At 45.8% G+C, this 71,602-nt stretch overlaps 4 protein-coding genes, 1 long non-coding RNA gene and 2 other non-coding genes across 8 annotated transcripts; 5 read left to right on the top strand and 2 right to left on the bottom strand.

Annotated features, from left to right (window-relative positions):
- Positions 1 to 38,830: 38,830 nt before the first annotated feature.
- Positions 38,831 to 38,912, bottom strand: TRNAS-AGA (transfer RNA serine (anticodon AGA)). Its single transcript has one exon. It is a non-coding gene; the product is annotated as a tRNA-Ser (tRNA).
- Positions 38,913 to 42,493: 3,581 nt separating this feature from the next.
- LOC125542694 (LRR receptor-like serine/threonine-protein kinase RPK2) lies at positions 42,494 to 54,570 on the top strand. 2 transcript variants are annotated; one of them, XM_087546267.1, is made up of 4 exons: positions 42,494 to 45,512; positions 46,473 to 46,596; positions 53,730 to 54,037; positions 54,167 to 54,570. In XM_087546267.1, the coding sequence occupies exon 1, from the start codon at positions 42,528 to 42,530 to the stop codon at positions 45,438 to 45,440; it is 2,913 nt and encodes a 970-aa protein (XP_087402393.1). In that variant the 5' UTR covers positions 42,494 to 42,527; the 3' UTR covers positions 45,441 to 45,512; positions 46,473 to 46,596; positions 53,730 to 54,037; positions 54,167 to 54,570. The 2 variants fall into 2 exon arrangements, with proteins under 2 accessions (XP_087402393.1, XP_048561791.2); XM_048705834.2 differs by lacking the exons at positions 53,730 to 54,037; positions 54,167 to 54,570 and having other exon boundaries at positions 46,473 to 46,601.
- Positions 46,735 to 49,030, bottom strand: LOC125542695 (Major facilitator superfamily protein). Its single transcript, XM_048705835.2, has one exon. The coding sequence runs from the start codon at positions 48,813 to 48,815 to the stop codon at positions 46,845 to 46,847; it is 1,971 nt and encodes a 656-aa protein (XP_048561792.2). The 5' UTR covers positions 48,816 to 49,030; the 3' UTR covers positions 46,735 to 46,844.
- A 1,414-nt stretch (positions 54,571 to 55,984) lies between the features above and the next one.
- Positions 55,985 to 56,066, top strand: TRNAS-AGA (transfer RNA serine (anticodon AGA)). The gene has a single exon. It is a non-coding gene; the product is annotated as a tRNA-Ser (tRNA).
- A 1,484-nt stretch (positions 56,067 to 57,550) lies between these two features.
- LOC147978420 (uncharacterized) lies at positions 57,551 to 58,106 on the top strand. The gene is made up of 2 exons (XR_015618094.1): positions 57,551 to 57,729; positions 57,891 to 58,106. It is a non-coding gene; the product is annotated as an uncharacterized LOC147978420 (long non-coding RNA).
- Positions 58,107 to 59,208: 1,102 nt separating this feature from the next.
- Positions 59,209 to 61,798, top strand: LOC125547888 (uncharacterized). Its single transcript, XM_048711631.2, has 11 exons — positions 59,209 to 59,389; positions 59,468 to 59,676; positions 59,771 to 59,859; positions 60,071 to 60,127; positions 60,234 to 60,342; positions 60,440 to 60,541; positions 60,632 to 60,696; positions 60,813 to 60,919; positions 61,020 to 61,084; positions 61,195 to 61,249; positions 61,339 to 61,798. The coding sequence occupies exons 1-11, from the start codon at positions 59,329 to 59,331 to the stop codon at positions 61,497 to 61,499; spliced, it is 1,080 nt and encodes a 359-aa protein (XP_048567588.2). The 5' UTR covers positions 59,209 to 59,328; the 3' UTR covers positions 61,500 to 61,798.
- Positions 61,799 to 62,732: 934 nt separating this feature from the next.
- LOC125547887 (dirigent protein 21) lies at positions 62,733 to 63,511 on the top strand. The gene has a single exon (XM_048711630.2). It carries the CDS (start codon positions 62,818 to 62,820, stop codon positions 63,319 to 63,321), a length of 504 nt encoding a protein of 167 aa, XP_048567587.1. The 5' UTR covers positions 62,733 to 62,817; the 3' UTR covers positions 63,322 to 63,511.
- Positions 63,512 to 71,602: the final 8,091 nt, after the last annotated feature.

The raw sequence follows: 71,602 nt of genomic DNA, 5'->3' as shown, positions 1-71,602 counted from the left end.
ATTCTTGTCTCAAAGTCCAGGATTGGTGCTAGTAGGTTGCTAGTAGTGTTGATTACTCCTTGTAGTTGATGCTAGTTGGTTTATTTGGTGGAAGATCATACGTTCAGATCCTATATGCATATTATTACCCCTCTGATTATGAACATGAATATGCTTTGTGAGTAATTACGTTCGTTCCTGAGGATAAGGGAGAAGTCTTGCTATTAGTAGTCATGTGAATTTGGTATTTGTTTGATATTTTGATAAGATGTATGTTGTCTAGCCTCTAGTGGTGTTATGTGAACGTCGACTACATAACACTTCACCATCATTTGGACCTAGAGGAAAGCATTGGGAAGTAATAAGTAGATGATGGGTTGCTAGAGTGACGGAAGCTTAAACCCTAGTTTATGCGTTGCTTCGTAAGGGGCTGATTTGGATCCATATGTTTCATGCTATGGTTAGGTTTACCTTAATACTTTTGTTGTAGTTGCGGATGCTTGCAATAGAGGTTAATCATAAGTGGGATGCTTGTTCAAGTAAGAACAGCACCCAAGCACCGGTCCACCCACATATCAAATTATCAAAGTATCGAACGCGAATCATATGAACGTGATGAAAACTAGCTTGACGATATTCCCATGTGTCCTCGGGAGCGCTTTTCCTATTATAAGAGTTTGTTCCGGTTTGTCCTTTGCTACAAAAGGATTGGGCCACCTTGCTGCACTTTATTTACTTTTGTTACTTGTTGCTCGTTACAATCTATCTTATCACAAAACTATCTGTTACCACTTATTTCAGTACTTGCAGAGAATACCTTGCTGAAAACCGCTTATCATTTCCTTTTGCTCCTCGTTGGGTTCGACACTCTTACTTATCGAAAGGACTACGATAGATCCCCTATACTTGTGGGTCATCAAGATTCTTTTCTGGCGCCGTTGCCGGGGAGTGTAGCGCCTTTGGTAGGTGGAATTTGGTAAGGAAAAATTTATATAGTGTGGTGAAATTTACTGTCACTTGTTACTATGGAAAGTAACTCTCTGAGGGGCTTGTTCAGTGTATCTTCACCCCGTCCAGTAGAGCAGGGAGTTGCTCCTCAACCTACTGAACCTATTGAAAATGAAACTCCTTTTGAATTTCCTTCGGGTATGATGGAAAAACTGCTAGCTAACCCTTTTACAGGAGATGGAACAAAGCATCATGATGAGCACTTAATATATGTGGATGAAGTTTGTGGATTATTTAAGCTTGCAGGTATACCCGATGATGTTGCTAAGAAGAAGGTCTTCCCTTTATCTTTGAAGGGAGCCGCATTGATATGGTATAGGCTATGTGATGATATGAGATCATGGGACTATTAAAGATTGAAGTTGGAATTTCATCAAAAGTATTACCCTATGCATCTTGTTCATCGTGATCGCAATTATATATATATAATTTCTGGCCTCGTGAAGGAGAAAGCATCGCTCAAGCTTGGGGGAGGCTTAAATCAATGTTATATTCATGCCCCAATCATGAGCTCTCAAGAGAAATGATTATTCAAAATCTATATGCTCGGCTTTCTGATAACAATCGCACCATGCTCGATACTTCTTGTGCTGGCTCTTTTATGATGACGACTATTGAATTCAGATGGAATTTATTGGATAGAATTAAACGCAACTCTGAAGATTGGGACCTCAATGAAGGTAAGGAGTCAGGTATGACACCTAAGTTTGATTGTGTTAAATCTTTTATGGACACCGATACTTTCCGTAAGTTTAGCACTAAATATGGAATTGACTCTGATATAGTAGGTTCTTTCTGTGAATCTTTTGCTACTTATGTTGATCTCCCTAAGGAGAAGTGGTTTAAATATCATCCTCCCATAGAAGTAAGAGTAGCTGCACCTATTAAAGTTGAAGAAAAGACTGTCACTTATAATGATCCTATTGTTCCTACTTCTTATGTTGAGAAACCACCTTTCCCTGTTAGAATAAAGGATCATGCTAAAGCTTCAACTGTTGTTCGTAAAAGCAATATTAGAACTTATACACCTCCTGGGCAAGTTAAAGTAGAACCTAATATTGCTATTGTTAAAGATCTCTTGTCTGATAATATTGATGGGCATCTTATTCAGTTCAAAGGTGAAACTGCTAGAATTGCTAAACCTTGTGCTAAAGATAAACATAGACATGTGGTAGGCGTGCCTGTTATTTCTGTTAAAATAGGAGATCATTGTTATCATGGCTTATGTGATATGGGTGCAAGTGCTAGTGTTATACCGCATACTTTATATGAAGAAATTAAGAATGAAATTGCACCTGCTGAGTTAGAAGATATTGATGTTACTATTAAACTTGCTAATAGAGATACTATTGCACCAATTGGAATTGTTAGAGATGTTGAAGTCTTGTGTGGGAAGACTAAATATCCCGCTGATTTTCTTGTTCTTGGTTCCCCACAAGATAGCTTTTGTCCCATTATATTTGGTAGACCCTTCTTAAATACTGTCAATGCTACCATAGACTGCACAAAGAATGTTGTTACTATTGGATTGGATGATATGGTTCATGAGTTTACTTTCTCTAAATTTAGTAAACAACATTGTGAGGAAGAATTATCTAGTAAGGATGAAATTATTGGTCTTGCTTCTATTGTCGTACCTCCTAGTGATCCTTTAGAACACTATTTTCTAGACCATGAAAATGATATGTTCATGAATGAAAGAAGGAAATAGATGAAGTATTCTTTAAACAGGAACCTATTCTGCAACACAATTTGCCTGTTGAAACCTTAGGGGATCCTCCTCCACCCAAGGGTGATCCCGTGTTTGAGCTTAAACCTTTGCCTGATAATCTTAAATATGCTTATCTTGATGAAAAGAAGATATATCCTGTTATTATTAGTGCTAACCTTTCAGAGAATGAAGAAGAAAGATTATTGAAAACTCTAAAGAAGCATCGTGCTGCTATTGGATATACTCTTGATGATCTTAAGGGCATTAGTCCCACTCTATGTCAACATAAAATAAATTTGGAAGCAGATGCCAAACCAGTTCGTGATCCTCAACGACGTCTGAATCCTGAAAGAAGTGGTAAGAAAAGAAATACTAAAGCTTCTGGAGGCAGGTATAATCTATCCCGTTGCTGATAGTGAGTGGGTAAGTCCTGTCCATTGTGTCCCTAAGAAGGGAGGTATTACTGTTGTTCCTAATGATAAAGATGAATTGATTCCACAAAGAATTATCATAGGTTATAGGATGGTAATTGATTTTCGCAAATTAAATAAAGCTACTAAGAAAGATCATTACCCCTTACCTTTTATTGATCAAATGCTAGAAAGATTATGCAAACATACACACTATTGCTTTCTAGATGGTTATTCTGGTTTCTCTCAAATACCTGTATCGGCTAGAGATCAATTAAAGACTACTTTTACATGCCCTTTTGGTACTTTTGCTTATAGACGTATGCCTTTTGGTTTATGTAATGCACCTGCTACCTTTCAAAGATGCATGATGACTATATTCTCTGACTTTTGTGAAAAGATTTGTGAGGTTTTCATGGATGATTTTTCCGTCTATGGTTCCTCTTTTGATGATTGCTTGAGCAATCTTGATCGAGTTTTGCAGAGATGTGAAGAAACTAATCTTGTCTTGAATTGGGAAAAGTGCCACTTTATGGTTAATGAAGGTATTGTCTTGGGGCATAAAGTTTCTGAAAGAGGTATTGAAGTTGATAAAGCCAAGGTTGATGCTATTGAAAAGATGCCATGTCCCAAGGACATCAAACGTATAAGAAGTTTCCTTGGTCACGCCGGATTTTACAGGAGGTTCATTAAGGACTTCTCAAAAATTTCTCGGCCTGTGACTAATTTATTGCAAAAAGATATACCATTTGTCTTTGATGATGATTGTGTAGAAGGATTTGACATACTTAAGAAAGCATTAGTCTCTGCACTTGTTGTTCAGCCACCTGATTGGAATTTACCCTTTGAAATTATGTGTGATGCTAGTGATTATGTTGTAGGTGATGTTCTAGGGCAAAGAGTTGATAAGAAATTAAATGTTATTCATTATGCTAGTAAGACTCTAGACAATGCTCAAAGAAATTATGCTACTACTGAAAAAGAGCTTTTAGCAGTTGTATTCGCTTGTGATAAGTTCAGATCTTATATTGTTGATTCTAAAGTAACTATTCAAACTGATCATGCTGCTATTAAATATCTTATGGAAAAGAAAGATGCTAAACCTAGACTTATTAGATGGGTTCTCTTGCTACAAGAATTTGATTTGCATATTGTTGATAGAAAGGGAGCTGAGAACCCCGTTGCAGACAACTTGTCTAGGTTAGAAAATATTTTTGATGACCCACTACCTATTAATGATAACTTTCCTGATGAACAATTAAATGTTATAAGTACCTCTCGTAGTACTCCATGGTATGATGATTATGCTAATTATATTGTTGCTAAATTTATACCACCTAGCTTCACATACCAGCAAAAGAAAAAGTTTTTCTAAGATTTGAGACATTACTTTTGGGATGACCGACATCTTTATAAAGAAGGAGTAGATGGTGTTATTAGACGCTGTGTACCTGAGCATGAACAGGAACAAATCCTACGCAAGTGTCATTCCGAGGCTTATGGAGGACACCACGCTGGAGATAGAACTGCACATAAGGTATTGCAATCTGGTTTTTATTGGCCTACTCTCTTCAAGGATGCCCGTAAGTTTGTCTTGTCTTGTGATGAATGTGAAAGAATTGGTAATATTAGTAGACGTCAAGAAATGCCTATGAATTATTCACTTGTTATTGAACCGTTTGATGTTTGGGGCTTTGATTATATGGGACCTTTTCCTGCCTCTAATAGATACACACATATTTTAGTTGCTATTGATTACGTTACTAAGTGGGTAGAAGCTATTCCAACTAGTAGTGCTGATCATAACACTTCTATTAAAATGCTTAAGGAAGTTATTTTCCCGAGGTTTGGAGTCCCTAGATATTTAATGACTGATGGTGGTTCACACTGTTTGGAAATATGCCCTAGAGGCAATAATAAAAGGATTATTATTATATTTCCTTGTTCATGATAATTGTATTTTATTCATGCTATAATTGTGTTATCCGGAAATCGTAATACATGTGTGAATACATAGACACCAACATGTCCCTAGTAAGCCTCTAGTTGACTAGCTCGTTGATCAACAGATAGTCATGGTTTCCTGACTATGGACATTGGATGTCATTGATAACGAGATCACATCATTAGGAGAATGATGTGATGGACAAGACCCAATCCTAAACATAGCACAAGATCGTATAGTTCGTTTGCTAGAGTTTTTCCAATGTCAAGTATCTTTTCCTTAGACCATGAGATCGTGTAACTCCCGGATACCATAGGAGTGCTTTGGGTGTACCAAACGTCACAACGTAACTGGGTGACTATAAAGGTATACTACGGGTATCTCCGAAAGTGTTTGTTGGGTTGACACGGATCAAGACTGGGATTTGTCACTCCGTATGACGGAGAGGTATCTCTGGGCCCACTCGGTAATGCATCATCATAATGAGCTCAAAGTGACCAAGTATCTGGTCACGGGATCATGCATTACGGTACGAGTAAAGTGACTTGCCGGTAACGAGATTGAACGAGGTATTGGGATACCGACGATCGAATCTCGGGCAAGTAACATATCGATTGACAAAGGAAATTGTATACGGGGTTGCTTGAATCCTCGACATCGTGGTTCATCTGATGTGATCATCGAGGAGCATGTGGGAGCCAACATGGGTATCCAGATCCCGCTGTTAGTTATTGACCGGAGAGTCGTCTCGGTCATGTCTACATGTCTCCCGAACCCGTAGGGTCTACACACTTAAGGTTCGGTGACGCTAGGGTTGTATGGATATGAGTATGCAGTAATCCGAAAGTTGTTCGGAGTCCCGGATGAGATCCCGGACATCACGAAGAGTTCCAGAATGGTCCGGAGGTGAAGAATTATATATAGGAAGTGCAGTTTCGGCCATCGGGAGAGTTTTGGGGGTCAACGGTATTGTACCGGGACCACCGGAAGGGTCCCGGGGGTCCACCGGGTGGGGCCACCCATCCCGGAGGGCCCCATGGGCTGAAGTGGGGAGGGAACCAGCCCATAGTGGGCTGGTGCGCCCCCCCTTGGGCCCCCCCATGCGCCTAGGGTTGGGAACCCTAGGGGAGGGGGCGCCTCCACTTGCCTTGGGGGGCACTCCTTCCCCTTGGCCGCCGCCCCCCTAGGAGATCCCATCTCCTAGGGCCGGTGCACCCCCCTAGGGGGCCTATATAAAGGGGGGAGGGAGGGCAGCCGCACCCTGAAGTCTTGGCGCCTCCCTCTCCCCTGCTACACCTCTCCCTCTCGTAGAAGAACGGCGAAGCCCTGCTGCGGTGACTGCTGCATCCACCACCACGCCGTCGTGCTGCTGGATCTTCATCAACCTCGCCTTCCCCCTTGCTGGATCAAGAAAGAGAAGATGTCACGCTAACCGTACGTGTGTTTAACGCGGAGGTGCCGTCCGTTCGGCGCTAGGATCTCCGGTGATTTGGATCACGACGAGTACGGCTCCCTCATCCCCGTTCTTTGAACGCTTCCGCTCGCGATCTACAAAGGTATGTAGATGCATCCGATCACTCGTTGCTAGATGAACTCATAGATGGATCTTGGTGAAAATGTAGGAAATTTTTTTGTTTTCTGCAACGTTCCCCAACAGTGGCATCATGAGCTAGGTCTATGCGTAGTTCTCTTTGCACGAGTAGAACACAATTTGTTGTGGGCGTAGATGTTGTCAACTTTCTTGCCGCTACTAGTCTTATTTTGCTTCAGCAGTATTGTGGGATGAAGCGGCCCGGACCAACCTTACACGTACGCTTATGTGAGACCGGTTCCACCGACTGACATGCACTAGTTGCATAAGGTGGCTGGCGGGTGTCTGTCTCTCCCACTTTAGTTGGAGCGGATTTGATGAAAAGGGTCCTTATGAAGGGTAAATAGAAGTTGACAAATCATGTTGTGGCTTTAACGTAGGTAAGAAAACGTTCTTGCTAGAACCCTCTTGCAGCCACGTAAAAACTTGCAACAACAATTAGAGGACGTCTAACTTGTTTTTGCAGCAAGTGTTTTTGTGATGTGATATGGCCAAAGTTGTGATGAATAATGTGTTGGGGAACGTAGCAGAAATTCAAAATTTTCTACGCATCACCAAGATCAATCTATGGAGAGACTAGCAACGAGGGGAAGGAGAGTGCATCTACATACCCTTGTAGATCGCTAAGCGGAAGCGTTCAAGTGAACGGGGTTGATGGAGTCGTACTCGTCGTGATTCAAATCACCGATGATCAAGTGCCGAACGCACGGCACCTCCGCGTTCAACACACGTACAGCCCGGAGACTTCTCCCATGCCTTGATCCAGCAAGGGGAGAGGGAGAGGTTGATGAAGATCCAGCAACACGACGGCGTGGTGGTGGATGCAGGGCGTCACAGTAGCAGGGCTTCGCCTATACTACGAGGGAGAGACGTAACGGGGAGAGAGGGAGGCGCCAGGGGCTGGTGTGTGAAGTTCCTCCTCTCCCCCACTATATATAGGAGGGCCAAGGGGGGTGGTGCGCCAGCCTAGGAGATCCAATCTCCTAGGTGCGGCTGCCCAAGGGAGGTTTCCCTCCCCCCAAGGCACCTAGAGGTGCCTTCCACTAGTGGGACTCCTCCCATATGGAAACCCTAGGCGCATGGGCCTATAGGGGCTGGTGCCCTTGGCCCATATAGGCCAAGGCGCACCCCTTACAGCCCATGTGGCCCCCGGGGACAGGTGGCCCCACCCGGTGGGCCCCCGGGACCCTTCCGGTGGTCCCGTACAATACCGATAACCCCGAAACTTGTCCCGATGGCCGAAACAGCACTTCCTATATATAATTCTTTACCTCCGGACCATTCCGGAACTCCTCGTGACGTCTGGGATCTCATCCGGGACTCCGAACAATATTCGGGTTACTGCATACACATATATCTTCATAACCCTAGCGTCACCGAACCTTAAGTGTGTAGACCCTACGGGTTCGGGAGACATGCAGACATGACCGAGACGTTCTCCGGTCAATAACCAACAGCGGGATCTGGATACCCATGATGGCTCCCACATGTTCCACGATGATCTCATCGGATGAACCACGATGTCAAGGACTTAATCAATCCCGTATACAATTCCCTTTGTCTAGCGGTATGTTACTTGCCCGAGATTCGATCGTCGGTATCCTTATACCTTGTTCAATCTCGTTACCGGCAAGTCTCTTTACTCGTTCCGTAACACATCATCCCGTGATCAACTCCTTGGTCACATTGCGCATATGATGATGTCCTACCGAGTGGGCCCAAAGATACCTCTCCGCTTACACGGAGTGACAAATCCCAGTCTCGATTCGTGCCAACCCAACAGACACTTTCGGAGATACCTGTAATGCACCTTTATAGTCACCCAGTTATGTTGTGACGTTTGATACACCCAAAGCACTCCTACGGTATCCGGGAGTTGCACAATCTCATGGTCTAAGGAAATGATACTTGACATTAGAAAAGCTTTAGCATACGAACTGTACGATCTTTGTGCTAGGCTTAGAATTGGGTCTTGTCCATCACATCATTCTCCTAATGATGTGATCCTGTTATCAACGACATCCAATGTCCATGGTTAGGAAACCGTAACCATCTATTGATCAAGGAGCTAGTCAACTAGAGGCTTACTAGGGACATGGTGTTGTCTATGTATCCACACATGTATCTGAGTTTCCTATCAATACAATTATAGCATGGATAATAAACGACTATCATGAATAAGTAAATATAATAATAACTAATTTATTATTGCCTCTAGGGCATATTTCCAACAGTCTCCCACTTGCACTAGAGTCAATAATCTAGTTCACATCGCCATGTGATTAACACTCACAGGTCACATCGCCATGTGACTAACACCCAAGAGTTTACTAGAGTTAGTAGTCTAGTTCACATCACTATGTGATTAACACTCAATGAGTTTTAGGTTTGATCATGTTGCTTGTGAGAGAGGTTTTAGTCAACGGGTCCGAACCTTTCAGATCCGTGTGTGCTTTACAAATCTCTATGTCATCTCCTAGATGTAGCTACCATGCTCTATTTGGAGCTATTCCAAATAACTGTTCTACTTGGAGCTATTCTAAATTGTTGCTCCATTATATGCATCCGGTATCTCTACTCAGAGCTATCCGGATAGGTGTTAAGCTTGCATCGACGTAACTCTTTACGACGAAATCTTTTACCACCTCCATAATCGAGAAAATTCCTTAGTCCACTAGTTACTAAGGATAACTTTGACCGCTGTCCCGTGATCCATTCTTGGATCACTCTTGTACCCCTTGACTGACTCATGGCAAGGCACACTTCAGGTGCGGTACACAGCATAGCATACTGTAGAGCCTATGTCTTAAGCATAGGGGACGACCTTCGTCCTTTCTCTCTATTCTGCCGCGGTCGAGCTTTAAGTCTTAACTTCATTCCTTACAACTCAGGCAAGAACTCCTTCTTTGACTGATCCATCTTGAACACCTTCAAGATCACGTCAAGGCATGTGCTCATTTGAAAGTACTATTAAGCGTTTTGATCTATCCTTATAGATCTTGATGCTCAATGCTCAAGTAGCTTAATCCAGGCTTTCCATTGAAAAACACTTTCCAAATAACCCTATATGCTTTCCAGAAATTCTATGTCATTTCTGATCAACAATATGTCAACAACATATACTAATCAGAAATTCTACAGTGCTCCCACTCACTTCTTTGGAAATACAAGTTTCTCATAAACTTTGTATACACCCAAAATCTTTGATCATCTCATCAAAGCATACATTCCAACTCCGAGATGCTTACTCCAGTCCTCAGAAGGATTGCTAGGGCTTTGCATACTTATTAGCAACTTTCAGGATTGACAAAACCTTTCGGTTTGTATCACATACAACCTTTCCTCAAAAACCGTCGAGGAAACAATGTTTTGACATCCTATCTGCAAGATTTCATAAATAATGCAGTAATCGCTAATATAATTCCAACAGACTCTTAGCATCGCTATGAGTGAGAAAGTCTCATCGTAGTCAACTCTTTGAACTTGTCGGAAAACATCTTAACGACAAGTCGAGCTTTCTTAATTGTGACATTTACCATCATTGTCCGTCTTCCTTTTAAAATCCATCTACACTCAACAGCCTTACGACCATCAAGTAGTTCTTCCAAAGTCTACACTTTGTTTTTCATACATGGATCCTCTCTCGGATTATATGGCCTGAAGCCATTTATCGGAATCCAGGCCCACCATCGCTTCTCCATAGCTCGTAGGTTCATTGTTGTCTAGCAACATGACTTCCAAGACAGGATTACGTACCACTCTGAAGTAGTACGTATTCTTGTCATCCCACGAGGTTTGGGAGTGACTTGATCCGAAGTCTCATGATCAATATCATAAGCTTCCACTTCAATTGGTGTAGGTGCCACAGGAACAACTCTTTGTGCCCTGCTATACACTAGTTGAAGTAACGGTTTAATAACCTCATCAAGTCTCCACCATCCTCCCACTCAATTCTTTCGAGAGAAACTTTTCCTCGAGAAAGGACCCAATTCTAGAAACAATCCCTTATTGCTTTCGGATCTGAGAGAGGAGGTATACCCAACTGTTTTGGGTGTCCTATGAAGATGCATTTATCCGCTTTGAGTTCGAGCTTATCAGCCTGAAACTTTTTCACATAAGCGTCGCAGCCCCAAACTTTTAAGAAATGACAGCTTAGGTTTCTCTAAACCATAGTTCATACGGTGTCATCTCATCGGAATTACGTGGTGCCCCTTTTAAAGTGAATGTGGTTGTCTCTAATGCCTAACCCATAAACCATTGTGGTAGTTTGATAAGAGACATCATGGTATGCATCATATCCAATAGGGTGCAGTTATGATGTTCGGACACACCATCACACTATGGTGTTCCAGGCTGTATCAGTTGTGAAACAATTTCCACAATGTCTTAATTCTGTGCCAAACTCGTAATTCAGATATTCATCTCTATGATCATATCATAGATCTTTTATCCTCTTGTCACGACGATCTTTCAACTTCACACTGAAATTACTTGAACCTTTCAATAATTCAGACTCGTGATTCATCAAGTAAATGTACTCAACATCTACTCAAATCATCTATGAAGGAAGAACATAACGATATCCACTACATGCCTCAGCACTCATTGGACTGCACACATCAAAATGTATTACTTCCAACAATTTGCTTTCTTGTTCCATTTTACTGAAAATGAGGCTTTCAGTCATCTTGCCCATGTGGTATGATTTGCATGTCTCAAGTGATTCAAAATCAAGTGAGTTCAAACGGTCCATTTGCATGGAGTTTCTTCATGCATATACACCAATAGACACGGTTCGCATGTCTCAAACTTTTCAAAATGAGTGAGCCCAAAGATCCATCAACATGGAGCTTCTTCATGCGTTTTATACCGATATGACTTACGTGGCAGTGCCACAAGTAGGTGGTACTATCATTACTATCTTTTGGCATGAACATGTGTATCACTACGATCGAGATTCAATAAACCATTCATTTTAGGTGTAAGACAATTGAAGGTATTATTCAAATAAACAGAGTAACCATTATTCTCCTTAAATGAATAACCGTATTGCGATAGACATAATCCAATCATGTCTATGCTCAACGCAAACACCAATCTCGATGGTAGAGGGAGCGTGCGATGCTTGATCATATCAACATTGAGAACACTTCCAACACATATCGTCAGCTCACCTTTAGCTAGTCTTCGTTTTATTCCGTAGCTTTTATTTCGAGTTACTAACACTTAGCAACTGAACCGGTATCTAATACCCTGGTGCCACTAGGAGTACTAGTAAAGTACACATCAACACAATGTATATCCAATATACTTCTATCGACCTTGCCAGCCTTCTTATCTACCAAGTATCTAGGGTAATTCTGCTCCAGTGGCTGTTCCCCTTATTACAGAAGCACTCAGTCTCGGGTTTGGGTTCAACCTTGGGTTTCTTCACTAGAGCAGCAGCTGAATTGCCGTTTCATGAAGTATCCCTTCTTGCCCTTGCCCTTCTTGAAACTAGTGGTTTCACCAACCATCAACAATTGATGCTCCTTCTTGATTTCTACTTTCGTGGTGTCAAACATCGCGGATATCTCAAGGATCATCATATATGTCCCTGATATATCATAGTTCATCACGAAGCTCAAGCAGCTTGATGGTAATGACTTCGGAGAAACATCACTATCTCATCTGGAAGATTAACTCCCACTTGATTCAAGTGATTGTTGTACTCAGACAATCTGAGCACAAGCTCAACAATTGAGCTTTTCTCCCTTAGTTCGCAGGCTAAGAAAATCGTCAGAGGTCTTATACCTCTTGACGTGGGCACGAGCCTGAAATCCCAATTTCAGCCCTCAAAACATCTCATATGTTTCGTGACGTTTCAAAAAACGTCTGTGGTGCCTCAACTCTAAACCGTTTAACTGAACTATCACGTAGTTATCAAAACGTGTATGTCAGATGTTCGCAACATCCACAAACAACATTCGAGGTTCAGCACACTGAGCGGTGCATTAAGGACATAAGCCTTCTAAGAAGCAATGAGGACAATCCTCAGTCTACGGACCTAGTCCGCATAATTGCTACTATCAACTTTCAACTAATTTTTCTCTAGGAACATATCTAAACAGTAGAACTATAGCGTGAGCTACAACATAATTTGCAAAATCCTTTTGACTATGTTCAGGATAATTAAGTTCATTTTATGAACTCCCACTTAGATAGACATCCCTCTAGTCATCTAGGTGATTACATGATCCGAGTGAACTAGGCCGTGTCCGATTAACACGTGAGACGGACTAGTCAACGTCGGTGAACATCTTCATGTTGATCGTATCTTCTATACGACTCATGCTCGACCTTTCGGTCTCTGTGTTCCGAGGCCATGTCTTCACATGCTAGGCTCGTCAAGTTAACCCTAAGTGTTTTTGCATGTGTAAAACTTCTTACACCCGTTGTATGTGAACGAAAGGATCTATCACACCCGATTAACACGTGATGCTTCGAAGCGACGAACTGTAGCAACGGTGCACAGTTAGGGGAGAACACTTCTTGAAATTTTAATGAGGGATCATCTTATTTACTACCGTCGTACTAAGCAAATAAGATGTATAAATATGATAAACATCATATGCAATCAAATAATAGTGACATGATATGGCCAATATCATATAGCTCCTTTGATCTCCATCTTGGGGCTCCATGATCATCTTGTCACCGGTATGACACCATGATCTCCATCATCATGATCTCCATCATCGTGTCTTCTTGAAGTTGTCTCATCATCGACATGCAAGTCGTGATTCCCTTGACAAGAACATGATCAATCTCATACATTACATATAACATTCATCACATCCTTTTGGCCATATCACATCACATAGCATACCCTGCAAAAACAAGTTAGACGTCCTCTAATTGTTGTTTGCATGTTTTACGTGGCTGCTATGGGTTTCTAGCAAGAACGGTTCTTACCTACGCAAAGACCACAACGTGATATGCCAATTGCTATTTACCCTTCATAAGGACCCTTTTCATCGAATCCGATCCGACTAAAGTAGGAGAGACAGACACCCGCTAGCCACCTTATGCAACTAGTGCATGTCTGTCGGTGGAACCTGTCTCACGTAAGAGTACGTGTAAGGTTGGTCCGGACCGCTTCATCCCACGATGCCGCCGAATCAAGATAAGACTAGTAACGGCAAGCATATTGAACAAAATCAACGCCCACAACTACTTTGTGTTCTACTCGTGCATAGAATCTACGCAATAGACCTAGCTCTGAAACCACTGTTGGGGAACGTAGCAGAAATTCAAAATTTTCTACACATCACCAAGATCAATCTATGGAGAGACTAGCAACGAGGGGAAGGAGAGTGCATCTACATACCCTTGTAGATCGCTAAGCGGAAGCGTTCAAGTGAACGGGGTTGATGGAGTCGTACTCGTCGTGATTCAAATCACCGATGATCAAGTGCCGAACGCACGGCACCTCCGCGTTCAACACACGTACAGCCCGGAGACGTCTGCCATGCCTTGATCCAGCAAGGGGAGAGGGAGAGGTTGATGAAGATCCAGCAACACGACGGCGTGGTGGTGGATGCAGGGCGTCACAGTAGCAGGGCTTCGCCTATACTATGAGGGAGAGACGTAACGGGGAGAGAGGGAGGCGCCAGGGGCTGGTGTGTGAAGTTCCTCCTCTCCCCCACTATATATAGGAGGGCCAAGGGGGGTGGTGCGCCAGCCTAGGAGATCCAATCTCCTAGGTGCGGCTGCCCAAGGGAGGTTTCCCTCCCCCCCAAGGCACCTAGAGGTGCCTTCCACTAGTGGGACTCCTCCCATATGGAAACCCTAGGCGCATGGGCCTATAGGGGCTGGTGCCCTTGGCCCATATAGGCCAAGGCGCACCCCTTACAGCCCATGTGGCCCCCGGGGACAGGTGGCCCCACCCGGTGGGCCCCCGGGACCCTTCCGGTGGTCCCGGTACAATACCGATAACCCCGAAACTTGTCCCGATGGCCGAAACAGCACTTCCTATATATAATTCTTTACCTCCGGACCATTACGGAACTCCTCGTGATGTCTGGGATCTCATCCGGGACTCCGAACAATATTCGGGTTACTGCATACACATATATCTTCATAACCCTAGCGTCACCGAACCTTAAGTGTGTAGACCCTACGGGTTCGGGAGACATGCAGACATGACCGAGACGTTCTCTGGTCAATAACCAACAGCGGGATCTGGATACCCATGATGGCTCCCACATGTTCCACGATGATCTCATCGGATGAACCACGATGTCAAGGACTTAATCAATCCCGTATACAATTCCCTTTGTCTAGCGGTATGTTACTTGCCCGAGATTCGATCGTCGGTATCCTTATACCTTGTTCAATCTCGTTACCGGCAAGTCTCTTTACTCGTTCCGTAACACATCATCCCGTGATCAACTCCTTGGTCACATTGCGCATATGATGATGTCCTACCGAGTGGGCCCAGAGATACCTCTCCGCTTACACGGAGTGACAAATCCCAGTCTCGATTTGTGCCAACCCAACAGACACTTTCGGAGATACCTGTAATGCACCTTTATAGTCACCCAGTTACGTTGTGACGTTTGATACACCCAAAGCACTCCTACGGTATCCGGGAGTTGCACAATCTCATGGTCTAAGGAAATGATACTTGACATTAGAAAAGCTTTAGCATACGAACTGTACGATCTTTGTGCTAGGCTTAGAATTGGGTCTTGTCCATCACATCATTCTCCTAATGATGTGATCCCGTTATCAACGACATCCAATGTCCATGGTTAGGAAACCGTAACCATCTATTGATCAACGAGCTAGTCAACTAGAGGCTTACTAGGGACATGGTGTTGTCTATGTATCCACACATGTATCTGAGTTTCCTATCAATACAATTATAGCATGGATAATAAACGATTATCATGAACAAGGAAATATAATAATAACTAATTTATTATTGCCTCTAGGGCATATTTCCAACATAATGAATGATATATGTGATGTATGAGATCATCTTCTTGTAATAGTAATCACGACTTGCATGTCGATGAGTATGACAACCGGCAGGAGCCATAGGAGTTGTCTTTATTTTTTGTATGACCTGCGTGTCATTGAGAAACGCCATGTAAATTACTTTACTTTATTGCTAAACGTGTTAGCCATAGTAGTAGAAGTAATAGTTGGCGAGCAACTTCATGGAGACACGATGATGGAGATCATGGTGTCATGCCGGTGACAAGATGATTATGGAGCCCCAAGATGGAGATCAAAGGAAGCTATATGATACTGGCCATATCATGTCACTATTATTTGATTGCATGTGATGTTTGTCATGTTTTTCCATCTTGTTTACTTAGAACGACGGTAGTAAATAAGATGATCCCTCATAATAATTTCAAGAAAGTGTTCCCCCTAACTGTGCACCGTTGCGACAGTTCGTTGTTTCGAAGCACCACGTGATGATCGGGTGTGATAGATTCCAACGTTCACATACAACGGGTGTAAGACAGATTTACACATGCAAACACTTAGGTTGACTTGACGAGCCTAGCATGTACAGACATGGCCTCGGAACATAGAAGAACGAAAGGTCGAGCATGAGTCTTATAGAAGATACGATCAACATGAAGATGTTCACCGATGTTGACTAGTCCGTCTCACGTGATGATCGAACACAGCCTAGTTAACTCGGATAATGTTATACTTAGATGACTGGAGGGATGTCTATCTGAGTGGGAGTTCATTGAATAATTTGATTAGATGAACTTAATTATCATGAACTTAGTCTAAAATCTTTACAACATGTATTGTAGATCAAATGGCCAATGTTGTCCTCAACTTCAACGCGTTCCTAGAGAAAACCAAGCTGAAAGACGATGGCAGCAACTATACGGACTGGGTCCGGAACCTGAGGATCATCCTCATAGCTACCAAGAAAGATTATGTCCTACAAGCACCGCTAGGTGAAGCACCTGCTCTCCCTGCAGAACAAGATGTTATGAACGCTTGGCAGACACGTACCGATGATTACTCCCTCGTTCAGTGCGGCATGCTTTACAGCTTAGAGCCGGGGCTCCAAAAGCGTTTTGAGAGAAACGGAGCATATGAGATGTCCGAAGAGCTGAAAATGGTTTTTCAAGCTCATGTCCGGGTCAAGAGATATGAAGTCTCCGACAAGTTCTTCAGCTGTAAGATGGAGGAAAACAGTTCTGTCAGTGAGCACATATTCACTATGTTTGGGTTACATAACCGCTTGACTCAGCTAGGAGTTAATCTCCTGGATGACGCGGTCATTGACAGAATCCTTCAGTCGCTTCCACCGAGCTACAAGAGCTTTGTGATGAACTTCAATATGCAGGGGATGGAAAAGACCATTCCTGAAGTATTTGCAATGCTGAAATCAGCAGAGGTAGAAGTCAAAAAGAAACATCAAGTGTTGATGGTGAATAAAACCACTAAGTTCAAGAAAGGCAAGGGTAAGAAGAACTTCAAGAAGGACGGCAAGGGAGTTGCCGCGCCCGGTAAGCAAGCTGCCGGGAAGAAGCCAAAGAATGGACCCAAGCCCGAGACTGAGTGCTTTTATTGCAAGGGAAGTGGTCACTGGAAGTGGAACTGCCCCAAATACTTAGCGGACAAGAAGGCTGGCATCACGAAAGGTATATGTGATATACATGTAATTGATGTGTACCTTACCAGTACTCGTAGTAGCTCCTGGGTATTTGATACCGGTGCAGTTGCTCACATTTCTAACTCAAAGCAGGAGCTGCGGAATAAGCGGAGACTGGCGAAGGACGAGGTGACGATGCGCGTCGGGAATGGTTCCAAGGTCGATGTGATCGCCGTCGGCACGCTACCTCTACATTTACCTACGGGATTAGTTTTAAACCTCAATAATTGTTATTTAGTGCCAGCTTTGAGCATGAACATTGTATCAGGATCTCGTTTAATTCGAGATGGCTACTCATTTAAATCCGAGAATAATGGTTGTTCTATTTATATGAGAGATATGTTTTATGGTCATGCTCCGATGGTGAATGGTTTATTCTTAATGAATCTCGAGCGTAATGCTACACATATTCATAGTGTGAATACCAGAAGATGTAAGGTTGATAATGATAGTCCCACATACTTGTGGCACTGCCGCCTTGGTCACATAGGTGTCAAACGCATGAAGAAGCTCCATGCAGATGGACTTTTAGAGTCTCTTGATTACGAATCATTTGACACGTGCGAACCATGCCTCATGGGGAAAATGACCAAGACTCCGTTCTCAGGAACAATGGAGCGAGCAACCAACTTATTGGAAATCATACATACTGATGTGTGCGGTCCAATGAGTGTTGAGGCTCGCGGTGGCTATCGTTATGTTCTCACCCTCACTGATGACTTAAGTAGATATGGGTATGTCTATTTAATGAAACACAAGTCTGAGACCTTTGAAAAGTTCAAGGAATTTCAGAGTGAGGTTGAGAATCAACGTGACAGGAAAATCAAGTTCTTACGATCAGATCGTGGGGGAGAATACTTGAGTCACGAATTTGGCACACACTTAAGAAAATGTGGAATAGTTTCACAACTCACACCGCCTGGAACACCTCAGCGTAATGGTGTGTCCGAACGTCGTAATCGCACTCTATTAGATATGGTGCGATCTATGATGTCTCTTACCGATTTACCACTCTCATTTTGGGGCTATGCTTTAGAGACTGCCGCATTCACTTTAAATAGGGCTCCATCGAAATCCGTTGAGACGACACCATATGAATTATGGTTTGGGAAGAAACCTAAGCTGTCGTTTCTAAAAGTTTGGGGATGCGATGCTTATGTCAAGAAACTTCAACCTGAAAAGCTCGAACCCAAGTCGGAAAAATGCGTCTTCATAGGATACCCTAAAGAAACTATTGGGTATACCTTCTACCTCAGATCCGAAGGCAAGATCTTTGTTGCCAAGAATGGATCCTTTCTAGAGAAGGAGTTTCTCTCGAAAGAAGTAAGTGGGAGGAAAGTAGACCTTGATGAAGTATTACCTCTTGAACCGGAAAATGGCGCAACTCAAGAAAATGTTCCTGAGGTGCCTGCACCGACTAGAGAGGAAGTTAATGATAATGATCAAGATACTTCTGATCAAGCTCCTACTGAAATTCGAAGGTCCACAAGGACACGTTCCGCACCAGAGTGGTACGGCAACCCTGTCTTGGAAATCATGTTGTTAGACAACGGTGAACCTTCGAACTATGAAGAAGCGATGGCGGGCCCGAATTCCGACAAATGGCTGGAAGCCATGAAATCCGAGATAGGATCCATGTATGAAAACGAAGTATGGACTTTGACTGACTTGCCCGTTGAGCGGCGAGCCATAGAAAATAAATGGATCTTTAAGAAGAAGACAGACGCGGATGGTAATGTGACCATCTACAAAGCTCGGCTTGTCGCTAAGGGTTATCGACAAGTTCATCTACAAAGCCGCATTCTATGATTATGAGATATGGCAAATGGACGTCAAAACGGCATTCCTTAATGGTTTCCTTAAGGAAGAATTGTATATGATGCAGTCGGAAGGTTTTGTCGATCCTAAGAATGCTGACAAGGTGTGCAAGCTCCAACGCTCGATTTATGGGCTGGTGCAAGCATCTCGGAGTTGGAACATTCGCTTTGATGAGATGATCAAAGCGTTTGGGTTTATGCAGACTTATGGAGAAGCCTGCGTTTACAAGAAAGTGAGTGGGAGCTCTGTAGCATTTCTCATATTATATGTAGATGACATACTTTTGATGGGAAATGATATAGAGCTTTTGGAAAGCATTAAGGCCTACTTGAATAAGAGTTTTTCAATGAAGGACCTTGGAGAAGCCGCTTATATATTAGGCATCAAGATCTATAGAGATAGATCAAGACGCCTCATAGGTCTTTCACAAAGCACATACCTTGATAAGATATTGAAGAAGTTCAATATGGATCAGTCTAAGAAGGGGTTCTTGCCTGTGTTGCAAGGTGTGAAATTGAGCTCAGCTCAATGTTTGACCACGGCAGAAGATATAGAAGAGATGAGTGTCATCCCCTATGCCTCAGCCATAGGGTCTATTATGTATGCCATGCTGTGTACCAGACCTGATGTAAACCTTGCCGTAAGTTTGGTAGGTAGGTACCAAAGTAATCGTGGCAAGGAACACTGGACATCGGTTAAGAATATCCTGAAGTACCTGAAAAGGACTAAGGAAATGTTTCTCCTTTATGGAGGTGACGAAGAGCTCGTCGTAAAGGGTTACATCGACGCTAGCTTCGACACTGATCTGGATGACTCTAAGTCACAAACCGGATACGTGTGTATTTTGAATGGTGGAGCAGTAAGCTGGTGCAGTTGCAAGCAGAGCGTCGTGGCGGAATCTACATGTGAAGCGGAGTACATGGCAGCCTCGGAGGCAGCGCATGAAGCAATTTGGGTGAAGGAGTTCATCACCGACCTAGGAGTCACACCCAATGCGTCGGGGCCGATCAAACTCTTCTATGACAACACTGGAGCTATTGCACCTGCCAAGGAGCCAAGGTTTCACAAGAAGACCAGGCACATCAAGCGTCGCTTCAACTCCATTCGTGAAAATGTTCAAGATGGAGACATAGTTATTTGTAAAGTACATACGGACCTGAATGTAGCAGATCCGTTGACTAAACCTCTCCCTAGAGCAAAACATGATCAACACCAGAATTCCATGGGTGTTTGATTCATCACAATGTAACTAGATTATTGACTCTAGTGCAAGTGGGAGACTGTTGGATATATGCCCTAGAGGCAATAATAAAAGGATTATTATTATATTTCCTTGTTCATGATAATTGTCTTTTATTCATGCTATAATTGTGTTATCCGGAAATCGTAATACATGTGTGAATACATAGACACCAACATGTCCCTAGTAAGCCTCTAGTTTACTAGCTCGTTGATCAACAAATAGTCATGGTTTCCTGACTATGGACATTGGATGTCATTGATAACGAGATCACATCATTAGGAGAATGATTTGATGGACAAGACCCAATCCTAAACATAGCACAAGATCGTATAGTTCGTTTGCTAGAGTTTTTCCAATGTCAAGTATCTTTTCCTTAGACCATGAGATCGTGTAACTCCCGGATACCGTAGGAGTGCTTTGGGTGTACCAAACGTCACAACGTAACTGGGTGACTATAAAGGTATACTACGGGTATCTCCGAAAGTGTTTGTTGGGTTGACACGGATCAAGACTGGGATTTGTCACTCCGTATGATGGAGAGGTATCTCTGGGCCCACTCGGTAATGCATCATCATAATGAGCTCAAAGTGACCAAGTATCTGGTCACGGGATCATGCATTACGGTACGAGTAAAGTGACTTGCCGGTAACGAGATTGAACGAGGTATTGGGATACCGACGATCGAATCTCGGGCAAGTAACATACCGATTGACAAAGGGAATTGTATACGGGGTTGCTTGAATCCTCGACATCATGGTTCATCCGATGAGATCATCGAGGAGCATGTGGGAGCCAACATGGGTATCCAGATCCCGCTGTTGGTTATTGACCGGAGAGTCGTCTCGGTCATGTCTACATGTCTCCCGAACCCGTAGGGTCTACACACTTAAGGTTCGGTGACGCTAGGGTTGTATGGATATGAGTATGCAGTAATCCAAAAGTTGTTCGGAGTCCCGGATGAGATCCCGGACATCACGAAGAGTTCCAGAATGGTCCGGAGGTGAAGAATTATATATAGGAAGTGCAGTTTCGGCCATCGGGAGAGTTTCGGGGGTCAACGGTATTGTACCGGGACCACCGGAAGGGTCCCGGGGGTCCACCAGGTGGGGCCACCCATCCCGGAGGGCCCCATGGGCTGTAGTGGGGAGGGAACCAGCCCATAGTGGGCTGGTGCGCCCCCCCCTTGGGCCCTCCCATGCGCCTAGGGTTGGGAACCCTAGGGGAGGGGGCGCCTCCACTTGCCTTGGGGGTCACTCCTTCCCCTTGGCCGCCGCCCCCCTAGGAGATCCCATCTCCTAGGGCCGGCGCACCCCCCTAGGGGGCCTATATAAAGGGGGGAGGGAGGGCAGCCGCACCCTGAAGTCTTGGCGCCTCCCTCTCCCCTGCTACACCTCTCCCTCTCGCAGAAGAACGGCGAAGCCCTGCTGCGGTGACTGCTGCATCCACCACCACGCCGTCGTGCTACTGGATCTTCATCAACCTCCCCTTCCCCCTTGCTGGATCAAGAAGGAGGAGACGTCACGCTAACCGTACGTGTGTTGAACGCGGAGGTGCCGTCCGTTCGGCGCTAGGATCTCCGGTGATTTGGATCACGACGAGTACGACTCCCTCATCCCCGTTCTTTGAACGCTTCCGCTCGTGATCTACAAAGGTATGTAAATGCATCCGATCACTCGTTGCTAGATGAACTCATAGATGGATCTTGGTGAAAACGTAGGAATTTTTTTTGTTTTCTGCAACGTTCCCCAACACACACTTTATTCATGGTGCTTTCCGTAAAATGATTGCTAAATATGATGTTAATCATAGAATTGCATCTCCTTATCACCCACAGTCTAGTGGTCAAGTAGAGTTGAGCAATAGAGAGCTCAGATTAATTTTGCAAAAGACTGTTAATAGGTCTAGAAAGAATTGGTCCAAGAAACTTGATGATGCATTATGGGCTTATAGAACTGCATATAAAAATCCTATGGGTATGTCTCCGTATAAAATGGTCTATGGAAAAGCATGTCACTTACCTCTCGAACTAGAACATAAGGCATATTGGGCTATTAAAGAGCTCAACTATGATTTTAAACTTGCCGGTGAGAAGAGGTTATTTGATATTAGCTCACTTGATGAATGGAGAACCCAAGCTTATGAAAATGCCAAGTTGTTGAAAAAAAAAGTCAAAAGATGGCATGACAAAAGGATACAAAAGCGTGAGTTTAATGTAGGTGATTATGTATTGCTATACAACTCTCGTTTAAGATTTTTTGCAGGCAGACTTCTCTCTAAATGGGAAGGCCCCTATGTTATCGAAGAGGTCTATCGTTCCGGTGCCATAAAAATCAACAACTTCGAGGGCACAAATCCAAAGGTGGTAAACGGTCAAAGAATCAAACATTATATCTCAGGTAATCCCATAAATGTTGAAACCAATATTATTGAAACCGTAACCCCGGAGGAATACATAAGGGACACTTTCCGGAGCGTTTCAGACCCCGAAAAGGAATAAGTATGTGGTACGGTAAGTAAACCGACTCCAAAACAATTTTTAAGGCAATATTTCTCCGTTTTGGAATATTTAGAAAAATAGAAAAATAAGTAGCAGGCCGGGAAGGACACGAGGGTGGTGGGCGCGCCCCCCTACCTCGTGAGCACCTCGTGTGCCTTTCGGACTCCGTTTTCTTGCACGATACGTATTTTGGTCGGTAAAAATTCATTATATATTCTCCTGAAGGTTTTGACTCCCGTATCACACAAATATCCTCTGTTTTCGTTTCGAGCTGTCCTGTTGCAGATTAAATCAACATGTCTTCCCAGGATTCGGAAGGAGAAAGCTATGTGGATGATTACTTAGCAAATCCAAAGGTCTATGGAGATGTGGAACACGATGGGTGGACCACGGAGGAAGAAGAGGACTATGAACCCAAGGGAAAGGAGGAGACGAGCTCAGATGAAGAGGAAGCACCATTACCTCAACTTGGGGACATGCACGTGGAGTTCAAAAAGTCAAGTCTCCCTGATAGGGTAAAGAAACCCAAGTTCGAGTTTATCCTTTTTCGTCTCTTGCAGGAAAATAAGCAGGACCTATGCAAAAAGATATTAACCCTGGAGTGGGAGATTGATGATCTGAGGGATCAAAATGTCGTCCTCAAGCGCAAATTAAGGGAGAAGCCGAAGCTATCAACTAAGTCAACATCACCTCCACCTTCTTCACCAACCAAGGAGATATAATCACATGGGTATGGGCACTCCCCTTGGCAACTGCCAAGCTTGGGGGATGTGCCCCGGTATCGTATCACAATCACAACTCCTATCTTTACCGTTTTTCTTAGTTCGATCCTATTAGTAGTATCTTGATCTAGTAGAATAAAGTTTATGGCATGATCTAGTTTTGAGTTTGCTTTATGATCCCTCTATGTAATCGAGTCCGTGAGCTATATATAATAAAGATTAGTGTTGAGTCAAGGGCTTGATTATTTTGCCATGATCTTGGGTGAATAAAAGAAAAGGGAAAAAGAATAAAAAGAAACAAAAAGTTCATATTGATCTTATTGAGAGTAATGATTTCACATAGAAAGAGTATGATGATTAAAAGTTGTTGGGAGTTGGCAGACATAGCTTTGGTCATTGTTGCAATTAATAGGAAGTAATAAGGAAAGAGAGGTTTCACATATAGATATATTATCATTGACATCTTTTATGATTGGGAGCACTCATTAAAATATGACATGCTAAAGAGTTGATGTTGGACAAGGAAGACAACGTAATGAGTTATGTCTTTCTTATATCTGAGATAAAGTATGTTGTCATGGATCCTCTAACTTGTTGAGCTTGCCTTTCCCCCTCATGCTAGCCAAATTCTCAGCACCAAGTAGAAATACTACTTGTGCTTCCAAATACCCTTAAACCAGTTTTGCCATGAGAGTCCACCATATCTACCTATGAATTGAGTAAGATCCTTCAAGTAAGTTGTCATCGGTGCAAAGCAATAAAAATTGCTCTAAATATGTATGATTGATTGGTGTGGGAGAAATAAGCTTTATACAATCTTGTGATGTGGAAGTAATAAGAGCGACGGACTGCATAATAAAGGTTCACATCACAAGGGGCAATATAAAGTGACGTTCTTTCGCATTGAGATTTTATGCATCCAACCATAAAAGCGCATGGCAACCTCTGCTTCCCTCTGCGAAGGGCCTATCCTCTATTATTATCTTCTACCTTATGCAAGAGTCATGGTGATCTTCACCTTTTCTTTTTCATTTTATCCTTTGGCAAGCTCAGAATGTTGGAAAGAACATATGTATATATATATATATAATTGGATGTAGGGGAGCATGAACCATTATTGTTGACATTACCCTTGAGGTAAAAGGTTGTGGGGCAAAACTATAAAGCCCCTATCTTTCTTTGTGTCCGATTAAAACTCCGTAACCACAAGTATTGCGTGAGTGTTAGCAATTATGAAGGACTAAATGATAGTTGAGTATGTGGACTTGCTTTTTAGCTCTGACATAGACTCTTTCCGATGTTATGATAAATTGCAATTGCTTCAATGACTGAGATTATAGTTTGTCGGAGCCCAATAAGGTTTATGATTTATACTTTTACATTGTGAATAGATCATCACTTGAATATAAGTAATCATATGACAAAATCTATATATGTTGTTGTTATGAGAATAATCATGATGCCTTCATGTCCGTATTTTTTTATCGATGCCTCTACTTCTAAACATGAGGACATATTTATTGTTATCGCCTTTTCGCTTGAGGACAAGCGAGGTCTAAGCTTGGGGGAGTTGATACGTCCATTTTGCATCATGCTTTTATATCGATATTTATCGTATTATGGGCTATTATTTCACTTTATGTCACAATACTTATGGCTATTCTCTCTTATTTTACAAGGTTTACATAAGGAGGGAGAATGTCGGCAGCTGGAATTCTGGGCTGGAAAAGGAGCAAATATTAGAGACCTATTCTGCGCAACTCCAAAAGTTCTGAAACTCCACGGAACGTCTTAAAATAAATAAATAAAAATCCTTGCCAAAGATGAAGGCCAGGGGGCCCACACCCTGCTCACGAGGGTGGGGACGCCCCCCTACCTCATGGGCCCCTGGTGGCTCTCCGACGCCCATCTTCTCCTATATGAAGTCTTTCGATGAGAAAAAAATAAGAGGGAACTTTTCGGGATGAGACTTCGCCGCCACGAGGCGGAACCTTGGCGGATCCAATCTAGAGCTCCGGCAGAGCTGTTCTGCCGGGGATACTTTGTTGGTGATCGTAGCAGAAATTTAAAATTTTCTACGCATCACCAAGATCAATCTATGGAGTAATCTAGCAACGAAGGGAAGGAGAGTGCATCTACATACCCTTGTAGATCGCTAAGCGGAAGCGTTCAAGCGAACGGGGTTGATGGAGTCGTACTCGTCGTGATCCAAATCACCGATGATCCTAGCGCCGAACGGACGGCACCTCCGGTTCAACACACGTACGGAACGGAGACGTCTCCCACGCCTTGATCCAGCAAGGAGGAGGGAGAGGTTGAGGAAGAGAGTCCAACAGCAGCACGACGGCGTGGTGGTGATGGAGTGGCAGTTCTCCGACAGGGCTTCGCCAAGCTCACGCGGAGGAGGAGAGGTATTGGAGGGGAGGGGCTGCGCCAGGTTCAAGGGTGTGGCCGCCCTCCCACCCCTCCACTATTTATAGGTGGGGAGAGAGGGGGCCGGCCCCCCTAGATCCCATCTAGGGTTGGGGGCGGCGGCCAAGGGGGGGAGGAGTGCCTCCCAAGTCAAGTGGAGGCCCTCCCCCTTAGGGTTTCCCCTCTCCCATGCGCATGGGCCTTGGGGGGCTGGTGCCCTTGGCCCATTAAGGTTAGGGCACCCCCCTACAGCCCATGCTGCTGTATTGGACGTGGTGGAACATTTTCCGGACCTCCGGACCCCTCCGGAAGCTTCCCGGTACAATACCGGAAAACATCGAACTTTTCCCGGAACCCGAACAACAACTTTCCATATATAAATCTTTACCTATGGACCATTCCGGAACTCCTCGTGACGTACGGGATCTCATCCGGGACTCCGAACAACATTCGGTAATCACATACAAGTCTTCCTAATAACCCTAGCATCATCGAACCTTAAGTGTGTAGACCCTACGGGTTCGGGAACCATGCAGACATGACCGAGACAACTCTCCGGCCAATAACCAACAGCGGGATCTGGATACCCATGTTGGCTCCCACATGTTCCACGATGATCTCATCGGATGAACCACGATGTTGAGGATTCAATCAATCCCGTATTCAATTCCCTTTGTCTATCGGTACGATACTTGCCCGAGATTCGATCGTCGGTATCCCGATACTTTGTTCAATCTCGTTACTGGCAAGTCTCTTTACTCGTTCTGTAACACATCATCCCGTGATCAACTCCTTGGTCACATTGTGCACATTATGATGATGTCCTACCGAGTGGGCCCAGAGATACCTCTCCGTTTACACGGAGTGACAAATCCCAGTCTCGATTCATGCCAACCCAACAAACACTTTCGGAGATACCTGTAATGTACCTTTATAGCCACCCAGTTATGTTGTGACGTTTGGCACACCCAAAGCACTCCTACAGTGCCCGGGAATTGCACAATCTCATGGTCTAAGGAAATCATACTTGACATTAGAAAAGCTTTAGCATACGAACTACACGATCTTGTGCTAGGCTTAGGATTGGGTCTTGTCCATCACATCATTCTCCTAATGATGTGATCCCGTTATCAACGACATCCAATGTCCATGGTCAGGAAACCGTAACCATCTATTGATCAACAAGCTAGTCAACTAGAGGCTTACTAGGGACATGGTGTTGTCTATGTATCCACGCATGTATCCGAGTTTCCTATCAATACAATTCTAGCATGGATAATAAACGATTATCATGAACAATGAAATATGATATAATAATAACTAATTTATTATTGCCTCTAGGGCATATTTCCAACATACTTCCCTCCGGGAGGGGGAAATCATCACCATCGTCATCACCAACGCTCCTCTCATCGGGAGAGGGCAATCTCCATCAACATCTTCACTAGCATCATCTCATCTCCAAACCCTAGTTCATCTCTTGTATCCAATTCTTGTCTCAAAGTTCGGGATTGGTGCTAGTAGGTTGCTAGTAGTGTTGATTACTCCTTGTAGTTGATGCTAGTTGGTTTATTTGGTGGAAGATCATATGTTCAGATCCTATATGCATATTATACCCCTCTGATTATGAACATGAATATGCTTTGTGAGTAATTACGTTCGTTCCTGAGGACAAGGTGTTGGAAATATGCCCTAGAGGCAATAATAAAAGCATTATTATTATATTTCCTTGTTCATGATAATTGTCTTTATTCATGCTATAATTGTGTTATCCGGAAATCGTAATACATGTGTGAATAATAGACACCAACATGTCCCTAGTAAGCCTCTAGTTGACTAGCTCATTGATCAACAGATAGTCATGGTTTCCTGACTATGGACATTGGATGTCATTGATAACGAGATCACATCATTAGGAGAATGATGTGATGGACAAGACCCAATCCTAAACATAGCACAAGATCGTATAGTTCGTTTGCTAGAGTTTTCCAATGTCAAGTATCTTTTCCTTAGACCATGAGATCGTGTAACTCCCAGATACCGTAGGAGTGCTTTGGGTGTACCAAACGTCACAACGTAACTGGGTGACTATAAAGGTATACTACGGGTATCTCCGAAAGTGTCTGTTGGGTTGACACGGATCAAGACTGGGATTTGTCATTCCGTATGACGGAGAGGTATCACTGGGCCCACTCGGTAATGCATCATCATAATGAGCTCAAAGTGACCAAGTATCTGGTCACGGGATCATGCATTATGGTACGAGTAAAGTGACTTGTCGGTAACGAGATTGAATGAGGTATTGGGATACCGACGATCGAATCTCGGGCAAGTAACATACCGATTGACAAAGGGAATTGTATACGGGATTGATTGAATCCTCGACATCGTGGTTCATCCAATGAGATCATCGAGGAGCATGTGGGAGCCAACATGGGTATCCAGATCCCGCTGTTGGTTATTGACCGGAGAGCGATCTCGGTCATGTCTACATGTCTCCCGAACCCGTAGGGTCTACACACTTAAGGTTCGGTGACACTAGGGTTGTAGGGATATGTATATGCAGTAACCCGAATGTTGTTCGGAGTCCCGGATGAGATCCCGGACGTCACGAGGAGTTCCGGAATGGTCCGGAGGTAAAGAATTATATATAGGAAGTGCTATTTCGGGCATCGGGACAAGTTTCGGGGTCACCGGTATTGTACCGGGACCACCGGAAGGGTCCCGGGGGTCCACCGGGTGGGGCCACCTGCCCCGGGGGGCCACATGGTCTGTAGGGGTGTGCGCCTTGGCCTACATGGGCCAAGGGCACCAGCCCCAAGAGGCCCATGCGCCTAGGGTTCAAGAAGGGAAGAGTCCCAAAGGGGCAAGGCACCTCCTAGGTGCCTTGGGGAGGAGGGATTCCTCCCTTGGCTGCCGCCCCCCTAGGAGATTGGATCTCCTAGGGCCGGCGCCCCCCTGGCCCTCCTATATATAGTCGAGAGATGGAGGACTTCTCACCCCACGCCTTTGGTGCCTCCCTCTCCCTCTCCAACACATCCTCCTCCTCCATAGTGCTTGGCGAAGCCCTGCCGGAGTACTGCAGCTCCACCACCACCACGCCGTCGTGCTGCTGCTGGAGCCATCTTCCTCAACCTCTCCTTCCTCCTTGCTGGATCAAGAAGAAGGAGACGTCACGCTGACCGTACGTGTGTTGAACGCGGAGGTGTCGTTCGTTCGGCGCTAGGATCTCCGGTGATTTGGATCACGTCGAGTACGCCTTCCTCATCCCCGTTCTTTGAACGCTTCCGCGCGTGATCTACAAAGGTATGTACATGCAATCCGATCACTTGTTGCTAGATGAACTCATAGATGGATCTTGGTGAAACCGTAGGAAAATTTTTCTTTTCTGCAACGTTCCCCAACAGTGGCATCATGAGCTAGGTCTATGCGTAGTTCTCTTGCACGAGTAGAACACAATTTGTTGTGGGTGTAGATGTTGTCAACTTTCTTGCCGCTACTAGTCTTATCTTGCTTCAGCGGTATTGTGGGATGAAGCGGCCCGGACCAACCTTACACGTACGCTTACGTGAGACCGGTTCCACCGACTAACATGCACAAGTTGCATAAGGTGGCTGGCGGGTGTCTGTCTCTCCCACTTTAGTTGGAGCGGATTCGATGAAAAGGGTCCTTATGAAGGGTAAATAGAAGTTGACAAATCACGTTGTGGCGTGCACGTAGGTAAGAAAACGTTCTTGCTAGAACCCTATTTCAGCCACGTAAAACTTGCAACAACAATTAGAGGACGTCTAACTTGTTTTTGCAGCAAGTGTTATGTGATGTGATATGGCCAAAGTTGTGATGAATGATGAATGATATATATGTGATGTATGAGATGTTCATGCTATTGTAATAGGAATCACGACTTGCATGTCGATGAGTATGACAACCGGCAGGAGCCATAGGAGTTGTCTTTATTTTTTGTATGACCTGCGTGTCATTGAGAAACGCCATGTAAATTACTTTACTTTATTGCTAAACGCGTTAGCCATAGTAGTAGAAGTAATAGTTGGCGAGAAACTTCATGGAGACACGATGATGGAGATCATGATGATGGAGATCATGGTGTCATGCCGGTGACAAGATGATCATGGAGCCCCAAGATGGAGATCAAAGGAGCTATGTGATATTGGCCATATCATGTCACTATTATTATTTGATTGCATGTGATGTTTATCATGTTTTGCATCTTGTTTACTTAGAACGACGGTAGTAAATAAGATGATCCCTCATAATAATTTCAAGAAAGTGTTCCCCCTAACTGTGCACCGTTGCGAAAGTACGTTGTTTCGAAGCACCATGTGATGATCGGGTGTTAGATTCTAACGTTCACATACAACGGGTGTAAGACAGATTTACACATGCAAACACTTAGGTTGACTTGACGAGCCTAGCATGTACAGACATGGCCTCGGAACACAGAAGACCGAAAGGTCGAGCATGAGTCGTATAGAAGATACGATCAACATGAAGATGTTCACCGATGTTGACTAGTCCGTCTCACGTGATGATCGGACACGGCCTAGTTAACTCGGCTCATGTTATACTTAGATTACTAGAAGGATGTCTATCTAAGTGGGAGTTCATTGTATAATTTGATTAGATGAACTTAATTATCATGAACTTAGTCTAAAATCTTTACAATATGTCTTGTAGATCAAATGGCCAACGTAGTCCTCAACTTCAACGCGTTCCTAGAGAAAACCAAGCTGAAAGACGATGGCAGCAACTATATGGACTGGGTCCGGAACCTGAGGATCATCCTCATAGCTGCCAAAAAAAGATTATGTCCTACAAGCACCGCTAGGTGACGCACCCGTCCCACAGAACCAAGACGTTATGAACGCTTGGCAGACACGTGTTGATGACTACTCCCTCGTTCAGTGCGGCATGCTTTACAGCTTAGAGCCGGGGCTCCAAAAGCGTTTTGGGAGACATGGAGCATATGAGATGTTCGAAGAGCTGAAAATGGTTTTTCAAGCTCATGCCCGGGTCGAGAGATATGAAGTCTCCGACAAATTCTTCAGCTGTAAGATGGAGGAAAACAGTTCTGTCAGTGAGCACATACTCACTATGTCTGGGTTACATAACCGCTTGACTCAGCTGGGAGTTAATCTCCCGGATGACGCAGTCATTGACAGAATCCTGCAGTCGCTTCCACCGAGCTACAAGAGCTTTGTGATGAACTTCAATATGCAGGGGATGGAAAAGACCATTCCCGAATTATTTGCAATGCTGAAATCAGCAGAGCTAGAAGTCAAAAAGGAACATCAAGTGTTGATGGTGAATAAAACCACTAAGTTCAAGAAAGGCAAGGGTAAGAAGAACTTCAAGAAGGACGGCAAGGGAGTTGCCGCGCCCGGTAAGCAAGCTGCCGGGAAGAAGCCAAAGAATGGACCCAAGCCCGAGACTGAGTGCTTTTATTGCAAGGGAAGTGGTCACTGGAAGCGGAACTGCCCCAAATACTTAGCGGACAAGAAGGCCGGCATCACGAAAGGTATATGTGATATACATGTAATTGATGTGTACCTTACCAGTACTCGTAGTAGCTCCTGGGTATTTGATACCGGTGCGGTTGCTCACATTTGTAACTCAAAACAGGAGCTGCGGAATAAGCGGAGACTGGTGAAGGACGAGGTGACGATGCGAGTCGGGAATGGTTCCAAGGTCAATGTGATCGCCGTCGGCACGTTACCTCTACATTTACCTTCGGGATTAGTTTTAAACCTTAATAATTGTTATTTAGTGCTAGCTTTGAGCATGAACATTGTATCAGGATCTCGTTTAATTCGAGATGGCTACTCATTTAAATCCGAGAATAATGGTTGTTCTATTTATATGAGAGATATGTTTTATGGTCATGCTCCGATGGTGAATGGTTTATTCTTAATGAATCTCGAGCGTAATACTACACATGTTCATAGTGTGAGTACCAAAAGATGTAAGATTGATAATGATAGTCCCACATACTTGTGGCACTGCCGCCTTGGTCACATAGGTGTCAAACGCATGAAGAAGCTCCATGCTGATGGACTTTTAGAGTCTCTTGATTACGAATCATTTGACACGTGCGAACCATGCCTCATGGGTAAAATGACCAAGACTCCGTTCTCAGGAACAATGGAGCGAGCAACCAACTTATTGGAAATCATACATACTGATGTGTGCGGTCCAATGAGTGTTGAGGCTCGCGGTGGCTATCGTTATGTTCTCACCCTCACTGATGACTTGAGTAGATATGGGTATGTCTACTTAATGAAACACAAGTCTGAAACCTTTGAAAAGTTCAAGGAATTTCAGAGTGAGGTTGAGAATCAACGTGACAGGAAAATCAAATTCCTGCGATCAGATCGCGGAGGAGAATACTTGAGTCACGAGTTTGGCACGCACTTAAGAAAATGTGGAATAGTTTCACAACTCAGGCCGCCTGGAACACCTCAGCGTAATGGTGTGTCCGAACGTCGTAATCGCACTCTATTAGATATGGTGCGATCTATGATGTCTCTTGCCGATTTACCGCTTTTTTGGGGGGCTATGCTTTAGAGACTGCCGCATTCACTTTAAATAGGGCTCCGTCGAAAACCGTTGAGACGACACCGTATGAATTATGGTTTGGGAAGAAACCTAAGATGTCGTTTCTAAAAGTTTGGGGATGCGATGCTTATGTCAAGAAACTTCAACCTGAAAAGCTCGAACCCAAGTCGGAAAAATGCGTCTTCATAGGATACCCTAAAGAAACTATTGGGTATACCTTCTACCTCAGATCCGAAGGCAAGATCTTTGTTGCCAAGAATGGATCCTTTCTAGAGAAGGAGTTTCTCTCGAAAGAAGTAAGTGGGAGGAAAGTAGACCTTGATGAAGTATTACCTCTTGAACCGGAAAATGGCGCAACTCAAGAAAATGTTCCTGAGGTGCCTGCACCGACTAGAGAGGAAGTTAATGATAATGATCAAGATACTTCTGATCAAGCTCCTACTGAAATTCGAAGGTCCACAAGGACACGTTCCGCACCAGAGTGGTACGGCAACCCTGTCTTGGAAATCATGTTGTTGGACAACAGTGAACCTTCGAACTATGAAGAAGCGATGGCGGGCCCGGATTCCGACAAATGGCTGGAAGCCATGAAATCCGAGATAGGATCCATGTATGAAAACGAAGTATGGACTTTGACTGACTTGCCTGTTGAGTGGCGAGCCATAGAAAATAAATGGATCTTTAAGAAGAAGACAGACGCGGATGGTAATGTGACCATCTATAAAGCTCGGCTTGTCGCTAAGGGTTATCGACAAGTTCAAGGGGTTGACTACGATGAGACTTTCTCACCGGTAGCGAAGCTAAAGTCCGTCCGAATCATGTTAGCTATTGCCGCATTCTACGATTATGAGATATGGCAAATGGACGTCAAAACGGCATTCCTTAATGGTTTCCTTAAGGAAGAATTGTATATGATGCAGCCAGAAGGTTTTGTCGATCCTAAGAATGCTGACAAGGTGTGCAAGCTCCAACGCTCGATTTATGGGCTGGTGCAAGCATCTCGGAGTTGGAACATTCGCTTTGATGAGATGATCAAAGCGTTTGGGTTTACGCAGACTTATGGAGAAGCCTGTGTTTACAAGAAAGTGAGTGGGAGCTCTGTAGCATTTCTCATATTATATGTAGATGACATACTTTTGATGGGAAATGATATAGAACTCTTGGACAGCATTAAGGCCTACTTGAATAAAAGTTTTTCAATGAAGGACCTTGGAGAAGCTGCTTATATATTAGGCATCAAGATCTACAGAGATAGATCAAGACGCCTCATAGGTCTTTCACAAAGCACATACCTTGATAAGATATTGAAGAAGTTCAATATGGATCAGTCTAAGAAGGGGTTCTTGCCTGTGTTGCAAGGTGTGAAATTGAGCTCGGCTCAATGTCCGACCACGGCAGAAGATATAGAAGAGATGAGTGTCATCCCCTATGCCTCAGCCATAGGTTCTATTATGTATGCCATGTTGTGTACCAGACCTGATGTAAACCTTGCCGTAAGTTTGGTAGGAAGGTACCAAAGTAATCCCGGCAAGGAACACTGGACAGCGGTCAAGAATATCGTGAAGTACCTGAAAAGGACTAAGGAAATGTTTCTCGTTTATGGAGGTGACGAAGAGCTCGTCGTAAAAGGTTACGTCGACGCTAGCTTCAACACAGATCTGGATGACTCTAAGTCACAAACCGGATACGTGTATATATTGAATGGTGGGGCAGTAAGCTGGTGCAGTTGCAAGCAGAGCATCATGGCGGGATCTACATGTGAAGTGGAGTACATGGCAGCCTCGGAGGCAGCGCATGAAGCAATTTGGGTGAAGGAGTTCATCACCGACCTAGGAGTCATACCAATGCGTCGGGGCCGATCAAGCTTTTCTGTGACAACACTGGAGCTATTGCTCTTGCCAAGGAGCCCAGGTTTCACAAGAAGACAAGGCACATCAAGCGTCGCTTCAACTCCATTCGTGAAAATGTTCAAGATGGAGACATAGAAATTTGTAAAGTCCATACAGATCTGAATGTAGCAGATCCGTTGACTAAACCTCTCCCTAGAGCAAAAAAAGATCAACACCAGAATTCCATGGGTGTTCGATTCATCACAATGTAACTAGATTATTGACTCTAGTGCAAGTGGGAGACTGTTGGAAATATGCCCTAGAGGCAATAATAAAAGCATTATTATTATATTTCCTTGTTCATGATAATTGTCTTTATTCATGCTATAATTGTGTTATCCGGAAATCGTAATACATGTGTGAATAATAGACACCAACATGTCCCTAGTAAGCCTCTAGTTGACTAGCTCGTTGATCAACAGATAGTCATGGTTTCCTGACTATGGACATTGGATGTCATTGATAACGAGATCACATCATTAGGAGAATGATGTGATGGACAAGACCCAATCCTAAACATAGCACAAGATCGTATAGTTCGTTTGCTAGAGTTTTCCAATGTCAAGTATCTTTTCCTTAGACCATGAGATCGTGTAACTCCCGGATACCGTAGGAGTGCTTTGGGTGTACCAAACGTCACAACGTAACTAGGTGACTATAAAGGTATACTACGGGTATCTCCGAAAGTGTCTGTTGGGTTGACACGGATCAAGACTGGGATTTGTCACTCCGTATGACGGAGAGGTATCACTGGGCCCACTCGGTAATGCATCATCATAATGAGCTCAAAGTGACCAAGTGTCTGGTCACGGGATCATGCATTACGGTACGAGTAAAGTGACTTGCCGGTAACGAGATTGAACGAGGTATTGGGATACCGACGATCGAATCTCGGGCAAGTAACATACCGATTGACAAAGGGAATTGTATACGGGATTGATTGAATCCTCGACATCGTGGTTCATCCGATGAGATCATCGAGGAGCATGTGGGAGCCAACATGGGTATCCAGATCCCGCTGTTGGTTATTGACCGGAGAGCGATCTCGGTCATGTCTACATGTCTCCCGAACCCGTAGGGTCTACACACTTAAGGTTCGGTGACGCTAGGGTTGTAGGGATATGTATATGCAGTAACCCGAATGTTGTTCAGAGTCCCGGATGAGATCCCGGACGTCACGAGGAGTTTCGAAATGGTCCGGAGGTAAAGAATTATATATAGGAAGTGCTATTTCGGGCATCGGGACAAGTTTCGGGGTCACCGGTATTGTACCGGGACCACCGAAAGGGTCCCGGGGGTCCACCGGGTGGGGCCACCTGCCCCGGGGGGCCACATGGGCTGTAGGGGTGTGCGCCTTGGCCTACATGGTCCAATGGCACCAGCCCCAAGATTCCCATGCGCCTAGGGTTCAAGAAGGGAAGAGTCCCAAAGGGGCAAGGCACCTCCTAGGTGCCTTGGGGAGGAGGGATTCCTCCCTTGGCCGCCACCCCCCTAGGAGATTGGATCTCCTAGGGCCGGCGCCCCCCCCCCTTGGCCCTCCTATATATAGTGGGGAGATGGAGGACTTCTCACCCCACGCCTTTGGTGCCTCCCTCTCCCTCTCCAACACATCCTCCTCCTCCGTAGTGCTTGGCGAAGCCCTGCCGGAGTACTACAGCTCCACCACCACCACGCCGTCGTGTTGCTGCTGGAGCCATCTTCCTCAACCTCTCCTTCCTCCTTGCTGGATCAAGAAGAAGGAGACGTCACGCTGACCGTACGTGTGTTGAACGCGGAGGTGCCGTCCGTTCGGCGCTAGGATCTCCGGTGATTTGGATCACGTCGAGTACGCCTTCCTCATCCCCGTTCTTTGAACGCTTCCGCGCGTGATCTACAAAGGTATGTACATGCAATCCGATCACTCGTTGCTAGATGAACTCATAGATGGATCTTGGTGAAACCGTAGGAAAATTTTTGTTTTCTGCAACGTTCCCCAACACAAGGGAGATGCTATTAGTAGTCATGTGAATTTGGCATCCGTTTGATATTTTGATAAGATGTATGTTGTCTAGCCTCTAGTTGTGTTATGTGAACGTCGACTACATAACACTTCACCATTATTTGGGCCTAGAGGAAAGCATTGGGAAGTAATAAGTAGATGATGGGTTGCTAGAGTGACATAAGCTTAACCCCTAATTTATGCGTTGCTTCGTAAGGGGCTGATTTGGATCCATACGTTTCATGCTATGGTTAGGTTTACCTCAATACTTTTGTTGTAGTTGCGGATGCTTGCAATAGAGGTTAATCATAAGTGGGATGCTTGTTCAAGTAAGAACAGCACCCAAGCACCGGTCCACCCACATATCAAATTATCAAAGTATCGAACGCGAATCATATGAACGTGATGAAAACTAGCTTGACGATATTCCCATGTGTCCTCGGGAGCGCTTTTCCTATTATAAGAATTTGTTCCGGCTTGTCCTTTGCTACAAAAGGATTGGGCCACCTTGCTGCACTTTATTTACTTTTGTTACTTGTTGCTCGTTACAATCTATCTTATCACAAAACTATCTGTTACCACTTATTTCGTTACTTGCAGAGAATACCTTGCTGAAAACCGCTTATCATTTCCTTCTGCTCCTCGTTAGGTTCGACACTCTTACTTATCGAAAGGACTACGATAGATCCCCTATACTTGTGGGTCATCATCGGTCCGCTGTGGAGGCGAGCGACAGTGGCTTGGCGGCGGAAGTTGCGGGTGCAAGCGAGGGCGTGCACGGCGGATCTGGCCTAGCAGCGCTCGTGGGCTATGCTGCTCCTTCGGCGGCGACTTCGAGTGGTGCCATGGGCCTGCTTCGTCAGAGGGGATTGGAGGATGTTGGGTCTGACGCTGCCGGGTCTTGCTGGCGGATTGGTCGTTGTGCGTGGATCTTGTTCCTACTTCAAGGATCCACGTCGAGTGGTGGTGGTTCTGCCGACGAAGCGGGAGGTGCTGCAGCTGGTAGGTCACTGAGAGCCAATGGACGTCGACCATGGGGATTGTGTGCTGTGCAGTGCTTCGGATCTGCTCGGATTCGGAGGTGTGGTGGAGCTCTGGGCGAAAGTCCAGCCCCGACCTTGGGTCGGTGCCGGCAACGGCGGCGCCATGGCGTCGTTCCCCTTCTTGAAGGCGTTGCCGTGGCGCTCCATTGCATGACTCTCCGGGAGAAACCTCTAGCTTCGGATGGTCGAAGCGGGTGATGACGGCGGCTACGTCGTTTCCTTCTTTGAGGCATCGCCTTGGAGAGTCAACATACTGCAGTTTGCACGGATCTATTCGTCATCAGGGACAGTGGACGTCGGGGCGGCGGCTCCGAGTGGTTTCTGATTGTGCGTCGAGATGGCGATCTCGGGAACAATGTGAGTTGCAACTCTATGAGGTGGGGCTCTATCTCGACATTGGTTGGGTGGCATCCTTGTCCCGCTTGGGCGGTAGGGGTGTCGGCTCGGTCAATGCGCCCTAGAGGGGGCGGTCTGACTTTACGTCGGGGCGGCGGCCCCGGATGTGGTGCGACGTTCGTGGTCTGCGAGCGGTTGCCCCGTGCAGCGTGGGCTGCAGGCAGGGTTGTGCGGCGTTGCTGCTCGAGCGGAGCGGTGGTATGTCGGGGCGGCGGCCCCGGAAGGCGGTGCCGGTTGATTGCGCTGGGCGCGACGGAGCGGTGGATGTCAGGGCGGCGGCCCCGAGAGAATCACTGTGGCGACCAGACTTCTGTGACAACGATGATGGTGGGAGCGATGTCGGTGACGCGGCAATGGTTGCGATAGTCGGCTCTTCTCCGGCGTGTCCACGGTATTGTCTTGGTTTGTTTGCTGCTGTGGAGTCGAAGCCGCGGCGGCGGGGCCCTATGGTATACGATGACTGGCTGCAGGTGGCCCTTTCGGCGATCTTCTGTGGCGACAGCCGTGCCTGGTTCTGAGTTCTCTGTCAGAGTCGGAGCTGCGTTTCTGGCCGTACATCGACATGTTGTCGATTAGGGTGGGCTTTGCCCTGTGTGTTTCAGTCTTTGGGAGTGGGCTTGGCCCTTGTTGTTCTAGTGTTTGCTCGGTTTTCCGTAATTAACTGGGCAATTCTTTTCTGCTTAATCAATAGTTGAGGCAATTTTTGCCTCCGTTTCGAAAAAAAATAAATAGAAAACACAAGAAATTGGTGAAAGAGGAGGTGAAAAAAAACCCGCGGCCTATCAACTTCTTCTTTAGGAGTAGAGATTTTTTGAACCCAAATAGAAAACACAAGAAATTATTTAACTGGCGCTACAAGGAGGAAGAAAGCTGATTGATTTACGAGGAAAATAGTGTAGAGCGGTAATGAATACCAACTAAAAAAAGAAACTAAGTACGTGGTCGGCAGGATTCGAACCTGCGCGGGCAAAGCCCACATGATTTCTAGTCATGCCCGATAACCACTCCGGCACGACCACTGTTGGTGCTGATCCCATTTCCTATCTTCCATAGCCAAAACATCTGAAATTCAGTCAGCCATCGACCAAAAAATGGGATGCTGTTCTATAAAAAAAAACGACACTGACAGAGCATCCAGAGACACTGATGAGTAGCATCGAGATCGAGTCTGTGAGGTTGTAGCAGTATCTAGCAGCCCAAAAAGCTCCTCAGATTTTGAATCATTTGAATACTGCGCCCGACGTGTGTCCTTTTCTCTTCTTGAAGCGAGGACCTGATGCCTGCCACTGCAGCCGCATCGGCGGCATGCGTGCGTGCGTGCAGGAGGGAGGGAGGGAGGAGACCGCCGTGTTGACCGCAGCCGCCCATGCCTTGGCCGCGTCTGCGTGCATGGCCACTAAATTATTCTACGGGTCGGGGACAGACAGCGGTCACGGGCTCGCCCCGTCGCGCCAACCGTAGGCGCGGCACGTGCCGCGCACCCCATTGTATAACCACACCTCCGCCACTTGCTTCTTCAAAAAAAAAATCCGTTTTACCCTTTTACCCGCTGTATATACTCTGCGTAACCGAAAGTGCCCTTCTCAGCTCAAGTGAACAATAAAATCCAACAGAAAAAATTGGATATTTTTTACGGCAACGTTAGACGAACCTTTTCAACGCTTGCAAAGTCCCATCATGAAACGATATCCGTCGAATTCGTGGCAAAAAAAAAGTCCATGATTTTGTTTTTTTATCACAACTTCCACAAATGTTATTTTGTGATGAAAATTTGCAAGCATGTACAATGTTTTGTCAAATGTTGGCACGGGCTTTTTCGGATTTTACTGTCCACCGAGCTCATATGAGCTGGAGCTCGGTTTATCCGCTTTCCCCCCGTAACCTTTTATAAGACGTTTTTAGAGTCCATTATACTGTCAAAAAACGTCTCAAGTTACAGATGGAGTGTTTTTTGTACCATGCAGGATTTCGACTAAAACCTCAAATCTTTGGTTTGCTTCGAGGTATCCTTTCAACCTACAAGACGGGTCGTTTTTGACCCTAGTTCTGCATGCCTTATCAGTTGATCACCTTCAAATGTTGGAGCGAACATAAATTTATTTTCAAGAGGGCAGTGCATCAGAGAGACCGAGTGAGGGAGAATAAGATTTTACAATGCAACCAATTCTTTACTAGTAGAACCCAGGGTTAGCCCTTGGGTTGGTCTCATTTTTTTTTACACATGGAGTGTTTTCTGTATCATGGAGGATTTTGACTAAAACCTCAAATCTTTGGTTTGCTTCGAGGTATCCTTCCAACCTACAAGACGGATCGTTTTTTACCCTGGTTCTGCATGCCTTATCAGTTGATCACCTTCAAATGTTGGAGCGAACATAAATTTATTTTCAGAAGGGCAGTGCATCAGAGAGACCGAGTGAGGGAGAATAAGATTTTACAATGCAACCAATTCTTTTCTAGTAGAACCCAGGGTTAGCCCTTGGGTTGGTCTCATTTTTTTTTACACATGGAGTGTTTTCTGTATCATGGAGGATTTTGACTAAAACCTCAAATTTTTGGTTTGCTTCGAGGTATCCTTCCAACCTACAAGACAGATCGTTTTTTACCCTGGTTCTGCATGCCTTATCAGTTGATCACCTTCAAATGTTGGAGCGAACATAAATTTATTTTCAGGAGGGCAGTGCATCAGAGAGACCGAGTGAGGGAGAATAAGATTTTACAATGCAACCAATTCTTTACTAGTAGAACCCAGGGTTAGCCCTTGGGTTGGTCTCATTTTTTTTTACACATGGAGTGTTTTCTGTATCATGGAGGATTTTGACTAAAACCTCAAATCTTTGGTTTGCTTCGAGGTATCCTTCCAACCTACAAGACGGATCGTTTTTTACCCTGGTTCTGCATGCCTTATCAGTTGATCACCTTCAAATGTTGGAGCGAACATAAATTTATTTTCAGGAGGGCAGTGCATCAGAGAGACCGAGTGAGGGAGAATAGGATTTTACAATGCAACCAATTCTTTACTAGTAGAACCCAGGGTTAGCCCTTGGGTTGGTCTCATTTTTTTTACACATGGAGTGTTTTCTGTATCATGGAGGATTTTGACTAAAACCTCAAATCTTTGGTTTGCTTCGAGGTATCCTTCCAACCTACAAGACGGATCGTTTTTTACCCTGGTTCTGCATGCCTTATTAGTTGATCACCTTCAAATGTTGGAGCAAACATAAATTTATTTTCAGGAGGGCAGTGCATCAGAGAGACCGAGTGAGGGAGAATAAGATTTTACAATGCAGCCAATTCTTTACTAGAATCCAGGGCACTCCATATAAAAGGCACAAATTACTTTGAAAATTTATCTTTGCTCCTGGGTCCTTGTATAAACCACATTGCATCATTGTTTTATGTTTGATGCAACGATGGGTCCTCTAGGACCCTTCTATCATTCATGAAAGAACCTTAGTACTTTTACAATAAGGGAGGCGGTTACAACTTTGGTTCGGCTCAAAGATGGCGTGTAGTTGCAACTATAGAGGTCTTCTCGTGTCTAAGTGGTTCGTCCCTAAACGACGGCGAGCCTGAATTTGAGTGGAAGGTGCATCGGATCCTATTGTAATTCTATCTTATGTTATCGAGTCCAGGAGGCCTGTTTTGGCTCTGGGGTGCATATGCTCCCTGATGAACAGCAAATTCAAAAAAATAGTAAATAATTATTTTTAGATGTTTTTGTTAGTGTTAACAAGTATGCTTGACATTTTTCATGCGAAACGGGATGATGGTACTTCGTCGGTGAAAAAAATAAGTGTAATATTTGAAGGTAACATTTGTCGTTCCACGTGTTTTTATTTGCAAAATACTTAAGAATTCCTCTTAAAAATTTGCAGGTAGCGTTTTAGTGTGACAACAAACGCATCTATTTTTTTTTCCAAAATTTTTGACATTTGCAAAAAAACATTTTTGGTGGACAGGAGCATATGCTCCCAAGAGTCAAACCGGATTTCCGCTAGAGTCCTCCTTTTAAAAGCCATAATCTACTTTTCAATTCTATGTTTCCCTCGAGGTCCTTATGTAGGAGTATATTGTATCATCGCTTGCTGTTTCTTGCCGTGTGGACCTTTAGATGCCCTTCCATCATTCAAAATAAAAAAAAGAGTAAAAAAAATGTGGAGGCTGGTATAATTTTTTCAGCTTGGACTATTACCTGTTGTTTTGTCATCGTCCGTAAATATGGTCTAGGTATTTCAAATCGGGATCGTGAAAAAGAAAGAGCATATTTCTTTTTGCGAATAAAAAAAAGAAAGAAAGAAAGAAAGAGTACTTCAAAAGGAACATTTGGAAAAAGGGGTGCTTCAAATGAAGCGATCGAAAAGAAATAAAGAGCATTTCAAAAGGATCATTTGAATAAAAGGGGGCACTTCAAATGGGGGATGAGTACGAAACTTCATAGGCGGGAGCGTTACGGATGAAGACGTAGCGGTTCGAGTAAAATCCGGCCGCCCCGAAAAAGCAAAACAAAACAAAACATATTTCAAAATCCAAAATCCACACCGCCCATCTTTCTCCACACCGGTCTCAGTCACTCCCCCCCCCACCCCCCCCCACCCCCCCTCGCTTCCGCTCCCCACCTCGCCGCCGCCGCCGCCATGGCGGTCCCGTGCCGTCTCCTCCTCCTCCCGCCCGTTCTCCTCCTCCTCGTCGTACTCCCGCTGGCCTCCACCTCCTCCTCCGCCGCCGGCGACCACGCGGCCCTCCTCGCGCTCAAGGGCGCCGTCACCGGCGACCCCGCCTCCGTCCTCTCCTCCTGGTCCTCCTCCGACCCCGACCACTGCCATTGGCGCGGGGTCACCTGCCACCCCGCCTCCTCGGCCGTCGCCGCCATCGACCTCCCCGCGGCCTCGCTCTCCGGCGCCCTCCCCGCCCTCCTCCCGCCGCGCCTCCTCCGCCTCGACCTCTCCGGCAACAACTTCTCCGGCCCCATCCCCGCCGCCTACCTCGCGTCCCCGACCCTCCGCGCCCTCAACCTCACCTCCAACCGCCTCTCGGGGCCCATACCCTTCCCGCCCTCCTCCAACTCCTCCTCCTCCTCGCCGCCCTGCCCCGCGCTCGCCCACCTCCGCCTCGCCGGCAACTTCCTCGTCGGCGAAATCCCCTCCGCGGTGGCCCAATGCCGCGGCCTCCGCGTCCTCGACGTCTCCCGCAACGTCCTCGAGGGCGCCCTCCCGCGCGCCCTCGGCCGCCTCGCCGCCCTCCGCGTCCTCGACGTCTCCCGCAACAGCCTCACCGACAGGATCCCCCCGGAGCTCGGCAACTGCCGGGACCTCGCTGTGCTCGTGCTCACCAACCTCACTTCGTCTGCCGGGGACCAGCCGGAGTTCAACGCCTTCCTCGGCGGGCTACCTCCGGAGGTGGTCACCAACCCAGCGCTGGAGGTTCTCTGGGCACCAAGGGCCAACTTCGACGGCCGGCTGCCGAGGTACAGGAACGGTTCCTGCCGCCTCCGGGCGGTCAACCTTGGGCAGAACTATATTGGTGGTCCAGTGCCCAAATGGCTTGGGGAGTGTGGGGACTTGGCATTTCTTGATCTGAGCTCCAACAGCTTGCAGGGTTCCATGCCTGCTGAGTTGAGGATAGGGTGTATGCAGTACCTCAATGTCAGCCAGAACTTACTGTCAGGGCCGGTCCTTTCGCCCGTTGAGGGCAAATGCTCAAGCCGTTTGATCGGTGATGATGTTGTAATTCAGTACTATGAGGGATTGGTTGGGCTTGCGTTGATCGGTAACCCTTTTGGGTCTGTGCTTGGGGACATTAGCAATGCTGCTCTCCATGATTTCAGCAACAATGGCTTTAGCGGGGCGTTACCATCTCTTAACTTGCATCTGGTTGGAAATTACTCCTATGGCTTGCTGCTCAACAGCAATATGTTCAACAGCACGCTTTCTGGTGGGTTTTTCGGGTTCTGCAAGGGTGCAAATGGGGTAGCAGTCAATTTGAGTGGCAATCGGTTGTCGGGCAGTCTTGATATGCTGTCAAGCTGTACATCTCTTCAAAGTTTCGAGGCTGGCTACAACAAGTTCAATGGGTCAATATCTCCTGGAATTGGTGACCTGCATTTGCTGCGTGTCCTGGTCTTGAGGACAAACAATTTATCAGGCGAGGTCCCTGTGCGGTTTGGTGATTTGGCTGCTCTGGAGGTTCTGGATTTATCAAAAAATTCTGTGGCAGGTATCCTGCCATCACATTTAGCTGATGCATCAAGCCTTAAAGTAGTGATGCTTGACCACAACAGGCTCTCAGGAAGCATCCCTCCCAGTTTCAGTGAACTGGCTCAACTGTCGGTGTTTGATGTCTCGTTCAACAACCTATCAGGTGACATTCCCTATCTAAGGCACTCTGCTGACTGCGGTTTCTTTGTTGGCAATCCCCTGCTGTCCCGGTGTCTGGGTCCAAATGCATCTGCACCATCATCAGTATCAACCAATCACCAGAAATGGACTCAAAGATTGGGTGGCCACATGACCAAATCCAAGTATCTGGTGGTAATTATAGCTGCGTCTGCAACTGCTCTAGTGTCTTTTGTTGTTGCAGTCCTCCTCTTCTTTGTGTGTGAGAGAAGGAAAAGAGCAAAAATTGAAAATTTTAAGAAGAAAGCGGTAGTAACATTTGCTGATGCTCCTGCTGAGATTAACTATGACAGCATTATCCAAGCAACAAGTAACTTCAGTATCCAGAACCTGATTGGTACTGGTGGTTTTGGTGCTACCTACAAGGCTGAGCTGGCTCCTGGTTATCTTGTAGCAGTGAAGAGGCTAGCCATGGGGCGTTTCCAAGGTCTCCAGCAGTTTGATGCAGAAATCGCAACTCTTGGAAGAATTCGGCACAAGAATCTCGTTACACTTATTGGGTACCACATTGGAGAATCGGACACTTTCCTGATCTACAACTATCTCCCCGGTGGCAACCTTGAGAGCTTTATACATGAGATGGGTAGCAGACAAGTGTCCTGGGCTGAGGTTTACACCATAGCCATGGATGTTGCACAGGCCCTGGCTTTCCTTCACGGCTCCTGCACACCTCGGATCATTCACCGAGACATCAAGCCTAGCAATATTCTGCTGGATGAGGATCTGAATGCGTACTTGTCAGATTTTGGTTTGGCGAGATTGATGGAAGTTACACAAACACACGCCACAACTGATGTTGCTGGGACCTTTGGCTATGTTGCACCTGAATATGCGACCACCTGCAGAGTCTCCGACAAGTCTGACGTTTACAGTTTTGGAGTTGTTCTTCTAGAGTTGATGTCAGGCAAGAGGTCCTTGGATCCCTCGTTCTCACAGTTTGGCGATGGTTTTACGATCGTAGCATGGGGAAGGATGCTGATGCAGGAAGAGCGCACCGGTGAATTCTTCTCTCCGGGACTATGGGATACATCGCCAAAGGACAGATTGACTGAGATGCTAAAGATCGCTATATCGTGCACCTCAGAGTCACTAGCGGTTCGGCTATCAATGAGGCAGGTTGCAGCAAGGTTGAAGCAATTGAGGAATGACCAATGAACACTGAACAGTCGGCAGTTTAAAGATGATGATTCTTATGTCTTCAGTGGTCTCTTTGGGTTCACCGTCGAGGTATGGATTTTCTTCTTTGTTTCGTGTCCTTTTTATGCTGAGCCAAGGTCACACAATCAGGTTTTCCTGCAGTGTTCCTTCTAGTCATCATATTCCCCCCATGTGCATATTTTTACCAAACATTAAAAGGAGGATCAGTTTCACATGAACTGGAATGACTGAACATTCCTTCTTCATACTGAACAGCTGTTTAAATAAAAATTGTTTCTCTGTTAACTTCTTATCCAAGAGTCATGTTTAGAGCATTACTAGTAGAGCCCTCAAACCCTCAAACCTCTAAAAATAACTGTTTTTTTACAGTTTTCGTCGAAAAAAAGCCGTAGACTAGAACCCCTTAACCCTCAAACCCTCAAATTTTTTTAAAGGTCCAACCCTCAAACCCTCTCTCAATCCTCAAAGGTAAGGGTTGGGGAGCAAAACCTATCCCAACCCTCATTTGGCGGTTATACTCGCGCGGGAGGGAAAAATCCTCCCAACTACCGCGTCCACGCCTGCGACCGCCGCTGCTAGTCGCCCCCGTCGCCGGCGGCCGCCCTGTCGACCTCCCGCGCGCAACGACAACGTCGTTCATGGGGAATATTCCGTTATAAGGGTTGGGTTTGAGGGTTCTAATCTTTGCCCCTGTTTTTCAACCCGTAAAAGTGCACAAAAAGATCATTTTTGGACCCTTAAAACGCTAGTGAGGGTTTGAGGGTTCTACTAGTAATGCTCTTAGATTGGTAATTCCTGGTCATTGAAACTGGTGGCATGCCTGCTGGAATCAGAACACCTACCAGATTGGTTGAAATTATCGTGTTTTGGAAACAAAACGAAACAAAACTCATCCACCTACCAGATTGACTCCTTGCTTGTATCGTACATGCTATTGATGAGATTGGCCGCAGATATTCAGTTGAGCAGATTTTGTTTGGCTTGAGTTGCATCACGAAACCCTGATCTTTGTTTTTCTTTCCGTTTCAGTTTTGGCTGCGAATGTTCATCTTTGAGAAGACAATCAAAGCTGGGGTGATATCGGATTTCAATCAAGAGTGGTTCATTAATTTTAGATCAATTGTCAAGATTTGCAGTATCTTTTTTGTTGATGGTGAGATCATTATCTTAATTGTATATAGTTGCAAGTAGTTCTAGCTGAGATAACTTGTGTTAGTTCTAAACCCAACGGCATTACAATGATTTTTCACTAATGTGGGCTGCTGCTGCGCTGTGCTCTGTCATCTGAAAATGATGATCAAATTGTGTACTCGTTGAAATTAGTCCACAATCACAATCCAATCCAAGTGAAATTTGGTTGCGAAAAAACTAGGTTCTGTTCAAGTATTTCATTCATTCACTTCACTTGTGGTCGGACACCACCGAGACCTCCCCCTTGGTGCTGCCGTTGGTGCCGGCGGTGGTCGGCGGCGGCGTTCTGTACTTGTAGATGCTGGCGAAGTAGAGGAAGACAGCGAAGTTGAGCGTGCTGAGCACGGCGAGCAGCCAGTAGAGGTAGTCGAACCTCCCGACGTTGATGTTCTGCGCCAGCCACGACGGCCTGCCGTTCACGGCGTCGCCGGTGGCCGCGTCGACGGCGTTGTTGAGCGCTGTGGCCATGAAGCAGCCCATCCCGCCGGCGACGGCCGCGTAGGCCGACCCCACGCTGCGCATCGCGTCGGGCGCCTCCTGGTAGAGGAACTCGATGAGCCCCACGAGGCAGAACACCTCGGCGACCCCGATGAGGCAGTACTGGATGAGCAGCCAGTAGGCGCTCAGCCCCGGCATCGGCGTCAGGAACAGGCCCAGGTACCCGTGCTCCACCGCGTACCGCCGCCGGTACCGCTCGAAGGCGCCGGCCCAGGCCACGGAGAGGATGGAGAAGACGAGCCCCAGCCCGACCCGCTGCAGCTGCGACGCGCCGTGCGGGTGGCCGGTGATCCGGCGGGCCAGCGGCGCGAAGGTCTGGTAGTAGAGCGCCAGCACCAGGAAGATGGCCAGGCAGGGGAACACCGGCATGCACGTCACCGGGAGGCGCACGGCGCCGGCAAGGAGCCCGGTGTTGAGCGTGTACGCCTGCTGCACCGACAGCGTCAGGAACTCGGTCAGCACGACGCTCAGCATCACCGTGCACGCCGGCACCGGCAGCAGCCGCACCAGGATCTTCACCTCCTCCACCTGCGTCACCGTGCACAGCCGCCACGGGTCCTCCTCCTGCTCCTCTTCCTCCTCGCCGTCGTCGTCGAGCCGGAGCGCCGCCTTGTCCAGCCACCGGAAGTCGTCCGTGTGCTCGATCTTGCCGCTGCCGCGGATCGCCGACTTGGCCCCGGCCACCTCGTACAGCCCCACGTAGCCGCCGTCGCCGAAGTCGGCGTTCCGCTTCCGGAAGGCGGCCACGAGCACCTGCGCCACCCTGGTCAGCGGGCTGCCCCCGGGCGCCTTGTGCCGGTACAGCGGCGTGCCGGCGAAGAAGAGCGCGTTGGAGGCGCCCATGGCCAGCGCTAGCGCGCCGAACGCGGCCGCCCAGCCGCGGTGCATCTGGATGTACACCACCAGCGTGAAGGCGGCGATGGCGCCCACCGTGACGGCGAGGTAGAAGAGGTTGAAGAAGCGGTCGAGCCGGCGCTTGTAGCCCGCGCTCCGGTCGTCGAACTGGTCGGCGCCGAACGAGGACACGCAGGGCCGGATCCCCGCGGCGCCGAACGCCGTGACGTAGAGCGCCGTGTAGAGGTAGGCCATCTGCCACCGCTGGGCCGGCGCGCAGCCGCCGAGCAGCATGGCGAGCTTGTCGCACCCGTCCTGCGCCGGCGCGAGCGCGGGCAGCGTGGCGCAGAGCGTGAGCGCGATGAGGCCCAGCAGGTAGAGCGTGGTGAAGGCGGCGATGGTCCAGTAGCGGCCCAGGTAGGCGTCGGCGAGGAAGCCGCCGAGCACGGAGGAGGCCTGGGAGATGCCGAGGAAGTTGTTGACGGCGTTGGCGGAGGCGGCGAAGGGGAGGTGCATGACCTTGAACATGAAGACCACCATGTTGACGCTGAGGCCGTAGTAGGCCATCCGCTCCGCCGTCTCGTTGCCGAAGATGAAGAAGGCGGCCACCCAGCCGCCCGTGCGCGCGAGGTCGCGCTCCGGGATCGGCGCGCCCCGGATGTCCAGCGGCGTCGTGCCGATCGCAGCGGACGCGCCGTAGAAGCGGCGGCGCTCGTCGCTCTCGAGGAAGTGGGAGCCGAGCTTCTTGCGCTGCAGCGAGAGCGAGCTCATCGTGAGGGGCGGCGGCGGCGGCGACTTGATCTCCTTCTTGGCCTTGTTGCGCGGTGGTGTATGTGTTGGCTCCTCCATCACGGCGGCTACAGTTCAGTTGGAGGGTGAGAAGTGAAGATCAAAAGTTGGCAAGAAGAGAGTGGGCGTCCATGGATGGAGCCTCTGCTCTGCTCTAGGTTGTTGACGATGGCAAGAGGTCCATGGAGACGGGAGCGGGGATTTATGGCGGAGGGAGGGAGGAGGATGGCAGCGAGAAAGGAAGGAGAGAGTTAATGGCAGCATTAAGCCTGCTTGACAAGGACGATGCATGGTGGCACGCCACGCTTCAACTTGAAGTTGAAGTTGAGAAGTTGAAGGGGACCTCGCCTGCGTGCTTGCGATGTGTCCTGTTGGAAGTTGAACGAGAGAAGTGCCGTCAGTCCATGGACATGGAGCCGCTGTGCAGTAACTAAACTCCATGGTTCACACCATGGCCATGAGCCCATGAAATGAATGAATGGAAGCTGCCTCAGGAAGCTCGCATGAGATGAGGCCGTAAGTACGTGGTCGTTACTATGATGCCCGTCAAACAAATTAGTAGTAGAAAAATACACCTACAGCGTGTTTGGTTTAGGGGAATTAGAGATGGGGAATAGGAGTTGAGGGATAAGGAGATTAAAAATCCACTGTTTGATTAGAGGGAATGGGAGTTTAAGTGGGAAGGGGACTGGGAGTTGGGGAAGCCAATTCCCACCGATTTCTTCCCAGGGGGTACCCTGTTAATTCGTGAGGAGAGTTTTATCCCACGCCAATTCCCATCATATGCCAAACAAGGGAATGGGAGTAAAAATCTACTTCCCATGCCTAATCCCTTCATAAACACCCTTGTGCAAACTCCCATGTCCTTGCCCAAGTGTTTACCAAACAGACTCTAGTAGTACACTATTACTATGTATACGTGGGAGTAACTTAGGCTAGTGTCATATGCATGCATATAATTACTAGCCTAAGTTATCATCTAATGTAAAGTAACATAATCCATAGTACTAGTATATTAGATGGCTTCATTTATTAGCTTGTAGATTTATCTTATTTTGGAAAGTACTACTATGTTACAGTAATATGTTATGTTACCACCTCTTATTAATTACTTGTCACATAAAAAAATTCTTAAAGTGTGCTATATTACTAACTAAGTTATTCCATTATAACTACGTCTAAATGAAACACCCTCGCGGACAGAGTGGTGCAGGACCGAGCTGACAGAGTAGATTACTAGCTTGCACGCGTGCTCCAACCACCGCACCGCACCGCACTCACCACGGGCAAGGCTAACAACAACGCCTGGCCACTAGAATTCATGTGCAACGAAACGATATCCAGCCTCACCAAGATCGACAGCACGGCGGCACGCACGGAGAGACTGATTCTCCATGATCCATGCTGGAACCTCTGCTAATTCAAAAGCAGTCTCCTCCACTGAAAGGAAATGAAAACCACATGTACGTAGACACGTACTACATGTACTAATTAAAATCTGAACATGTGATGGGAAACAACCAAATTAAGCCTTATAAAATGGAAAAACTAAAATTTTGAGATAACCCCTATAAACCGGAAAGGAGGGGGTATGTGCTAATACCAATTGAGATGGATCCAACTGAATCCGCAACATGAATGGATCAATGAATGAGATGAGAATGCAGGCAGAGGCAGGGGAGATCGTTGGAGGAGAGCCTCAACCTTGAATGCCCTGCCTGTCTCTGCCACCGCTCCATCTCATCTCCATCTTCCAGAGCGCGCGATGCGATCGGAGCGGATCGCATCGGCGGGAGCTTTGGATTGAATTCGGCGCGTCGCCTACCACCGTTGCACCAACGGCCAACGGTCCTTCCAAACATGTAGTGTAGCCAACAACTGTCTGTATGTACACTAGTTATTGCTCAAGGAGAAGGAGGAATATTGAATGCAGGCTCGTACCAACAACCATATCTGCATCTCTTTCTGAAGCTCTGCTACCATGCATACCCTGCTTCATGCCCTGCCTCTGCCTGCCAGCAAACGGCTCATGCAGCGAGATTCTGCTCGCGGCTGACCTTGTCAGGCAACGCGTGGTAGTAGGACTAGTATGAATACTCTGTATGATAACCGACAACAAACACAGTGCGTGGATAGCTCGAGCTTGCGGATTCATCCTGACTGACACTTGATCGTGTCCGCAACTGCATGCAAACAATGCGGGCAGAATCTCTTCTTCTCTATACTTGGTGCTGAATCTGTTCTTAAAGTCCTCGTGGGCCAGATAGTGTTGCCTTTCTTTCTTGTTGGTACTGCCCAGCCATTTACCCCAACCAAACAAATATTGCTAATGATGAATAAATGGGGGCAGGCAGGGACTGCAGATATATGTGGAACTAACACCACTGAATAAACGAAATCACACCTACTCCCTGTAGTCCTTCTTATTCTACATATTAGGTTTGTGTCAAGTCAAACTTTGTAAAGTTTGACCAAATTTATATTAAAAAATATTTTTTTTGATCAGAGGGGCCACACGGCCCCCATTTTCATTATGAAAATGAAGTCACAGCATACGAATCAAGTTTCATACATACTTAACTTCTTTCGATACCTAACATATGCATCATGAAAAAAAAACTACTCCTACATCTTGAGGCACTTCATCTGCACCTACAGGATGCTACAACAACTTGAAGCTCATCAACAAAAAAGCTACATTTTTGCATCAGGTGAAATAACTCACTACAACCTGAGATACCAAACTTTGCACCTACAGGGTGCTATAGCAAAAGAACGAGAGAGATCATCGCAAATTCTACATCTATCACCACTTGATCAACAGAGCCTCCGTACAGCAGGCCCCCAGCCGTAAGCACGCTTGAAGACGTCCCTCGCTATCTGGGCCAACCTCTTGGTCACTTCCTTAAGAGTTTTTTGCACTCCTCTTTTCTGTAGCACACCCCACGAATCCAACACAGAACATAAGGAGAAAATAATATCAGTAGGATCTTTAGGTAAAGAACTTTGAAAGCAAGATTTATTTCTTGTTTTCCAGATCGACCATAATAAAGCAGCCGTACCAATAGCTATAACCACTCTATCTTTCCCAGTATACTTAGGAAGCCAATTCTGGCAAAAGTCAAAGAATGACAGGGGTGTTTGGGGATTTCCCAAAGCACTCCCAACTACATTCCAAAGAAACCGAGCAAAAGAGCAAGTGAAAAACAGATGGTCAATACATTCATTGGCATCACAAAATTCACATTTGTTGGTGCCTTTCCAGCCTTTTTTACACAAATTGTCCTTGGTCAGGATCCTCCCTTTGATAACTAACCAAATAAAAGCCTTAATTTTCAAAGGTACCTTCAGTTTCCACAGAAGCTTAAAAGGGAACACTACTCTCCTAGCAATAATATATTGATAAAGAGATTTAACAGAGAATTGGCCAGAGCTGGTCAAAATCCATTTGACTTTGTCAGGTTCCTCACTCAGAACAACCTGACTGCACATATCTAGAAGTTTATTCCACATATCCAATGTCTCCCCATATAAACATCTCCTAAATCTAATGCAGTTAAAATCTTGTTCAAATGCTTTAGCAACCGTGATGTTTTGATGGAAAGTAAGTTTGTACAAGCGAGGAAAAAGTTGACAGAGAGGCTTGTTGTGGATCCAAGCATCTTCCCAAAATCTAGTTTTACACCCATCTCCAACAATTCTCTGACAACATTTGTAAAAGATATCTTTAACACTCATGATACCATTCCAGAAATGAGAGTTGGCAGAAGATGACTCACATTGAGACAAAGTTTTCCTCTTCAAATACTTTGCTCTAATCATCTCCTGCCAATCCCCATCTTCATTCTCAAGTTTCCAGAGCCATTTACACAAAAGACTAATATTCTTGATATCCAGATTAGTAACACCCAACCCCCCTTGGTCTCTAGGTTGGCAGACATCAAGCCAGTTAACTAAATGAAACTTCCTAACCCCCTCTTTCTCTTGCCAAAGCACCCGAGCTCGAAAGAAGTCGATTCTTTTGCCTACTCCCTTTGGTAGACGGAAAAAGTTAAGTAAATGACTAATGATGTTACTCAAGCAAGTTTCAGTACAGATAAGCCTACCACCCATAGATAAAAAGAGCCCCCTGCCATGATGCAGCTCCTTTCTCTACTTTTTCTTCCGCTGGCTTCCAGTCAGCATTACAAAGCTTTTTATAATGTAGGGGAAGACCTAAATACTTAAAAGGGAAGCCCCCAATAGCACAAGTAAAAATGCCGGCGTAGTCAGCTTGTTTCTCCAAAGCTTCACCGAAACAGAAAATTTCACTTCTTAAAAAATTAATCTTCAGACCGGTCAAATGCTCAAAAACACATAGAATTATCTTGAGGTTCCTAGCCCCCTCAAGGTCATCTTCAAAACAGAAAATAGTATCATCCGCATATTGCAAAATATTTAGACCTCCTGAATACAACCTAGGCAACACTCCCTTGATAAATCCTTGTTTTTGCGCCCTTTGCACCAGGGTAGCAAGAACATCAGCCGCCAAATTGAAAAGCAAGGGGGAAAACGGATCCCCTTGCCTCAAACCCTTCCTGGTAACAAAATACGAGCCAATAACATCATTAATAGTGATGGCAACCTTTCCATTACTAATGACATCTTTTGTCCACTGGACAAAACGTTCAGGGAAGCCTTTCATTTTTAGGACATCAAGCATGAAACTTCAGTTAATTTTATCGTAAGCTTTTTCGAAATCAACCTTAAAAAGCACAGCAGAACATTTATATTAAAAAATATCAACATTTCATATATATAATATATATATATATATATATATATATATATATATATATATATATATATATACTATGAAACCACATTTCATAAGGAATCTAGCAATATTAATTTGGCATTATGAATGTTTATATTTTTTCCTATAAATTTGATCAAAGTAGAGATAGTTTGACTTTCGACAAAACTTACATGCAGACTAAAAAAGACCGGAGGGAGTACCGATAACTCCTAATTATACTCGGCAGTAGTGAGTGAATCAAGTAATAATGGATTGATGGATGGTACCAGTACGCGTGGATCTCACCTGGTAACACATAATTGTACCATCAAGTACTGCTGAATTTGCAACATGAACCAAAATGAATGCAAGGGAGATCATTCGAGGACGGCCCTTCAATTGCCATGCCTGTCTTACCAGCGCTCCATTTCCGATCGGATCAGGCGGGAAATTTGAACTGAATCATGCGCGGAGTGCCGTCTACTGTTTTACTTCCTCTGCTCAGGTTACCTAACCCTCTCGTGTTTTTTCTTTCAACTGGCAAAACACAAACTGTATACCAAAAAAATTCATATTGTACTATTACATTGATGAATTTGATAAGTTTCGGTCATTGGCACACATATTTCTGCAGCTCCGCTGCCCGTCTGCTTCATGCTTCTGCCAGCAAATGCCTCCTGCAGATTCTGTCGCAGGCAACATGATTAACACCACAGTGATTCTGCACAGCTGGTTAACACCACAGATGTCTGCAAATTAACAGTGCAGCAGAGGGAGTGCTTGGAAGCAAAATGCACAACAAACTCCACTTATTACGCCTGGCTTACCGGAAGAAAAAAAGCGCATGGTTCTGCACATGCCTGACTCTATCAGGCGCCGACGCGGGCTTCATTAACAAGAGCACAGTGCGAGGATTGCTCTGGAGATTCCTCCATGATTATGACAGCTAGTTGATTATATACGTACGTCTGCAAACAGTGCAAACGTGGAGTACTCCTACCTGAAATGAAAGCAATACTAGTATCTCGCAGAGACAAACTTTTTCTCTAGAAAATCTCTCGACAAACTATATATAATGGCTGGTTACTCCTGCATATGTTTGGCATTCGTACAAGTAGTAGCCACTAGTCTCATTTTTCGCGGACAAGTCACGAGCAAGCATAGGATAGGTTGGCATCGTTTGGGTTGTCTTCACTCATCACTCAGATGACAAACACATTCATACACGGCACGACCTTAACAAATCTACTATGGAAATGCGGTCGTATTCCACTACTGTGCGTGCATGCATGATTTGTTACGCAAACTGGGAACTTGTCGTTGCGCTCTTTTTCCCTGAAGAATACAACTCTGATAGGATAGCCTGCTTCATGCGTCTGCCAGCAAATGGCTCTGGCAGGTTTCCGCTCATTGCTGGCTCTGTCCGGCGATGCAATGCATGCCATAATTTTCTTTCCTTCTCTTCAATAACACTAGTTAACTGGAAACACGGTGTGAGGATCCTGATTGATCCTGACGGCGACAATGACAGGCACGCGCAAGCAAAATCTCACAGCAAAACTCTAATCGTTACTACTCCTGCATGTGCAGGAGCATATGTTTAGCCTTGGCACTAGACTAGCACTCCCTCTATTTCAATGAACAAGACGTGCATTTTGGAAATAAATTTTGATCCTAAATCGAACCAACTATTCATTTATCTATCCGGCTAATCCCCTTTTCATTATTATAAACATAACGGAAATACAACGCTGGTCCAAGAAAGGTTCAGGAGACGGGAAATGGAAGAAACGGGTTCAAAGCACGATTTCGTAAAACCCACTGCAAATGCTCGCAATCCGATATCTGCCACCCATGGGGCGAAAACCCGGTGGCACCAACAAAAACTTTCATAACGAGGTTTAAACCCACTGCTCACGTCGGAGAACATCAGATGAAAACGGTTTGCGACAGTAACCTAGATGAAAATAAAGAAGCTTCGAGGGGAAAAGATGATCCAGCTTGAGTGGCATCACACTTCATCTCCACGTCTTCCTGTACGGACGCGCAGATCATCGCCCTGAACATATGCTGAAGGTCTCATTTTGGGGATGCTCTTATGCAATGGCGTGCCACGCGCATGGTTGGTGCGACGGAGCGATCCCTTGACCGGTGTCTGCCTGTCTGTCCCGTTCCCGCAGAATGATTTAGTCAGGGATGCTCTTATGCAGTCTCTTCCTCCTTCCTTGTGCATGCATGCATGCATGCCCACGGTGTGCATTGACAGGTGCCGGGTTCTCGCTTCATCAACAAAGGAAGAGGACAATATACGGCAGGTGCAATACCCCACATACTCGATGCTACCTGCAGTACTCATCTTGCAGAATATCATAATCCCATTTGGGTGATATTACTATCTAGCTTCTGGTATGTTGCTAGTATCTAGGGATCAAAAATAAATTTGTCACATGGAGTGGTCGTGCCGGAGTGGTTATCGGGCATGACTAGAAATCATGTGGGCTTTGCCCGCGCAGGTTCGAATCCTGCCGACCACGCCTTTTTTTTCTGCGCTTCAAGTTCGCATCCTGCAGACTGCGTCCTTTTTTTTTTGCGAAATAGACTACGCCTTTTTTGTGTGTGCGCATTCACTACACTCTCGTGTAATCAATCATGTTGAGGGCGGAGCGTCGACCGTTGGCTAAAAATGCCAACGAGGGTTAATTTTTGGATTGGTCTCATTTTTATTTTTGTAATCAATCATATTCCTGGAGGTTATATTTTTTGTACTCCCTTTCTTTCAGTTTATAAGTCCTACGCGTATTCCTAGATTGCCAATTTTATCATTCTAATATAAACTATATAACACAAAAATTATACGGTTTATATTGATATATTTTTTATAATATATGACTTGTATTAGATTGGTCAAATTGACAACTTAAGGATACGCGCACGCCCTGTAAATTGAGAGAGAGGGAGTACCTCTTTTGCCTGTAGCCACAAAGTAAGACAGCATCTACAGTCCGACGCCTCAAACATCTTTCAATGTCCGGGTAGACGACCCGTCATTTACCCGGTAAAAAACACATTCAGACAGACACCTCAAACGCCCGGGTTGATAGCCGATCATACCTTTTTTTGTGCTCTAGGTTTGAATCCTGTCGACTACATCTTTTTTGTGTGTATACTTATTCACTAGACACTCTTGTGTAATCAATCAGATTCCTAGAGGATATGTTCTTTTACCTCTTTTGCATGTAGCCACAAAGTAAGAGAGCATCTACAGCCCGGCCCCTTAAACACCTTTCAATGTCCGGGTAGATAGCCTCGTCATTGACCGGTTAAAAAAAACATTCAGATGAACACTCAAATCGACCTCAAACGTCCGGACTGACCGGCACCCACTATAGCAATAAACATTCTCTATCTGAGGAAGGTACTCCCCCCATTCTTTTATACAAGGCCACAAACTTAAATTATAGGTATCAACGTAAATTTAGTGACGGGTTTCCAAGCCAACTTTTTTTTTGTTAACCAGAATCATTAATACACCCGCATGCATGCAAGGAAGGAATGAAAAGGAAGTAGCACAGTGTTATTATGATTACATGCATGCAAGTGTAGTATTAAACAAGTTGCATGTACGAGGAAACACTATTAATTTTTGTCTCGATTATTGTTACTGGCTTTGTACATATGCAAAATGTATTTTTTATAATGACCTTGCAGGGTGTATCTGAGGGAGTATTTTTTCTTTACAGGGTGTATCCGAGGGAGGTACTATCCAGCAACGTTTTTTCTATCCCTTGACACAGTAAAAAACATCGACGTGGCTAGCGCGAGCGGCCGCCCCTTCCTAGAGCCTTATTTATTGATATCATGCATATCTTTACACAACATTAATCACACTAAATTATTAGCATTAAACAGTACAGAAGCTTCAGTTCTAAGATAACTGCTTCAGTTCTAAGATAACTCATTCTCCGTCACTATATATATATATATATATATATATATATATATATATATATATGCGTGTGAATCTTCAGACGACTTCGACTAAGCCAACATAGAAACCATTTTCTCTGTAAAAGAATAGTAGATTGGAAGACTTCAAGTAGCATCAGACAACCAGAGAGATGGCAACGACGTTTTCTTCCATCGTGTGCAAGATCCTTCTCGTCATTGTAGCCATGCTTGCCCTCCTTTGCTCTGCCTGTAAGTCCCTCTATTTTCTCGAGATTCCTGCATAGCTTGAACCTTTTTCCTAAGAATTCCCTGTGCCATAGACATGGCTAAGTGTTTCCAGTTAAATTCGGGACCTTTCAAGACCATCGAAGTGATAGCGTGAATGCTCACCAAATAAATCTCGCTTGTAGATGCAAGAGACGCATCGGAATATGGGCAGTGTTTTTCCCGGCCTGAATGCAGCAACTACTGCAAGCAGCAAGGATACCACAGGGGAGGGGAGGTCATGCCGCCCAACTTCATGGACTGTTGCTGTTTCATATGAGCATTACCGTGTAATGTTCCATTTTATGTCTAGATAAAATAAAATGCTATAATAAAAATGGAATTTATGGATTGCATGCAAATCTGCCGAGAATTTTGCGGGCATTTTGGAATATATTCACATGAACCTCTGATTTAAGGCATGCCCAACGCCGATCCTCAAACCGTCCGCATCCATCTGGACAGCGTTGTCTGAACCGCGTAAACCATCCAACATGGACATGTATCGTCCGCGACGCGGTTCGGACACGTTTTCAACAGGACAACAGACACGTAGAAGTATGACACCCCGGCCCACCCAGTCCCCCATCCTGGTCCCATTTCCTTCCACTATGCCCCATCTCCCTCTTGCTTTGCATCTGCATCTGCATCCAGCACGTCCATCGTCGCTAATGTACCTCTCCGATCGCCATAGAGGCATTGTCGAACGTCCGCAACCAGCACCGTGCCCGCTTGCCTTTACGATGGACTTGTCCACCCTGGAGCCGTTTATATCCAGGCACACTCCGCCCCCCTGTCGACGACCTCCATGGCGGACACCACGCCTGGCAGGTGTTCAGTCAAATGCCATTGTGCTTATTTGAAATGCCATGTCGTCTTTTAAAGTACGAATGATGGTGAGCTAGAGCTACTCGAGCATGGAGGATGAGTTGTTGTGCGATGTGTGGTTGGTTTAATTAATTACATAGGTGATTAATTAAGACTATATGTGACGCAACACCTTAACCCTTCGGTAACAGCTCGACGCTTCATTCACGCTTTTGCCAGCTGTCGTTTGTGTTATGCCGCTGAAATATGGTGTGAAGAGATAAGTTTAAAGTTATTCTTTCCGGGTGCGTATTTATGGAGGACGGGGGCATCGGGTCCCGTTTTCTCAAATGATTCAAAAATCACATTTTCAAGTTTCAAAAAAAGAAAAACTTATACATATTCACGGTGGATCCTATAAATTTTCGTTTAAAAATATTATGATTTGCAAGGTGCACAGGAAAAATAATCCGGTCCCAACAACAAAAAAGGGACCCATTTTTATGTTCGTTTTGTTTTTTCGTCTACGCCACGTATGAAAGAATATTGTCATGCAATCTAAATTATTCAAAAAAACGCGTCATATGTGTACCTCTGTATGTACATTTTTTTGAATTTTTTTTGCGCTGTGGAAATATGTTTTTTAAGTTCACCAAAGGGCATTTCCGTGTTCCCGTTAGTTTCCACTTTTCTCTCTCCTTCATCGGCGGAGGCCTCCTACTACAGTGGAGAGGATAGGTAGGTGAGAGCGGCAGCCAGCAGCAACAGAGCGCGGCCATGGCAATGCCCACCTTCCACCTCGCCCCCGACCTGCCGTCCGTTTCGCGCCTCTGCCTCGGTTCGGCCCCACATCCATCCATCCTCTGTCTCCTGCCTCCGCCCACGCTTCTGCGCTGACCAGATTCCGGCGCCGCAGGGACCATGACGATGGGGGAGCAAAGCGGGCCGCCGGAATCGCTCCGCCTCCTCGACGCCGCCTTCGACGCCGGCGTCAACTTCTTCGACTCCGCCGAGATGTACCCGGTGCCGCAGCGCGCGGAAACGCACGGGCGCAGCGAGGAGCTCGTCGGCCGGTGGCTGCGGGCCCGGCGGGTCCCCCGCGACAGCGTGGTGCTCGCCACCAAGGTCAGCTTGTCGTCAGCCGCCAATGCCCTTCGTCAGTAAAATCTACCAACACTGCAGTTTATTCTGTGTTTCGATCCTGGCGTTGCTCGGGCAGGTCGCCGGGCCGTCTGGTCAGATGACGTGGATCCGTGGCGGGCCGGTGGCTCTCGACTCCAGGAACATCACGGAGGCAATCGATACCAGGTTGGTCAATTGCTAATTTTTCTTCTATTCAGAACTTTAGATACTTGATCCTTTGTTCTAAGTTCAGAAGCTAGTCAGTTTTTGTTCAGAATGAAATGGTTTACCAACACAGTACATGTTCCTCCAGGAACCGTTTGCTTGGTTGGACGGGTGGTATTTCTGTTCATATTATCTGAAGAATGTTTGATATGCTCTCCTTTTGTGGTTGCAGTTTGCGCCGATTGGGCGTGGATTACATCGACCTCTACCAGATACACTGGCCTGACCGGTCTGTCCACCAACTTCATTCCGTGCCAGTGGCTGCAATGCTATGTTTTTTGCTAGTATCATATCATGTGCCTCAAGTCCTAACACAAGACATGCTTACCCTGTAGTTATGTTCCTATGTTTGGAGAGACGGACTACGATCCGAGCCGTCAGTACGCGTCCATACCGATGGAAGAACAACTAGAGGCGCTTGGAAAAGGCGTAGAGGCTGGAAAGGTATGCTGCAGGGTTGCTGTCGGTGTTATATCCTGCCTATTTGTACAACATGTTAGTTCTCCCGTTTTGGCAGACTCATTTAAATTCCTGGTGTTAGATCAGGTACATTGGCCTTAGCAACGAAACACCATATGGGTTGATGAAGTTCCTTCAACTGTCTAGTGATTTTCAGCTGCGCTCCAAGATACTAACAGTCCAAGTAAGTAGCAGAGTGAATTTAATCATTTAGATGTGTATTGTTTCAGTGACGCGATAGCACTTAATACTTATTTTCATATGCATTTTGCAGAACTCGTATAACCTGCTGTGTCGCAATTTCGATGCTGGGTTGGCGGAATGCTGCCATCACGAGAGGTATCCATAGCATAGTCCTCAACCTTCAGTTAGCTACTTTTGTGGGTGACAAATGCTGCCCATCTCAGTTTGTAGTTACTTTCTTAACTTGCCTTGGTGAACTATGGCATTTGCAGAATCAGTTTGCTGGCCTACAGCCCAATGGCAATGGGTATACTTTCAGGGAAGTATCACTCGTCCGACGACAGCGGTCCGCTAGATGCAAGGATGAATCTTTTCAAAGGTGTCAAGTTTTACATTTTAAGTAGTTTCATAGCCAGATTCCCGGTCCCTTTAATTTCATTCTTGTGCTCCGCATCATCAGTGCTCCTCCTGCTTTGTAGGGAGATACTCCGAGGGTGAATCCAGATACAATCTGCAGAACCCCAAGCTGGAATTGGCAGTGAAGGTGCGGTAGTAGCCATCCTCTGTCTTCTTCATGCTTACACATTAGTCCTTGTAAACTATTTCAGGAATGTAGAAGAATGAGCACACATTAATTCTTGTAAACTATTTCAGGAATATAGAAGAATTGGCGTCAAGTATGGCATTTCACCATCAATCCTAGCAGTTGGTGTGTTTACCACATAATTTATGTTCTTTGCGAAGTTGAATTTTTAGCCATTAATCACTGATCATTTCTTCTCATCTTTATGCTTTCAGCATTTGTACTGAGACACCCCCTCGTGGGGTCAGCTGTTTGCGGTGCTACTAAATTATGTCAGCTCGAGGAAGTTCTTCAGGCCACAGGGGTCCATCTCTGTGAAGAAATTTTGGCGGAGATCAATTATGTACATGCAAGATATCCCAATCCTTGCCCATAATGTTCCAACAGATGATCTTTTTCTTTGTAAGCACTTTGCAATATCCAGATATGATAAATAGACAGTGGCAATTTGTGCATGTCATCCATGTGAATCTTCTCTGCACCGTTCCAATTTTATCAATGTCTCCAAAGGGACAATACAGAACAGCATTTTTGCAACGGCTGAGTTCACCTAAGCCTTGTCGGTTTTATGAAACATATGAATTGACGGTTCTGAAGGAGAGTGTTAGCTCATTCACTGTTAACAACATGAATGTAATTAAAGAACAGGGAAAAAGACAAGTTCGACTTCTGATGTGAAGAGTATCATGGCGTGCCAACCTGGGCAAAGTATTTCAAAAAATCATTCATTTGGGCAATTTGTATTTGTGTTCAAGTTCTCCAGTTAGTTCATCTCAACAAAAATGTATTCCCTCCATTCGGAGATAACTGACATGGTCTTAGTTCAAATAACGGACGTGGTTTTCAAAACTGAACTAAAACCACGTTAGTTATTTCCGAACGGACGGAGTATGTTTTAGAAGGATGTTGAATTTCGCCCAAGAATCACATACAAAACACAACTATCTCGAAAATCTCTTGGACAAGTGCACGGGGGGGTGTCATCTGTTTTCTCTTTATTTCTTCCCAGTCATTACGATGTGATGGTACATCTTAACAGCATTGTGCCTGCTTATACCATCCTATATAAAAAAATCGTAGTAAAAGGAAAAACTCTCATTTGGCTAAGCTTTCGTTTTTCTGACTTTTTTGAGGATTTTTTTTACTGCTTCTCGAGGTAAAATTGCCGTGACCATTTGCGTTACCACGGCATGGTAGATTTTGTTGCAATTTTCACTGTTGGAATCGCCACTTCACCTCTTTCAACAAGAAAACATGGAGCTCTGAAATCTGAATCCAGAGCTCCCAAGCTATGGCAACAATCGCCACTTCACAGCTATGTAACCCGCACTACAAATCAATGGTGATTGATACATTCATCTACATTTTCTGCTGTTGATAGATCTCGATCTGCAGCTCGGGACCATGCATGCGCGCTCCTCGACAGTGAAGAATGGCAACATAAACGCGGCCCGATCCAGAAGACGACGCATCAACTGCTGCCCTCAATACAAACAAACCAGGCATGATCATTGAGAAATTATTGTCACACCGACCATACACCTCAGCAACATTATCACCAAGATGGATCCTCATATTTCTCTTGCGTGCGTGTATATATACAGCACACAAGGATTCAGATGAATCCGTAGCGAGCAGAAACAAGACATCACACAGGTAGACACTTGAGTCCTGAGCTGAGCTCTCTTGCTGCCATGGCTTCCGGCGGCCGGCTCTGCTCCGTGCTGCTCGCGCTGCTGGCCGTCATGGCCGCGCGGCCGGCGGCGGTGTCGGGGGCGTCGGCGCACCTGCACTTCTACATGCACGACGTGCTGACCGGCCCGGCGCCGACGGCGGTGCAGGTGCTGGACGGCCCGCGCGGCCACTTCGGCGACACCATCGTCATCGACGACGCGCTCACGGCGACCTCGTCGGCGACGTCGGCGGGCGTGGGGCGCGCGCAGGGGCGGTACATCTGGGCGTCCAAGGGGAACCCGGAGCTGCTGGTCACCATGGAGGTGCTCCTCACCTCCGGCCCCTACGCGGGGTCCTCCGTCACGGTGGTCGGCCGGGACGACATCGGCGCGGCGGTGCGGGAGCTGTCGGTGGTCGGCGGCACGGGCCAGTTCAGGATGGCCACAGGCTACGTGCTGTGGAAGACCGTCCGGCTCGACCACCCCAACGCCGTCCTCGAGCTCGACGTCTTCGTCAACCCGTGAAATACGTGACGGACCGCGAGCTCGTCTCCTTCGTCTCACATGAGCATCTGTTTCACTTCTCACCTATGTATTTCCGTCTGTCTTCTACTATATGTCTACTCTGCTGCTCCTCCATGCATACGAGTGCAATAATAATGTTGAATATGTGCAAACGTTGTTCATCAAATAATATGTTGCCCGGCTTTGGTAATGACGATGATCCAAATAACTTTTTCGAAGGCAATTTTAGCGACGCGAGAATGTCATGTTTAGTTGACACGCACGACAATTTCCTGACAGACAATACACTGAGTATGGATTTGCTATGCTTGCCGACTAAATTTGCCATCACCGCTTCATTAAAAATTGCCATAAAAACCGTTCGATTTGCCATGGTCAAATCTCGAATGTTCGGGCGTTATCGGGGTCCTTTTAGATATGCTTGCTTTAGATCCGTTCAGAACTACTTATATTTTCAGTTCTATGTTGTTGTTAGCATTTGACACTGTTAGAAGGGAGAGAGAGGAATTGGTGGAATAATCGTTGTATTGCTTGAGCCTCGTGGGCATATATATAGGAGTACATGATCTACTTGAAGTACAAGGCAATCCAGAATATTTCCTAGTCTAACCTATGTTTCCTAATACAATCACGTTACTCAACATCCCCCGCGGTCACAACGGTAGCGACGCAGACAGTGAGGCTGGAGAAGAATCCGAAGACAAGCCGACGAACACCCCCCACAGTCGTAACGGTCGACGCATCGCGGAGTCGTGGCTGGAGCGGAAACCAACGAGGTTGCTCAAGCAGGCGGTAGCCCTTTGTGCCGTTTGTCGATGTAGCCGAGAGCGTGGGTGGTGGAGCCGTGGTCGAGGTAGCCGTGCGAAGAATGCCGTGGTCGATGTCGAGTAGGGGTGGCCGGTGTCGAGGAAGTCGCCGTGGAGCCGCGGGCGTAAGGGGGCGCCGAGTTAGCATGGGCGCAGTGGTGTCGAAGTAGTGCTGCGCCGGGAAGAAGATGTTGTTGACGACGCGTCTCGACGGGTTTGCCAAGCCCGGGGACACATCGTGGACGAAGGCACGCACCGGTGTTGCCAGCACCGGGCAAGCATAGACGGACGAAGACGAAGTTGACGGAGCGTCGCACCAGGCTTGCCAGGCCCGAGGAGACATCGTGGACGAAGGCACGCAGCGGTGTTGCCAGCATCGAGCGCGCGAAGACTGGGACCTGCACGAGCTGTACGCCATGTCGAAGAAGTCGGAGAGGCCAGTAGAGAAGAACTCGACGACGATTGCGGCGTCCATCGGCACGGGGCCGATGCCACCAACGGTGGTCGGAGTAGACGAAGTGGTCGAGGTAGATGATGGCGACGCTGGCGACGGGCTGGTGTTGGACGAAGACGAAGGGAGGTGGACGGGCGGCGGCGGCGGCTACGGGGGTAGCAGCGGCGGCGGACGAAGAAGAGTGGCGGCGGCAGCGGCTAAGTTAGGAGTGCGGCGGGCGGCGGCGGTGCTCGAAGTAGGCGAAGAACCCTGACAGCATGACGAAGACCGGTGTGGATGGTGGGGTTCCCGCGCCAAGGGAGACGGCACGACGCATACCACGGAAGGTCGACGCGCGGTGACGGCGGAGTGGACCGCGGGCCGCGGCGCTACGGCCCGAAGGGGCGATGCAGCGGCGGCAGGCGGGTCGGGGCGACGACAGGAAGACCTCGGGGCAGCGGCGGGGACCGTGGGCCGCGACGCTGCGGCCCGAAGGGGCGACACAACGGCGGTTCGTGAGTCGGTGCAACCGCGGGGACGGCCTCGGGGCGGCGGCGGGGACCGCGTATCGCGACACTATGGCCCGAAGGGGCGATGTAGCGGCGACACACGAGTCGATGCAACCGCGAGGAGAACCACGGGGCGGCGGCGCTGCGGCCCGACGGGGCGACGCAGCGGCAGCCCGATGCTCGATCGGTGGAGAGGCGCGCTGAACTCGGGGACGATCTTCACGGAACCTGCCGAGGCGCGCGTAACCGACGGGCCAGGTCGATCGCGCGGCGTAGATGAGGTGGATCGCGGCAGCGAGCGGGTGATCAAGTCGATCACGTGTGAGGTCGGGGACGCCGCTCGGTGGAGGCGTGGTGGCGGCGGAGTCCGAGATGAAGCCAGCAACGACAGACGGCGTGGGACGTCGTGCGGACGAGCTTGTCAGCACCAGCACCCGGGCAGCGAGGCCCGAGCGACCAGCGGAGCAGCGGCGTCCGAGTTGAGGCAGCCAGCGAGCCTGACGTAGCCGTCCCAATGCAACCAAGAACGAGGCCGACGAGGTAGACCGCTGGGCCGCTGTGCAGACGCGGCGGAGGCGGGTGACGTGGATCGATGAGCGGGCCGGCGCGCGAGCGACGGCTATGATTGGTCATCACATGGCGCGAGGCCACCGGGTCGGGGCGATGCAGGTGTCCCGGTCAGAGCAGGGCGGTGATGGCCGGCGCAGGCCAACGAGCGGACCGACGCGCGGACGGCGGCTGGCCCGGACGGGCCTCCTCGGCGCGTGCTACCTCTTGAGCTTGCGTTGGATTTTCCCGAAGAGGAAGGGATGATGCAGCAGAGTAGCGTAACTATTTTCCTCAGTTTTTGAGAACCAAGGTACCAATCCAGTAGGAGGTCACACTCAAGTCGTTCGTACCTACACAAAACGATAGCTACTCGCAACCAACGCGATTAGGGGTTGTCAATCTCTTCACGGTCACTTACGAGAGTGAGATCTGATAGATATAATATTTTTGGTATTTTTGGTATAGAGATGCAAAGCGAAAAGTAAAGGCAAAGTAAAAAAGCAAAGCAAGATTAAAGTGATGGAGATTAATATGATGAGAATAGACCCGGGGGCCATAGGTTTCACTAGTGGTTTCTCTCAAAAGCATAAGTATTCTACGGTGGGTGAACAAATTACTGTTGAGCAATTGACAGAATTGAGCATAGTTATGAGAATATCTAGGCATGATCATCTATATAGGCATCACGTCCGTGACAAGTAGACCGAAACGATTCTGCATCTACTACTATTACTCCACTCATCGACCGCTATCCAGCATACATCTAGAGTATTAAGTTAAAAATAGAGTAACGCTTTAAGCAAGATGCCATGATGTAGAGAGATAAATTCATGCAATATGAAATAAACCCCATCTTGTTATCCTCGATGGCAACGATGCAATACGTGCCTTGCTGCCCCTTCTGTCACTGGGAAAGGACACCGCAAGATCGAACCCAAAGCTAAGCACTTCTCCCATGGCAAGAACTACCAATCTAGTTGGCCAAACCAAACTGATAATTCGAAGAGACTTGCAAAGATAAACAATCATACATAAAAGAATTCAGAGAAGATTCAAATATTATTCATAGATAGACTTGATCATAAACCCATAATTCATCAGTCTCAACAAACACATCGCAAAAAGAAGATTACATCGAATAGTTCTCCACAAGAGAGGGGGATAACTTTGTATTGAGATCCAAAAAGAGAGAATAAGCCATCTAGCTACTAACTATGGACCCGAAGGTATGAGGTAAACTACTCACACTTCATCGGAGGGGCTATGATGATGTAGAAGCCCTATGTGATGAGGCCCTCTCCGGCGGAGCTTTGGAACAGGCCCCAAGATGAGATCTCGTGGATACAGAAAGTTGCGGCGGTGGAATTAGGTTTTTGGCTTCGTATCTGTTCATTTGGGGGTACGTAGGTATATATAGGAGGAAGAAGTACGTCGGTGGAGCACCGAGGGGCCCATGAGGCAGGGGGCGCGCCCTAGGGGGTGGGCGCGCCCCCACCCTTGTGACCGCCTCTTTGACTCCTCGGAGCAGGGTCCAAGTCTCCTGGATCACGTTCGGTGAGAAAATCACGTTCCCGAAGGTTTTATTCCGTTTGGACTCCGTTTGATATTCTGTTTCTCCGAAATACTGAAATAGGCAAAAAAAACAGCAATTCTGGGCTGGGCCTCCGGTTAATAGGTTAGTCCCAAAAATAATATATAACTGGAAAATAAAGCCCAATATAGTCCAAAACAGTAGATAATATAGCATGGAGCAATCAAAAATTATAGATATGTTGGAGACGTATCAGGCATCCCCAAGCTTAATTCCTGCTCGTCCTCGAGTAGGTAAATGATAAAAAAAGAATTTTTTATGCGGAGTGCTACTTGGCATAATTTCAATGCAAATCTTCTTAATTGTGATATGAATATTCAGATTCGAAAGATTCAAGACAAAAGTTTATATTGACATAAAAATAATAATACTTCAAGCATACTAACAAAGCAATTATGTCTTCTCAAAATAACATGGCCAAAGAAAGTTATCCCTACAAAATCATATAGTCTGGCTATGTTCTATCTTCACCACACAAAGTATTTAAATCATGCACAACCCCAATGACAAGCCAAGCAATTGTTTCATACTCTAACTTTTTCAAAACCTTTTCAATCTTCACGCAATACATGAGCGTGAGCCATGGATATAGCACTATAGGTGGAACAGAATGGTGGTTGTGGAGAAGACAAAAAGGGGAAGATAGTCTCACATCAACTAGGCGTATCAACGGGCTATGGAGATGCCCATCAATAGATATCAATGTGAGTGAGTAGGGATTGCCATGCAACGGATGCACTAGAGTTATAAGTATATGAAAGCTCATCAAAAGAAACTAAGTGGGTGTGCATCCAACTTGCTTGCTCATGAAGACCTAGGGCATTTTGAGGAAGTCCATCATTGGAATATACAAGCCAATTTCTATAATGTAAAATTCCCGCTAGTATATGAAAGTGATAACATGAGAGACTCTCTACTATGAAGATCATGGTGCTACTTTGAAGCACAAGTGTGGTAAAAGGATAGTAACATTGTCCCTTCTCTATTTTTCTCTCATTTTTTTATTTTTATTTTTTATTTGGGCATTTTCTCTTTTTTTATGGTCTCTTTTCTTTCTCCTTTTTTGGGCTTCTTTGGCCTTTTTTATTTATTTTTCGTCCGGAGTCTCATCCCGATTTGTGGGGAAATCATAGTCTTCATCATCCTTTCCTCACTGGGACGATGCTCTAAAAATGATGATCCTCACACTTTTATTTTTCTTACAACTCAACAATTACAACTCGATACTTAGAACAAAATATGACTCTATATGAAGGCCTCCGGCAGTGTATCGGGAAATGCAATATGACAATGATGAATGTGTCATGATAAATGGAACAGTGGAAAGTTGCATGGCAATATATCTCGGAATGGCTATGGAAATGCCATAATAGGTATGTATGGTGGCTGTTTTGAGGAAGGTATATGGTAGGTGTATGATACCTGCGAAAGGTGTGCGGTATTAGAGAGGCTAGCAAAGGTGGAAGGGTGAGAGTGCGTATAATCCATGGACTCAACAGTAGTCATAAAGAACTCATATACTTATTGCAAAAATCTAGAAGTTATCAAAGCAAAGTATTACGTGCATGCTCCTAGGGGGATAAATTGGTAGGAAAAGACCATCGCTCGTCCCCGACCGCCACTCATAAGGAAGACAATCAATAAATAAATCATGCTCCGACTTCATCACATAACGGTTCACCATACGTGCATGCTACGGGAATCACAAACTTTAACACAAGTATTCTTTAAATTCACAACTACTCAACTAGCATGACTCTAATATTATCACCTCCATATCTCAAAACAATTATCATGCTTCAATCTTTTCTTAGTATTCAATGCACTCAAAAGAAAGTTTCACAAATCTTGAATACCAAGCATATTATTATTAAGCAAATTACCATGCTATTAAGACTCTCAAAATGATTTAAGTGAAGCATGAAAGATCAATAGTTTCTTTAAAACAAATCCACCACCGTGCTCTAAAAGATCTAAGTGAAGCACATAGAGCAAAATTATAACGCTAAAAGATATAAGTGAAGCACATAGAGCAAAACTACATAGCTCAAAAGATATAAGTGAAGCACATAGAGCAAAATTATAATGCTCAAAAGATATAAGCGAAGCACATAGAGTGTTCTATCAAATTCTAATTCATGTATGGCTCTCTCAAAAGGTGTGTACAGCAAGGATGATTGTGGCACACTAAAACACAAAGACACAAATAATACAAGACGCTCCAAGCAAAACACATATCATGTTGGTGAATAAAAATATAGATCCAAGTAAATTATCGATGGAAGTGGACGAAAGAGGGGATGCCTTCTGGGGCATCCCCAAGCTTTGACTTTTTGGTGTCCTTGGATTATCTTGGGGGTGCCATGGGTATCCCCAAGCTTAGGCTCTTGCCACTCCTTGTTCCATAATCCATCACAAGAATTCACCCAAAACTTGAAAACTTCACAACACAAAACTTAAAGTAGAAAACTCGTGAGCTCCGTTAGCGAAAGAAAACAAAAGACCACTTCAAGGTACTGTAATGAACTCATTCTTTATTTATATTGGTGTTAAACCTACTGTATTCCAACTTCTCTATGTATTATAAACTATTTTACTAGCTATAGATTCATCAAAATAAGCAAACAACACACGAAAAATAGAATCTGTCAAAAACAGAACAGTCTGTAGTAATCTGTAGCTAGCGCAAGATATGGAACCCCAAAAATTATAAACTAAATTGCTGGACGTGAGGAATTTATCTATTAATCATCTGCAAAAATAATTAACTAAATAGCACTCTCCAAATAAAAATTACAGCAGCTCTCATGAGCGCTAAAGTTTCTGTTTTTCACAGCAAGTTCAACAAGACTTTCCCCAAATCTTCCCAACGGTTCTACTTGGCACAAACACTAATTAAACACAAAAAACACAACAAAAACAGAGGATAAATAATTTATTTATTACTAAACAGGAGCAAAAAGTAAGGAATAAAAATAAAATTGGGTTGCCTCCCAACAAGCGCTATCGTTTAACGCCCCTAGCTAGGCATAAAAGCGAGGATAGATCTAGGTATTGTCATCTTTGGTTTTAGAGAAAAAGAGAGCAAACTTGTTATCTATGGAATTAATCTTTCTATTTTGGCAAAGTACATGTCCATTAATGATAGAAGAAAGATTAAGAATGTTGCGTAAATTGGCATCTAGGCTAGCTTTTATCTCTTTAATAGATTCGTTTTGGTAAGAAAGCAAGAGAGATGTGATTTCAGCTTTCTCATTAATGGGGTGCCCAAATATAGTTTTCATCCTCTCATAGATATCTATGGGGTCCCCTTCAAGAACCCCCCCCCCTCAAAAATAGAATCTAAAACTTGTTTGAACGAAGCGGGTAACCCAACATAAAAGCTTTTTAAGTAAACCTCAATTTGATACTGGGGTACATAGCTAGCCCGGATCCTTAACAACCTATCCCAAGCATCTTTCAAAGATTCATCAAGTAAATAATGAAAAATTCCAGAATCATCTTCACCAAAATTACTAAGGTTCTCATTGATAACTCCGGCAAGTTGTTCCATAGCATTCCGATTTACGAGTTCAGATAAGATAGCAGGATTGTCAAAAGCACTAGAACATGGAAGAGAACCCCCAATTCTTTTTGGTTCTGACATGGCGAGGGAAAAGAGGCAAACAGAAAAAGAGAGGGAGGATAGAGAGAGAGAGAGGGCGAATAAAATGGCAAGGGTGAAGTGGGGAGAGGAAAACGAGAGGCAAATGGCAAATAATGTAACGCGGGAGATAGGGATTGTGATGGGTACTTGGTATGTAGACTTTTTGCGTAGACTCCCCGGCAACGGCGTCAGAAATTCTTCTTGCTACCTCTTGAGCTTGCGTTGGATTTTCCCGAAGAGGAAGGGATGATGCAGCAGAGTAGCGTAAGTATTTCCCTCAGTTTTTGAGAACCAAGGTATCAATCCAGTAGGAGGCCACGCTCAAGTCCCTCGTACCTGCACAAAACGATAGCTACTCGCAACCAACGCGATTAGGGGTTGTCAATCCCTTCACGGTCACTTACGAGAGTGAGATCTGATAGATATAATATTTTTGGTATAAAGATGCAAAGTAAAAAGTAAAGGCAAAGTAAAAGGCAAAGAAAAATTAAAGTGATGGAGATTGATATGATGAGAATAGACCCGGGGGCCATAGGTTTCACTAGTGGCTTCTCTCAAGAGCATAAGTATTCTACGGTGGGTGAACAAATTACTGTTGAGCAATTGACAGAATTGAGCATAGTTATGAGAATATCTAGGCATGATCATCTATATAGGCATCACGTCCGTGACAAGTAGACCGAAACGATTCTGCATCTACTACTATTACTCCACTCATCGACCGCTATCCAGCATGCATCTAGAGTA

The sequence above is a fragment of the Triticum urartu genome, chromosome 3A, assembly GCF_056163025.1.
Source record: "Triticum urartu cultivar PI428250 chromosome 3A, HENAU_Tu73, whole genome shotgun sequence".
Lineage (NCBI taxonomy): Eukaryota > Viridiplantae > Streptophyta > Magnoliopsida > Poales > Poaceae > Triticum > Triticum urartu.
The sequence above is the reverse complement of the archived record's forward strand: the minus strand, read 5'-3'. Positions and strand labels throughout refer to the sequence as shown.

What these genes read in the sequence shown, in the direction of transcription:
- LOC125547888 (XM_048711631.2), top strand. Translation starts at nt 59,329, where the DNA reads ATGGCAATGCCCACCTTCCACCTCGCCCCCGACCTGCCGTCCGTTTCG. An exon ending in AGCTGGAATTGGCAGTGAAG is followed by an intron (nt 61,085 to 61,194) that starts GTGCGGTAGTAG and finishes AAACTATTTCAG; the next exon opens with GAATATAGAAGAATTGGCGT. An exon ending in ACCATCAATCCTAGCAGTTG is followed by an intron (nt 61,250 to 61,338) that starts GTGTGTTTACCA and finishes TTATGCTTTCAG; the next exon opens with CATTTGTACTGAGACACCCC.
- LOC125547887 (XM_048711630.2), top strand. Translation starts at nt 62,818, where the DNA reads ATGGCTTCCGGCGGCCGGCTCTGCTCCGTGCTGCTCGCGCTGCTGGCC.
- LOC125542695 (XM_048705835.2), bottom strand. Translation starts at nt 48,815, where the DNA reads ATGGAGGAGCCAACACATACACCACCGCGCAACAAGGCCAAGAAGGAG.
- LOC125542694 (XM_087546267.1), top strand. Translation starts at nt 42,528, where the DNA reads ATGGCGGTCCCGTGCCGTCTCCTCCTCCTCCCGCCCGTTCTCCTCCTC.